This window comes from Dama dama, chromosome 1, assembly GCF_033118175.1.
Source record: "Dama dama isolate Ldn47 chromosome 1, ASM3311817v1, whole genome shotgun sequence".
Classification (NCBI taxonomy): Eukaryota; Metazoa; Chordata; class Mammalia; order Artiodactyla; family Cervidae; genus Dama; species Dama dama.
Genome location: NC_083681.1, coordinates 73,417,686 through 73,488,436, shown reverse-complemented (window position 1 = coordinate 73,488,436; position 70,751 = coordinate 73,417,686). Strand labels below are relative to the sequence as shown.

Genomic DNA, 70,751 nt, shown 5'->3' with positions numbered 1-70,751 from the left:
TTTCCTCTTTGACACCAGATTGACCCTGGCTTTGCCTACAGAGCTCCCCAAATTCATTTGACTTTGCCTCTTGACTTTGCCACTTGACTTTGCCTCTGAGATTTCTTCTCCAATACAGCGTGAAGTCTTCTCCAAAACACCTCCACCTGGAAGCCCACCAAGATTTGAATGAGGGGAAAGGAGACCATTCTTTGAGAGGGCCCCTTAGGCCCTTCACCCATCAGCCAAGAAACAAATCTGTGAATGGTTTGTGGGGTCAGCAGAGAGCCTGAGGGGGACACTGGATGTGGAGTCACAAGGTCTGGAGGCTCAGCCCACCTCAGTTACGAAGTCTGGCGACTCAAATGAGCCCCTTCTCTTCTCTGGACCTTGGTGTCCCCAGCTGTGAAATGAGGGTGTCAACCAACGTCAGTGGCTTCATGGGTGCCTTTGAGCCACTTTGAAGCTCGTCAGAGGTGCTACTGTGTGATGTGGGGATGGGGGAACCCACACAATTCTTCTCTCTGCTCCTTCTTCTTCCAGAGCATCTTGTGTTTTGTGTACAAGTTGAATTTCTACATAAAGCTTTGTGCGGAGAAATATTTTTCTTTCTTTTTAAAATGTATTTATTTGGGGCCATGCTGGGGCTTTGTGGCTGCGTGCGGGCCTTCTCTAGTGGCAGGAAGCAAGGGCTGCTCCCTGGTTATGGAGTGCAGGCTTCTCACTGTTGTGGCTTCTCTTGTTGAGGAACATGGGCTCCAGAGTGCAGGCTTAGTAGTTGCGGCGCCGAGCTCAGGTGCCCTGAGGCACGTGGAATCTTCCTGCAGTAGGGATCGAACCCGTGTCCCCTGCATTGGCAGGTAGATTTTTAACCACTGGGTAAATCCAGGAACTGTTTTTCAGTAACAATAAGCAGTGCTTCTCCTGGACCACATGACCTCTAGTTTTCCTTTTGGCCCTAGCATCTCAGCATGCTGCTACTGCTACTGCTGCTGCTAAGTCGCGTCAGTCATGCCCCACTCTTCGCGACCCCATGGACTGTAGCCTACCAGGCTCCTCCGTCCATGGGATTTTCCAGGCAAGAGTACTGGAGTGGGGTGCCATTGCCTTCTCCTATCTCAGTATGACAGTCATAATTTCCAACAGTCTTATGCTAACCATGAACCAGGCTTGGGGCCAAGCACTTCCTACCCATTATATTACCTAATTCTCTCCATGTATAGATGTCAAAAACAGAGGCTCACCAAGACATGGCTCTAGGGGCAAAGAACCCGCTTACCAATGCAGGAGACACAAGAGAGACAAGTTCGATCCTTGGTTGGGGAAGGTCTCCCTGGAGGAGGAAATGGTAACCCACTCCACTGTTCTTGCCTGGAGAATCCCATGGACAGAGGAGCCTGGTGATAGGGTCGCAGAGTCGGATAGGACTGAAGCGATTTGGCACGTACAAGATAAAGTGCTTTGCCACAGCCCGCTCAGCTGGTTCCTTGGTGGGACCGGAATCAATCTAGGGTAGCTGGTACCACCCTCTGACTTGACCACCACACAGTACTACCTTCTAGTCTGACCACTGATCCAGACCATCACAGAGGACTGTCTGGCCACAGCTCCTCCCACGGGAGGTGAAGACCTGGAGGGAAGAGTCCATTTCCTCCCATCTCCTCTAGGTGGCAGCATCCACCAATCGGTGGACAGCACAGACACGCCCTCTTCCTAGGTCCAGCATGGTACTCCCCTGGAAACTTGTTCTCAGACTATGGAAACCGGGACTGCTATGTCCATCTAAAAATGCTGATTAAAAATGGGAAATTTTAGACAACAATGCATAAAGAATTCCTGGGAGATGAATATTGTTTTGTTTTTTGATCTGGGTACTAGATAGAACACATGTGTCCATTTTGCAAAATGAACTAAATTATAATTATAATCTATGCACTTCTTGCCCATAGGTTCAGTTCAGTTCAGTCACTCAGTCGCATCTGACTCTTTGTGACCCCATGGACTGCAGCATGCCAGGCTTCCCTGTCCATCAACAACTCCCGGAGCTTACTCGAACTCATGTCCATCACGTCACGATGCCATCCAACCATCTAATCCTCTGTCGTCCCCTTCTCCTTCTGCCTTCAATATATCCCGGCATCAGGGTCTTTTCCAAAGAGTCAGTTCTTCGCATCAGGTGGCCAAAGTATTGGAGTTTCAGCTTCAGCATCAGTCCTTCCAATGAATATTCAGGACTGATTTCCTCTAGGATTGACTGGTTGGATCTCCTTGCTGTCCAAGGGACTCTCAAGAGCCTTCTCCAACACCACAGTTCAAAAGCATCAATTCTTCGGCACTCAGCTTTCTTTATAGTCCAACTCTCACATCCATACATGACTACTGGAAAAACCATAGCTTTGACTAGATGGACCTTTGTTGGTAAATAATGTCTCTGCTTTTTAATATACTGTCTAGGTCTAGGTTGGTCATACCTTTTATTCCAAGGAGCAAGCGTCTTTTAATTTCATGGCTACAGTCACCATCTGCAGTGATTCTGGATCTGTGGTGATTTAATCACTATGAAGAAAGCTAGTGGAGGTGATGGAATTCCAGTTGAGCTATTTCAGATCCGAAAAGATGATGCTGTGAAAGTGCTGCACTCAATATGCCAGAAAATCTGGAAAACTCAGCAGTGGCCACAGGACTGGAAAAGGTCAGTTTTCATTCCAAGCCCATAGGTTATACTTCAATAAAAAGTTAAAAATGACACACATTCCTTAAGGATTCTGTTTTAATGTAAATCATAGTTTTCATTATTTTTCCCATATCTTGCTGATGAGAGCTTTGTGTCATCTTTCTCAAAGTTTCCGAAATGTGTTAGTACAGAAAAAATGCTCAGAGCCCTGCCTGACATACAGGAAGTACTTTATAAACGTTAACACTGTTTCCTTTTGTACATACCACAATGCATCACCTGTGACATCTAGGCTCACTTTCTTTACAGCAGAGGAAGAGCTTAAATACACTTGCGTAACAATTTGATGGCAGAATCCTAGAATTTTATAATTTCCCTCAGCCCTTTGCAGGTAATTTGCTAGTACTTATTTGAATGGAAGTCCTGAAAGCAACTTATCTTTATGGGTCTTTTCAAAGTACTCACTTCCGTTTTTATAGACCTCTCTTCATGCTTCTATCTCACTGTTGTTTAGTCGCTAAGTCATTTCCAACTCTTTGTGACCCCATGGACTGTAGCCCGTCAGGCTCCTCTGTCCATGGGATTTTTCCAGGCAAGAATACTGGAGTGGGTTGCCATTTTCTTCTCCAGGGGATCTTCCAGACCCAGGGATTGCACCCGCTTCTCCTGTGTCTCCTGCATTGGCAGGCAGATTCTTTACCAATGAGCCACCCGGGAAGCCCTTCTATCTCGTTAGCTGACACATTACGTATATACATAGGAGAACAACTGGCATAAAAGGATTTGGAGATGAACACAGCAGTTGGACTGGAGATGCTGGACTAATCTGGAAAGTTGGTCCTGTGGAGGCTGGGTCAGGAAGCTGTTACCATTTTAAGTGTTAAGGTCCCCAGGATTGATTCTTACATGATTTTAACGGCGAGTGCACTCACCAGGCATTACTGAAAGTTCTCGGTGAGGATGTCTTGGGTAGGAGGAATCATGATGGAAACCACTCCTGTGACTTCTGTGCGCCAGGCTCTGCAGTAGGTGCTGTCCATGCCCTCCCGGTCATTCTGTGAGCAGAGAAGATCATTTACCCTTGAGGCTCTGGGTGTGTAGCAAACACTCCAAAAGTCAGTGGCTTAAACGGACTCAGAACCTCCCTTCAGCTCGTAGTTCTGTGGGCTGGCACTTTGACTAGGCTCGGTTGGCTGGTTCTTCCAGCATTAGCTGGGCCCTGCCGTGTGTCTGTGATGAGCTGCCGGTCAGCGGCACAGCTCAGCTTCCGGGTGGGCTGTGGTCATGCAGACCCCTGGGCCACTTGGTCTCTCATCCTCCAACAGGTCAGCCTGGGCGTCTTCACCTGTTGGCTGGTCAGGATCCCATGACAAAGAGCAGAAGCATGCAAGGTCTCCTTAGGCCTAGGCTCAGAATCGGCACACGTTTCCACCAGTCAGCCAAATTAAGTCACAAGGCCAGCCCAGATGAAGAAGTGAACCAAGAGACCTCCAGTTTTTGGAAAGCCATACATTGCAAAGAATGATGAGCACAGGAAAGGGAATAATTGCAGCCACCTTTGCAAATATGCCACATTCATTATATAAATGAAAAAAAGTAAAGTTCAAGCAAGCTAAGCTCACTAATCTATCCAGGGTCTCTCAGCTCATAAGCAACCAAGATACAACAATACATACCTGTGTGACTTCAATAGCTACCCTTTCTCTAAGCTAAGCTGCTTTATTGATAAATTAAAGGGTTTAGAGCAAATAGAATCATTTTAATTCCTAATATTCATTGAGTATACTCTATTATTTATACAGCACTATGCTTTAGATCCTCACAACATCTTCATGAAGTGGAGAGGATAGTGCCCATTCTACAGATATGGAAATCAAGGCTCAGAAAGCTTGAAGTTTTAAAAACTATCTGCCATTGGATCACTGCTGTCTAGTGTCCATAAAGACAAAGGATTAGAACCTGTTTCTTCTGATTTCAAGTCCAGTATTTTTTCAGTCATGCTAAAGATTCCTCTGGGGTTCTGGGGTCCATAAACTTTCAGAAGGTGTCACATGGTCTTCGAACCATTTGGTGTTACATACAAAATTCGTATACATTGCACTCAATCACTTTTCTGAAGAACAAAACAGCTTTTGTTCAATTCTGAACGGGATCTATGTCTCCGCACAAGCTAAAGCACCATGTTTCTGGGTAAGTGCTGATCTTCCTCCCAACCAGGCAGGAAAAGCCCTCTAGACAAAGCCCTGTAATCTTCATATATTCCAGAAGCCTAGGGAGAAGAGAAGCCGTTAGGCCAGCTTGAGAAATAGCATGGAGTTGAGGAGCTCTACCTCTGCAAACTGGAATTATGCTGCCTCATCTTCTGCCGAGGTAGAATCAGAGGTTTAGAAGAGCACAGGGGTGTTGAAGGTGATCTGCCAGGGCAGGGGGCATCATTTCAGTTCAGTTCAGTTGCTCAGTCATGTCCAACTCTTTGCGACCCCATGGACTGCCGCACGCCAGGCCTCCCTGTCCTTCACCAGCTCCCAGAACTTGCTCAAACTCATGTCCATCGAGTCGGTGATGCCATCCAACTGTCTCATCCTCTGTCGTCCCCTTTTGCTGACTTGGATCTCTGTGTCAGAGGCCCCCATACCCAGCCCCTTTCTCCTTCCTGCTTTATGACCTGGCCCCAGAATTGCTCATTTCCTGCAACAGGAATCCTGGGAGTGGGCCTAGATGGAGCACCTCACCTCCTGGCCCCTCTGCCCGCGTCTGGCCTCTGGGATATGTATGCATCACTCAGTTGGGGACCCAGGATCCCCACTCTCTCATCAGCTTCCTCCTGCACGTCCTGCCTTCAGTGGGGCCCAGGGCTTAGGGCACCTCCAGGTAGCAGTGATCCAGCTTGGAGAACCACAAGGTCACCCAATGAGTGAGCTAACAACGCAGAACTGAAAAGTGGGGGCCGGCACAGAGGGAAAATGAAAGTGCCCCATCGCCGCCCCCTCCTTATGGGATTGACAGTGCCAGCCCATCACATGAGTACACGTGTCATGATGGAAGCTTGGCAGCCCTCGCCTGCGTGCCCACTGTGGTCCCATCTCCAGTCTGCCAGCGTCCACTTTGTCCCCCTCCGGTCTGTTCGCAATACGGCAACCAGAGGAGCTTTCTTCAAGCATAGAGCAGACCATATCCCACTGCCCCTGCCTGGGAACACGGAGTACCCCTCCGTCATGGCCCACAGCCCGTGGGCCAGCCCCCGTCTCTCCCTTCAGAGCTTCGGCCAGTTGTGTGCTGGAACCGCTCCTACTGGTAAACGCTCAGGAGTTTGTTGGCAGCTGAAGACTGACCATGATAGGAGTATTTACACCAGAGAAATCAACAAATGCGAAAAATCAACTCCCCCCTCCCCCAGAGTCGGTTGACCAGCACACTGCTGACTCTCGCCCAGCGTGTAGCTCCATCACAGCATCCTTGCACGAGCTCTTTCTCTGCCCAGAACGCTCTTTTTCCTCCTTTGCTGCATCAGCTTTAGTCTTTTAGACCATGGCTTCCTCTGCTTAGCCACTCAGTCGTGTCCAACTCTTTGCAACCCCATGGACTGTAGCCCACCAGGCTCCTCTGGCCATGGGGATTCTCCTGGCAAGAATACTGGAGTGGGTTGCCCTCCTCTAAGGTACCTTCCCAACTCAGGGATCGAACCCAGGTCTCCCGCATTGCAGGCGGATTCTTAATAAGTCAGATCTAGACCTTGAACCTTTCCGTCTTAACTTGTATCACAGTTGTCATTTCACATGTACTTGTGTGAGGAATGATTACTGTCTGTCTTCCCTGGGGGAATGTAAACTCCATGGCGAGAGGGGCCATGCCAAAATTAGGTTTTTCCCCCTAACTTTGCTCTTTCATGGGCTTCCCAGGTGGTGCTAGTGGTAAAGAATCTGCCTGCCAATACAGGAGATGCAAGAGACATGGGTCTGATACCTGGGCTGGGAAGATCCCCTGAATCTTCAAGCTGGCTTGAAACTCAATACTTAAAAAACTAACATCATGACATCTGGTCCCATCACTTCATGGCAAATAGAAGGGGAAAAAGCATGAACGGTGACACGTTTTATTTCCTTCGACTCCAAAATCACTGTGGATGGTGATTGCAGCCATGAAATTAAAAGATGCTTGTTCCTTGGAAGGAAAGCAATGACAAATCCAGACATCATGTTAAACAGCAGAGACATCATTTTTTCGAAAAAGGTCCATATAGTCAAAGCTATGGTTTTTCCAGTAGTCATGTAAGATATGAGATTTGGACTATAAAGAAGGCTGAGTGCCAAAAAATTGAATACTTTTGAATTATGGCGCTGGTTAAGACTCTTGAGAGTTCCTTGAACTGAAAGGAAATCGAACCAGTCAATCCTAGAGGAAATCAGTCCTGAATATTCATTGGAAGGACTGATGCTAAAACTGAAGCTCCAAACTTTGGCCACTTGATGCGAAGAGCCAATTTATTGGAAAAAACTCTGATGCTGGAAAAGATTGAAGGCAAAAGGAGAAGGGGGCGGCAGAGGATGAGATGGTTAAATTGCATCACCAACTCAATGGACATGAGTTTGAGCAAACTCTGGGAGATAGTGAAGGTCAGGGAAGCCTGGTGTGCTGCAGTTCATGGGGTTGCAAAGAGTTGGACACAACTTAGCAACTAAACAGGGAAAATAGCTCTTTCACTGAGCACAGTGCCTGGCACGTGGTAGAAACTCAAAAACTTTCTTGAGAGAATGAAAGCACTAGAGAGGAAGTCCTAAGCTCTGGCTTCTGTGGCAAAGACTACTTTTGTTTATGCTTCTCCTCTATATTTCCCAATCTCCTCGATCATATTATGAGATGTCATGTAATCAAATTCTGACTGATCAATGGGGTGAAAGGTATATACTGTTTTCATCCATGGCCTCAGAAATGTCACAAATGGTCTTCAATCCCTCCTCTTTCCTCTGTCTCCATGGCTGAAAGCAAAGGTGTCTCAAGACAGAAAAAGCCCAGATTCCTGATTAGAGATGAGCTGCCCACCCAGGTTCTCTGACCTTCCTTGAACTATAATAAAAGCAAGATATACTTTTATTGAGTTAATCTCAGAGGTTTGAAGTTACTTGTTACTGCAGCAAAACTTAATCTATCCTGATAGAAAACACCTTCCCATCTCTGCCGTTAACTCCTTCTACCCTGCAACCAGCCACAATCTCTCCAGTCTCCAGGCTTCCTCTTGGTAAAATAAAGGAATTCCACACAGCGATCTCTGAAATCCTTCTGATGCTAAAATTCAGTTGTTCTGCTTGTAAGTTTCCTCCCTCCTGCCAACCACTATAGGCAGACATCATAAATGTTTGCTAAATAAGAGTACCTCCTATATTTGAAATCCTTCCCCCTAGTTAAAAGCATTTTAATATCTTAAAAATTCAAAGCAGTTACTCAGAATACTTAAACAAAAAAATTCAACATCCAACTTGTAAAATATGCAACAGAATAACAACAATGCCGTTTCATCAAGAGGCTGGGGAATCTTCAGAGATCTACTCCTCAGCCTTCCAGAAGTCCCCCCGCCCCCAGCAGCGCTTCCAAACCCGAACATCCTGGTCTGTCTGCCCTTGGCATTCTGGTGGCCCCAGCATTCCGATTATTTGCAAACCTCATCCTCAGACTGTCTTAGTGTTCCACGCTGTCAACTGCCTTTCTCAATAGATGATCTCATTTTTCAAAGGATCCCACTAACGCCTTTTCTTAGACAGTTGTCATTAAAGGCTGCTGCCTGGGTATCAGTAAGCAAGAAGCAAAAGTCACATCTTTGATGAGATGTAGCCAAGGTGACCCAGGGCCCTAATGACTTAACTGGGTTTCAAATTTCCGGAGGTCTGGCCGAGCTCTACGATGTGTTCACTGTGTGTGAAAGAGGCAAAAGACACTCTGTTCTTCTTGGACTGGAGTCCCTCTTCTTGTTAAAAATGAAGGTCACTGCAGCTGCTAACATCTCAGTAACCATAGTAACAAGGGACCACATGACAGATGTCTGATCCCCATCAGAAAACGTCTGATAGTAAGTGTTCTTCATCCTTTTCCTCACCCCCACCCCAGATCTTGTTAGGTGGCATTGAGGGTCTCCCAGGGGAGCAGCTCAGGCATGGGAAATCCAGACTGACAGCATTAATTAAACCTCTTATTTCCCCAGGACATTTTGCATTGCCAGGCTCGGGAGCCAAGAAAGCCTCCCAGGGAAGCTCTTATGAGAGAGAATGCTAAGTCTATCACCAGGGAATAAGGCACTTCAGCTCCACAGATGGCAGCAAATGAAGCTCTGTAGGAAAATACACCCAGGCATACAGCAGGCACAAAATAAATACTTACAGAAGAGTCCATTTAATCAAATGGAGCTCATTTAGCAAATGGGATTCCTTTCAAGTCACTGGAAGTTCTACATGAGGTGGTGGACCATTCACCCTTTCAACAGTTACTGGGTGCCTATTGTACATCCTCATGGCTGACAGCATGGAAGCTCTAAAGATATCCACTTGCTGACTGAATCCAATTGTCCCCGGGAGTGTCTGGGGCTCAAGGGAAGGTTGGGAAGTGTGTAGAGGGCTGGGATCACATCACAAAGGGCTCTGGATTCAACTGGAGTCTCTCGGGTCTATTACTGGAGAAACTGTGAAAGTTTTTATGTGTGTGAGTGACAAGATCAGCTTTGCATTTCAAAAACATCCTTTTTGATGCCCTCCAGAGAAATGAGATGGTTGGATGGCATCACCGACTTAATGGACATGAGTTTGAGTGAATTCCAGGAGTTGGTGATGGATTGGGTGGCCTGGCGTGCTGCAGTCCATGGGGTCGCAAAGAGTTGGACACGACTGTGTGACTGAACTGAACTGAGAGAAAGGATTAGAAGGAGACAATTGCTTTGACCAAAGAAATAATGTTCTAGGACTGATGAACGCAGCCCTTAAGAGAACTGGCAACTTCTGCTTCTTTCCTCGGAACCTTGGCTATGATGCTGTGAGAAGCTCTGGTCGCATGAGGAAGAACCCAAGTGCTCCGTACACAGCCCAGATGTGCTCTGAGCAATAGCCAGGACCAACCACTTGCCATAAGGTATGCCATCTTGGACGTTCCAGCCCAGCTGACCATTGTCCCAGGAGATACCATGTCGAGCAGGGAAACTGCCCAGCTGAGCCCAGTCAAACCACAAACCACACGAGAAGTCACAAAAGAATTGTTCTAAGCCACTACATACTGAGTGGCTTCAGTCATGTCTGACTGCGACCGCATGGGCTGTAGCTCACAAGAATCACGGGATTCGCCAAGCAAGAATAGTGGAGTGGGTTGCCATTTCCTTCTCCAGGGGATCTTCCCAATCCAGAAATTGAACCTATGTCTCCCAAGTCTCCTGCATTGCAGGCAGATTCTTTACCCACTGAGCCACCTGGGAAGCCCTCTAATACACTAAGTTATGGGTTTATTATGCAGAAATGGATAACAAACACTGGGAGGTATCAGATGTTGGTCACGTCTGCATCACGACAGAAAAGGTCTGGCTAGAATGATCATAGATTTGGGAGTCATCAGCCTCATGGGAAGTTTAGAGCCCTGTTTGGTACGAAATCACCTCCACTCCTCACATGTGTCCAGCGTGCTTAGAGCACCGCCAACTCACAGCAAATGCTTGCTGAATTAAATGAAACATTCCACATAATGAAAATCACTGGAAAGCCCTGTTTGCGATCTGAGACAACCCTCCTCATGCCTGGAATTCTAATTTTCCCTCACTCTAAGCACACTAAATTTCTTTCTCTCTCTCGGGATCAAAGTGTGGACTCCTAGCTGCTGCATTTGATATTCTTTATCCCTCTAAGGTAAGTCCTTTCCTTTGGGCATGTGGACTTGAAACCTGCAAACTTGAGTTTGGATTTTTCAACCTGCCCCACGTCCCCTCTGAGTCTAGGCTTCCTCATCTGTAAATGGAGATGAGAATACATGCCAATCTCACTGCTAAGGAAGTGCAGATGTGAAAAGAATCATTGCAATCATCCTCTCCAGGACAAGATAGGTATAGTCTCAACCCCAGACATGGCAATAAATGCCCTCTCCCTGGCTGCCAGTCCCTCTCCCTGGTAGTAAACACATGGCAATTTCGGGAGATGGGAAATCTCCAGCTTTTTGTGTTTGAAAAAGCTCTCGCAGGCCTCGATTTTCCAGCTTCCTTGGCCAGAGGGTGAACAAAGCTTTTTTGTTCAGTCCTTAAGTCGTATCAGACTCTGCAAACCCATTGACTGCGGCATACCAGGTTTCCCTGTCCTTCCCTATCTCCCAGATTTTGCTCAAATTCATGTCCATTGAGTTGACCATGCTATCTAACCGTGCCATCCGCTGCTGCCCCCTGCTCCTTTTGCCTTCAATCTTTCTCAGCAGCATCAGGGTCTTTTCCAAGGAGAGCGCTCTCTGCACCAGAGTTAGTGGTCTGGTAAACGACCCCCTATCCAGACAGAGCCGCAGGCCAAGGTTTGAGTCCTGGTTTGCCGGCTAACCTAACGCACAGTGTGACCTTGGCGAGCTCCTGCTCTTCTTGAACCCAAGTGTCCTACGTAAAGCGTGAAGGATGGCTCGAGAAGAGAGGATGATGCGCTCAGGTTCCTTCCACCTGAGCGGATCCGCCTTGGGCCGGGGTGGGGGGTCGGGTCACGTGCTGGGCTGACGCGGTGCCGAGTGCGGGCGCCTCGGCCAGCTCCGGGTCCAGCCTCCCGCTCTGACGTCCTCGAGCCGCCCTCCCTCCCCGCCCCTCCGCCCCTCCGGCGGCGGCGGCGGCGGCGGGAGAGCGGCTGAGCGCCTGGATCTCAGGCCAGGGAGGCGCGCGGCGGCGGGACCGAGCCCGGTGCGGGGAAACGGGCACCATGGTGCTGTCGGTGCCGGTGATAGCGCTGGGCGCCACGCTGGGCACGGCCACCAGCATCCTCGCGCTCTGCGGGGTCACCTGCCTATGCCGGCACATGCACCCCAAGAAGGGAGTGTTGCAGCGAGACCTGGAGCCCGACCCGGAGAAGGCGAAGCCCAGCGTGCTCCGGTCCGCCCAACAGGTGAGCGGCGGCGGGCCTCGGCCTCCCCGGGGCTCGGGTGGGGGTCTCCCCAGCGGCTGCGGCGGGGGGGAGTGGGTGGGAAGGAATGGTTGGCGTTCTTCTTTGCGCGACAGAGCCCGGCTGGGAGTGGGGACAGCGGATGTGTTTGGACAGCGGATGTGTTCAGAGACCCTGGGGCGGGCGGGGTGGGGGGGGGGGGGGATCCCAAAGGCCTGGGTCGGGGGGTGGGTGGCGGCGGCGGCTAGGGTACAGGAGGAAAGGGGACAGCAAGCCTAAAGGTGCGGGCATGGGAGTGAGTGGCAAAGGGGGCTTGGATAGGAATCGGAGCTGGGAGGAGAGTTGGGGGCCGGGGGGAGTAATAAGACAGGGGGGCTGTGAGGGTTTGGGGCAGGGTCTGCGAGGCTTAGGGGAGACGAAGAGGGGAAGGACCGAGAAGGAGAAGCCCCAGGAAGGAGGAGAAGAGAAAGGGTGATAGGGAACGGAGTGGGGCCGCTGAGCCGCTGGCGCAGGGGAACCACTGACCGAGCTGAGAGGGGAGCAGGGAGGTGGACAGAGGCGGCGGCTGGGGGCTGCAGTGGGCGCGGGGGAGGGGGCGGTTGGGCTGGGGGTGCTGGGGTCTGGAGAGGCTCCTGTGTATGGAGGGCCTGGGCGACCCTCACCCCCTCCCAGCAGCCCGCAGCTCCAGCCAGCCTGAGGGAGTAGCTCTGAGCCCCCCTCCTACCCCCCACTCCCCAACGATGTGGCTGCAGATGTCTCTGGAGACAGCAGGGCTTTTATGGCCATATGAGCTGGTCCCCCCCGGGTTCTCTGGGCAGAAAATGGGTGGGGTCCCCATTGTACAGTGCAGCCGAAGGGGGTCTGAGATAGGTTTGGGAGGACTGCCCTAGGTGGGCTGTGAACTCCAGGACGCATCCCGGAAGTGGCAGAGGCGAAATGTCCTCTGGAGACCCGGGAGGAAGGGTCTGGCCGGAGAGACTGGAGGAAGGCAGGCACCCCGGGGAAGAGGGAGGTGACTTAATGACTTCCCTGGGCCCCCTCGGTTCCTTCCCGGGCTGAGAGTTCCAGGAGTGGCCCTACAGAGCCGTGCCTCCACCTTCCTTTTGCCAATCAATTATTCAAAAGCCCAGGCCCAGCTGCGGGGCCCTGTGTCAGTCACTGTGAGAGGGGAAGGAAATGGCTGCTGTCCTTGAGGCACTGAGGATCCCAGCAAAGTGACATTGATGCCGGCAGGATCCGGGGTCAGCTGGGCAGGGGCATGTGGGATCCAGAGCCATCTGAAATGGGAGCAGCGGGCTCCCCACGGGGCCTGGGCGGGAAGCGAGGGCGGGGGGCGATTGTACAAGCTCTTCTCCGAACACGGAGGCCTCAACCTCCTCTCCCCCTCGGCACGCTTGAGGGACAGCCATTCTTCTGCCTTTCACCATGGCAGCTCTTCAGGCATTGTCCCCTCTCCCCTTCCCAGAAAGAATCACTGGGGCCCCTGTTGGTGCAAATGACCTCGGGGATCACTTCCAGCTCTTTGTCTTCTTGAGGACCAGTAGCCCAAGCAGCAACCAATGATCTGTTAAAGACAAACCAGATCCTGCATCTCCCGGGCTTAAAATCCTCCCCAGCTTCTCACTGAGCTTTGGAGCAGACCACAGCACACCTTAGCCTGGCATGTGCCCGGGGCCAGTCTCTGCCCTAAGTGCTTTACATTTAATGCATTTAGCCACTCAGTGACAGACATAGGTGATGATCCCAGCTTAAAGATGAAGCGGCTAAGGTTCAGAGAAGGCGAGTGATTTTGCCCAAGGCCACATAGCCTGAGAAGTTTCCGAGCCTAATTCTAAGCTCGTCTGGTTTTGGAGTCCGTGCTGTGAGCCTCTCCACCTCATGGTCTTGCCTGTCTGATGTGGCCAGTGTTTACCTCTCCAGCCAAGCTCATGTGAGTGCCCTGTATCACGGGTGGTCTCAGCTCCCCTGGGTTTTTATCCTTCTTGAAGACACCAACCCCTCCCATTTTCCTCTGACTTTTCACAGAGATGGCTCCTCCTCATCCTGTGGGTCTCTTTCTGTTTGCAGTTTACCTCTTCAGGGAGAGGATTTTGTCCGTGGCCACATATAACAAAGCCCCTTTCCCCCATTATACCTTCCATACTATTCCTTCTTATTTCTGTTTGTATCATTTGTGACAGTTGGATGTGATTTTTCGTATCTGCTGACTTACAATATTCATTCCCATCACCTTCTCAGTTTCTGAAACCTAGTAGGTGCCCAAGGAGAAATTATTGACTAATATTAAGGCATCCCCAGGCCCAGCCGTTGGGGATTATTGTCTGAGTTATTTCTTCAAATGCAGATGTATTTTGCAACCACTTTGCAACCCAGAGCTGGCTCATAGGGTCACAATAAATGCTTGTTGATATGTGCATGCTCAGTCACTCAATCATGTCCAATTCTTTGTGACCCCATGGACTGTAGCCTGCCAGGCAAATTCTGTCCATGGATGGTTTAGGGAAGAATACTAGAGTGGGTTGCCATTTCTTTCTCCAGGGCATCTTCCTGACCCAGGGATGGAAACAGTGTTTCCTGCCTTGCAGGCAGATTCTTTGATGCTGAGCCAACAGGGAAACCCCTGTTGATCCATGAGACTCATCCATTCACATCCCTCACTTGGTTCCCTCAGTGACAAGGATTTGAGCACCTGGATGTGAATCTGTAGGTGTGAACGTGATGAAGTTGAGCTCTCAGTGTTTGGCTGCCATTGTGCTCAGACTTATTCAGCCGCTGACCCAGATAAAGTACGCAGAGAAAAAAGACAATGTGTTGACATTTCAAAAAAAGTCAAGGGAGGTGGTGTTAGGGCAGATGGCAGCAGGGCGATGGGCTTGGCACATTGACAAAGAGAAGAGTCTGGTAAGGAAGGTTCTCGGAAGATGCTTCTTAAACAGAGAGGGCGTTGGGGCTGGGGAAGAGGGTTCTAGATTCCTGTAACCAGGAAAACTGGGGTGTCTGTGGGAGACAGAGTGACTGCTCATGTCTCTGTAAGTTGCTGATTGTGGTTGCTGGAAAAATTCCTTGGATTTGTTAGCTGTGCCTGGGGAATCTAATTTCTGGCCATGAATAGTCAGCTGAAGTTAAAGTTTATAGTGATTTTGAAAAGAACTTGAAGTTTTCCTTGAGGGTTCTTCACCCGAGATCCACAGATCCCAACAAGGAGTCTGTAGCTAAAATGGAAGGGGTTCATGGTCTTGGAGAGGAAAAAACTCTCTCTTCATTTTCATGAACCTCTATGTGAAACTTAGCATTTTCTGTAAATAGGAGTATAAACAACACATCACCGGAGTATGAACAATATCTGTGACTTGGTCCTCAAGGGAAATCACAGGTAGTTTCAGAGTACCTCACAGCTGTGGCAGATACTACGAGAGTGTTTATGCTCATCCCTAATTCTAAATTATGTACTTATTAAATCTCCCGTGAGATCCTTTTATTTAATGAAAGAATAAAGAGGCATATGTGTAGCTATTTCCCCGATTGATTTTATTAGGTTGTAGTCCTATGTCTTTTATTTGCTGCTTTTTCAAGCACTCGGAGGAGGTACCATAGGCTTCTCTAGACAACCGTAGGAATTCATCCAGTGTCTCTGCCGAGTGGGAGGTGGCCGAGGTGCAAACCCTCACTGCTGTTCATGCCTCCAGCTGGCTTCAATTCATTCTTTTTCTTGTTTTTTCCGAAATGTACATTGTGGACCCTTTCATCCTGCCTCCTTACACAATCCCTCACCCCCTCTGCCCCTTTATGTGCATGCAGTCCTTTGTGGAGGGGGAGAGGGATTCAGTCTCACTACGCCATCCTTGTGACCTGGTAGCATCACCTGAGACCTCGCTGTCTGTTATCAGCCCAGCTTTCAAAGCTTGGTTATTATGCAGTGATGGCCGAATGCTTGAGCCATGAGACAGAGAAGAGGGTCAGATGTGGCATGTGTGTGTATGTGTGTGTGTGATCATTTTTAATTCACTGCTGCTGCTGAACCTATTAGTGACAGGCAGCAAGACCCGTTGGTTCCATCCCCTAGAGTTTCCTTCTCATGCTTTTCTGCACAGGCTGCCACTCACTGCATTTCTGGGTCCTTGCAGAGGAAGCCCTCCTTTTGGTGACCCTAAATACCTACTGAGTGAGCAGGGGAGCTGTCCTTCCCCAAGGCTCGGTGCCCCTAACACCTCAGTGTGACTTGGGTTCTGTTTTCAGAAAGCTTTAGTTTCAGTGTCTGATTTTTCTTCCCATCTGGCGCTTCCTTTGTTGTCCCCTTATATGAATCTTCTCAGATGCATCTCAGAGGTTCCCAGAGTAGCCCTGCTGCTGTCCCCTTAAAGCTAACATGTGGTCAAAGGCTTCCTCCGAGGGCCCCCCAGCAGTGGTCCCCAGGTCTCTTCTATCCACATCTGCCAGCTCCCACTGCTACTTACTACCAAATTCTAAAATCCTACCTTCCTTCCAGCAGCGTTGAGAAGCAAAGTGACTTTTGATGGTACACTGTGTTAGTTCATTCAGGTTATTGTAACAAAATACCACAGAGTGGGTAGCTTATAAACAAAAATTTATTTCTCATGGAGCTAGAAGCTGGGAAGTCCAAGATCAAAGCTCTGGCCAACCCAGTATCTGGTGAGGACCTGCTTCCTAGACTTTTGGCTGTAACCTCACCTGATTCCCCGGTAGCTCAGCTGGTAAAGAATCCATCTGCAATGCAGGACACCCAGGTTGGTTCGATTCCTGGGTCAGGAGGATCTGCTGGAGAAGGGAACTGCTACCCACTCCAGTATCCTTGGGCTTTCCTGATGGCTCAGCTGATAAAGAATCCACCTGCAATGCAGAAGACCTGGATTTAATCCTTGGGTTGGGAAGACCCCCTGGAAAAGGGAGAACTGCTACCCACTCCAGAATTCTGGCCTGGAGAACTCCATGGACTGTATAGTCCATGGGGTCGCAATGAGTCGGACAAGACTAAGCGACTTTCACTTTCACTTTGCATGGGGTAGAAAGGGCAGGAAGCTCTCTTCTGACTTCTATGGGGCACTAATCCCTCTTATGAAGGCTTCACCCTCACAGCTGCTCACCCCAAAGCCCCACCTCTTAATAGCATCACCTTACAGGTTAGGTTTTAACGTATAAATTTTTAGGGGGGCATAAACATTTTGACCAGAGCAAACACCTAATAGATTCAAAGGTTTTAAGAAATACTTTAAATATGTGCTATATTTTTATCAAGCAACATATATATAGTAGAGTCTTTCCCCCGCTCTGAAATTAAGTGTATTTCATTTTCCTTGTACCTCTGACAATATCCAGTAGATAATGGGCACATGATAGTCAATGTATATTTTGAGTTAAATCATCGTATCGGAACATGACACTGAAGAAGAGAGAAGGTATAAAGGAATGCACATGGTTAAGATTCCATGTCCACTAGATTTGAAATCAAGCCCATTCATGTCTGAGGTTTCCAATGGGGACAGGTAATGCCTGGGGCAGAGTGGGGAAGCTTCTGTTTATAGAACTTTTGTTTATAAGCTCTGCCTCTTGACATGGTACTGGTTACACAGCTGTGTCCACTTTATGAAAGAAAGCATATACAGCTCTACATTTATGATTTGTATACTTTTCTGAATGTAGTTATAATTCGGTAAAGTTTTTCTCTGTCAAGTTGTGATATAATGTTTATGAATATTGTTTTAGTATCAAGCCAGTGTTTTTTAATAGGAGGATTTGGGGGCTGTCATCAAGACATGGCCCTCCTTTTTATGGTCTGTTATTCACCACCCCCCTGGCCCTGTCTGCTTTCTGCTGCTACTCCTGTGGCTGCCTCCTTCCTCAGACTAGGGCCTGGGGAACATCAATGTGTCCTGAGTAATGCTCCTGCCTATTTTCCTTGTCCTTAGACCACTGGAGCAATGTCTTCTCAGAGCACTTTTCTGAATGTAGACTTGGCAGAGAGGATGGATCAGAGCCCCAGTGCTACATTTCAGCAGCTAATAAATTCACTCATTAAAGGTTAATGAACATATTCTAGGCACTGGGACATAGCAGTAAAAAGACAGGTGTATGCTGTTCCTTGTAAGTGAGGAAGCAGACAGTGAAGCCAGCAGTTGTCATTAAACATATTAAAGACGAGGTACAGGGGGCCATGGGAAACCCTTAGGACAGGCACCTCCAACCTTGCTCCAAAGTAGGGCTTGTCTCCAGCTCTTGTTGGCTGCCCTGACAAGGTCTCCCGGTACTTCAGTGATCACAGGAGGCCAACATGAATTTCTAACCCCACTCCTGGAACTGATTTGACCCTGGACTGCTGGAAGGCCTGAACTCTTTGGATTCTCAATCCTTTTAAAGAATTGATTTCTCAGCTGATCTCCCAGCTGGTAAACTCTGCTATTCATATAAACGAACAAAAAGTATATCCGTTTCCGTAGAGTAATAAAGAATAGTGATAGTATAGCTAATGTTTATTGAGTTCTTCCTGTGTACCAGGCACTGTTCTAAGCTCTTTAATTGTATTAATTTTATCCCCACAATAGCCCTATGAAATATGCATAATTATTGCGTCCATTTTACACATGGAACTTACTCTGTAGCAACTTATTCCATAGCAGAACTGGAAATCAAATTTAGGAAGTCGGGCTCCAGAGTCCACATCTTTGACCAGTAGGCTGGAGTTTAGCAGGAGGAAAATAGTCAAAATTTTACTTGAGCCACTGCATTTCCCCAGGTATGGCCTAAAAGTGTCTACAGTATAATGGATCTTTGCAGGTCAGCTTCGGAAACCTTTCCCTAAGCTTTGGCTGGCTTCTGTGCCTGTCGCATCCTTCACGCTTTGAGCCCTGGGTGCAGCCCCAGGCCCTCTAGAGAAATTTACACAGTAAACATGTTTGGGCTGGTTGCTTAGTAACAGGGAAGACAGTATGAATTTTGCATCAAGAAATCAGCATGGATTATTTCAGGGAGATGAGCATATGCCCACTGGAAGCACTAGGCTCTTTGAAACATACTGCGGACCTTTGGTCTGTGTCCATTAGTCCTTCTCAGTGACAGGTCCCAGACCTGTCCCATCTTATTCCCTCTCTAGTTTCTCCTCTGATTCAGGTAGATAAGTCAGGTTCATGGCTCCTCTCTTCATGTGATTGACGGCTCACTAGCACCTTTTGTTCACTCCAGCAGAAAATGCTGCTACATCTTTCGACATTTTTAGATTTTCAGATACTGGCCCAGATTACTCTCATGTGCCTGGAGTACAGGAAGAGAAAGAGAGAGACCATCAGAACACAATGGGAGAAACACCCGAACTGGAAATCAGAGGGGCTTAAGGGGAAGGCAGAAGGAAGGGGAGAGACCAGCAGGATGGAGAAGCAGCAGACCCAGAAGACAAAGAAAGGAGACAAGCTGAAAAGTGACCGACCACCCCAGAATCAGAGGGAGAAATCAGAATCCGTGTGGATGATCCCCGTGTGTGTTATCATCGTCACCTTCCTTATCTTTCCCCCCACCAAGGGTCCCAGTCTGCTTCACCTAGGTCCTGCGGGCTCTACAAAGTCAAGTCCAGTTGAGGTGGTATTTACTACTTCTCAGCGACATTTCTTCACATTGGCATCACTGGGCCAATGTGATGCCAGGAAGAGGAGCCTTGATCGCTTACCATGTCTGTTCACTGTACAAAAATAGACCTTCCCACTGAGGAGTTCCCTAAGTGCTAATTAAGAAAAGGCTGTTTTAATTGATTCATATTATAGAACATTCCTAGGAGAGTTTTACATGGTGTTTAAGGGCGTTGCAATGATTTACAGTGATATTTTGGGAACTTGACTGATGTTTGGGGTGGACTCGGAATGCATTTTAATTTTTCCCATTTAAAAGAGTAGAATGCAAGTGACTGCTCTCTGAAATTCACTAGCTCAGCAGGCTTGTTTCCATGAACAAATTAGAGTCAAATAATGAGGGGTGGTTGCATATATGAATATGTGCACACATGGATGTGAATATGTATACATGCATATACAAATACGAGAAAAGGGGAAGAGCATCCCATGGAAAATCTGTGAAACTGAGCCCTAACCCATCTGGCGGAGACCCTAGTGTACTTTGACATATTTCATTGACTCTGTCCACCCTCCTCTTATCAATCCAAGACAGACTTTTCTTTCTTGGGTGAAAAACTGAGCCAAATGCAGAGAGCAAGAGAAGTGAGGAGAAACATTGACTGACTGCTTGAGTCATTGGATGGATGGATAGGTGAATGGGAAGGAGACTCATGGGGCCACCGCCTCTGCTTGCAGCCAACACAAAAATCACAAGCCCAGAAATGCAGGAGAAGGGGCTGAGCTTGTGGAAGAATCTCTGTGTTCACCTCCAGTGACAAGGCAGGGAATCAAGACAAGCCTGGAGGGCGTGGAGTCTTCACTTTCTATTGGTTTCCTGCCCTTCAAGCACCCTTCACACAGCTGACATTGGAAACAGTTTAAAAAATCTCCCCTTGCAAAGACCAGTGAGACAATGCTCTGGGAGAGCACGTTTTACTTGGAAAATCATTATAAACCACACAGCTTTGAACTTGCTAAAAGTAGCCTGATGAAAGGCGTGTGAGTTACTGAGGCAGGATAGTGAAGACTTTGCTTTTCAAACAGAGTGAAGAATGATGCTTTCGAGAGTTCCCTGGTGGTCTAGTGGATAGGATTTGGCAATTTTACTGCTGTCCTGAGTTCAGTCCCTGGCGGGGGAACTGAGATCCTTCCCACAAGGTGAGGCCAAAAACGAAAAAAAGAATGATGTTTTCAAGAGAATTGCATCTGAAGATGAAGAGAAGGTTGGGGAAGAGCGGTTTGGTTGGGCAACTAGACGACTTACTGGGAAACAGTTGCAGGATGAAGCTGAGAATAACTGCAGTGAGCTCTAAACTCCTTCTGTGTTGCATATTCGACCCCCCTTTCTTTCTCACAGTGCACCCCCCAAGCACCTTAGGTTGTGTTTTTGTTTCCAGCACAGTCAATTCACAAAGAAAGGGCGAGGCTCCCAGAGAGACATATAGTGAAGGCAGCAAAGGCACAAGAAGAGACGAAACTCCGTGGGAAAACATCAACATGGTCTCAGGGCTTTGGGCCATATTCCCTGCAAATGCGTCATCTAATAAGTTGCTTACCTTGCGAGTGGGCTGGATCTTTTAAGTAGCAACATGACTATTGCTCTTTGTGTAACAGCCTCATTGCCAAACTCAGAGAGACAAAGGATCAGAGGATGGAAAAGAGTGAACAAGAGCTTAGGTGTCTCGTCGGTAACCACTACATGGTAGACTTGTGTATATTTGGATATTCACCAGAATGAGTTTAAGTAAGAACAATCTAGTCTTTGAGACCACGCAAAAGAGGAAATTGCCTCTTAGAACGAAAATGTTCATTTCATGATCAAATCGCTGAAATGTAATAGGAAGCAAATTAGACTTAGACTCTAAACCTGAATTTCTTTTCTTTTTACAATTTTATTTATTTTATAGCTGCACTGAATCTTCACTGCTGCACGTGGGCTTTCTCTAGTTGCGGCGAGCGGGAGCCACTTTCTAGTTGTGGTCCTTGGGCTTCTCGCGATGGCTTCTCCTGTTGCAGGGCACCCTGCATGGGCTCTAGGCACGCAGGCTCCATAGGTGTGGCACCCAGGCTTCACTGCTCTGTGGCATGTGGGATCTTCCCGGATCAAACCAGTGTCCCTGCATTGCAAGGCAGACTTTTAACCGCTGGACCTTCAGGAAAGCCCCCAAACCTGAATTTGTATTCAATCTCCAGTGTTTTCCAGCTAAATGACCTTGGCCATTCTGAATCCTGCTTTCTTCCCCAACAAAATCAGAGGTGATAGCAATAAGGCTCTCCACAGTAATATTAAAGACTAAATGAGACGATACTTTTGAACACACCCAACACATTCAGTGCCTGGTCTCTCTATTCAGTATATTTTAGGTATCTCTGAATCCTTGAGGATGTTTGTTTAGGTATGTCTGAATCCTTTGGATATAACTGAATCCTAGCATATTCATTCATTCAAAAAATACTTCCTTACTCTGTAATAATGTAAATGGGAAGAGAATTTGAAAAAGAATAGAGACATGAATGCGTATAACTGAATTACTTTGCTGTATGCCTAAAACTAACACGACATTGTTAGTTACCTGTTGTTGTTGTTGTTTAGTCGCTAAGTCATGTCTGCTTCTTTGTGACCCCATGGACTATAGCCCGCCAGGTTCCCCTGTCCATGGGATTTCTCCGGCAAGAATACTGAAATGGGTTGCCATTTCTTTCTCCAGGGGATCTTCACAACCCAGAGATCAAACATGTGTCTCCTGATTGGCAGGTGGATTCTTTATCACAGAGCCAACAGGGAAGCCCTAATCAACTGTGCTCCAACATATCAATAAAAATCAAGCACAACAAATCAAAACAAAACAAAGATTTCTTGATCACCTATTATGTGCAAGACACTGGATTAACACTAGAGACACCAAAGTGACCAGGCAGACAACACCCTTGGCTTCCTGAAGCTCCTGTCCTCAGGGTAGAGAGCTTCACTGCACAGTAGTACAAATGGATATAAATATAATGGTATTAGGTGTGGTAAGGTAGGTAAGAGTTCTCTCAAGAAGTGATAACTCATTAGTGCTCTGATCTTAACATATTTGGGGACTTAGTAAAGAGTTTTGAGCATGTACCCATTACACATATATACTCAATTCTTTGCAAAGTGTATGTATGTTTATATATTATATGTACATATTGCTCTACTATTATATTATGTACATAAGAAAACATGTGCAAAATGAAACTTTTAAAGCAGTAATGTAAAAATAAATTATAAAATGAAATTCTGTCATTTTCTCCCCATGCCCCAAATGAACGGTCTGGCACACCCCTGTGGCATAAAGTTAGTGTCATTTACTAAGTCCTAGAGGTGAGGACTTGAAGGATTCTTGGTACAGGGTATGTGCAAAGGCCCTGTGGTGAGAAGAAATATCACTAAAGAGGGGCTGAAAGAAGGCCAAAGTGGGTAGAACTCCAAGGGTACAGGAGAGAATAACTGCAAGTGAGCAGGGCAAGTCTGGCCAGAGGGCACCACACAGGACCGCTGGGCCAACAAGAGTGTTGGGATATTTTCCCAAGAGCAACAGAAGCTACTGAAAGGTCTTAAGTGAGACGTCACATAGTTGAATTTAAGCTGCAAGAACATCATCTTGGATGGGAGAAGACTAGATGTGGGGAGACCAGGGAAGCTCTGGAGAGAGACCATGATGGCTTGGACCACCGTCAGTGTGGCAATAGCTTGGAGAGGTGTTTAGGAAATAAATTGACTGGCTTTGCCTCTGAGTTGGCTGTAGGCTTCAGAAAGAGGGAGGAGTTGGGGATGAGAGCTAAGGTTTCACTTAGGGTGGTGGTACCACCTAGTGAAACAAGGATGAGGCCATGGATTTTAAGTCATGAGTTCACTTTTGTGCAGGGGGAGTGTGAGGAACCTTTGAGCTATCTCCATGAGGTGGTTCCGCAGGTCTGGAGCTCACCATCTGGCTGGGACGTATACTGGGGAGTAGAAAGCCCAGCCATGAGCATGGCTGAGACCACCTGGTTGGAAAGCAGAATGAGAGGGGAAAAGGCCCTGGGAACAAGTCCTGGGGGACGCCAGTGTTTCATGAAACAAGGAGGGGTGGCCAGAGAGGAAGGAGAAAACCCGGAGAGTGTGATATCAAAATATGAATGATGACAAGAGAAAAACTTTTGAAGAAGAAGGGAGTCACTGAAAAGTCAAGTAAGATAAGGCTGAAAACATAGAATGAAACAATGAAGATCCTCAGTGACCTTGGAGGTCAAAAGTGACCTTCAGTGGCTGATGGGGCCTCTGGGAAAGGGATGTAGTGGGGGCGGAAGGTGACGAAGGAGGACAGTACCAAATATAGACAGTTCTTCTGAGTTGCGTGGCTGCCAAGCGGTGGAAAGGGCTAGGGCCTGGCTGAGCGGAAGACAGAGGTCAAAAAATTATTGCACACCATTGAAAGCTGATTGGAAGGAGCCAGGTGAAAGAGTATGATGAGTATTAAAGAGAGAGGGAGAGAAACAGACTGAAAATAGCTCTGTAGGGTAAGGCTCTCATGCGTGGGGATGGGGTGCAAGGCTGGGATGGAAGGACTGGTCCTGGAGAGAGGGAGAGAGGGGACACCTCCTGCAGTATCACAAGACACTGGATGGGCCACAGCATCAGTCTGGAGAAGAGGGCATTTCCCTGTGTCTGTTAACAGGGTGCTAAGGGTCCAACCAGCCCATCCTAAAGGAAATCAGTCCTGAGTATTCATTGGAAGGACTGATGCTGAAACTGAAGCTCCAATACTTTGGCCACCTGATGCAAAGGACTGACTCATTGGAAAAGATCCTGATGCTGGGAAAGATTGTGGGCAGGAGGAGAAGGGGATGACAGAGGATGAGAGAGTTGGATGGTGTCACTGACTTGATGGATACGAGTTTGAGTAAGCTCTGAGAGTCGGTGATGGACAGGGAAGCCTGGCGTGTTGCAGTCCATGGGGTCGCAAAGAGTCGGACACGACTGAGCAACTGAACTGAACTGAACTGAAAGCTCTTTCGTTCTCTTGGTTTCCTTTTTCCCCTGTGAAGGCAGTCAGAGGAGATAGAGAAATTCCAAAATGTGAGCTTGAGGGAATAGTTAAGGAAGCAGCAAGATTTCTGGGAAGTACTAAGTTTAAGGTTGGTGACCATGACTCTATCAGGGAACCATCTGCCCTTTGAGGGACTCTCCCTTGCTGCCCAGCTCTTGGATACAGGCATCACTGTGCTGCAGAGCTCATCCAGTGCTTCCCCTCGTGAGATCAGGGAAAGAATGGGGAGGTGAGGGAGCTCTTCAGACTTTGAAAGGATACTGTTGACATCACAGCCTGGGTAACTGAATCGGGAAAGTTGCAAAGTGGAGACAGAGGAGAAAGAATAGAGGCCTCTGAGGTCTGAAGATTCCTTGGGTTTGGAAGAACAGCTGAGAAGGGCTAGTCCCACAGCTGACCGTGTGCACCCTGAGGGCAATATGCCCACCAGGGTCAAAGGTGCCAGAACCATCCCTTCCTTCCTTCACAAGGCCTATCGGAGGCAGGGGCAGGGCACAGAGTTCGAGTAAGTAATCGATGGACTTAAAGTTGTTTCAGCTGGCTCTCTACATCCATGAATCTGAAAAGCTGACTCTTCTATGGCATTTTAGATGAGGGACTCACACATCTGTGGGTTTGGTGTCTGAAGGGTTACTGGAACCAATACACCAGAAATCCTAAGGGATGGCTATGTTCAGAAGGCCAGATGGGTCAGAAGCTGGGGTCACATCAGTTCAGTTCAGTCACTCAGTCGTGTCCAACTCTGCGGCCGCATGGACTGCAGCAGGCCAGGCCTCCCTGTCCAACACCAACTCCCGGAGATTGCTCAAACTCTTGTCCATAAGTTGGTGATGCCATCCAACCGTCTCATCCTCTGTTATTCCCTTCTCCTCCTGCCTTCAATTTTTCCCAGCATCAGGGTCTTTTCTAAGGAGTCAGTTCTTTGCATCAGGTGGCCAAAGTATTGGAGTTTCAGCTTCAACATCAGACCTTTCAATGAATATTCAGGACCGATTTCTGTTAAGATGGACTGGTGTGATCTCCTTGCAGTCCAAGGGACTCTCAAGAGTCTTATCCAACACCACAGTTCAAAAGCATCAATTCTTCAGCACTCAGCTTTCTTTATGGTCCAACTCTCACATCCATACATGACTACTAGAAAAACCATAGCTTTGACTAGACAGACCTTTGTTGGCAAAGTCATGGCTCTGCTTTTTAATATGCTGTCTAGGTTGGCCATAGCTTTTCTTCCAAGGAGCAGGTGTATTTTAATTCCATGGCTACAGTCACCATCTGCAGTGATTTTGGAGCCCAAAAAAGTAAAGTCTGTCACTGTTTCCACTGTTTCCCCATCTATTTGCCATGAAGTGATGGGACTGGATGCCATGATATTAGTTTTTTGAATGGTGAGTTTTAAGCCAGCATTTTCACTCTTCTCTTTAACTTTCATCAAGAAGCTCTTTAGTTCTTTGCTTTCTGCCACAAGAGTGGTGTCATCTGCACATCTGAGGTTATTGATATTTCTCCTGGCAATCTTGATTCCAGCTTGTGCTTCATCCAGCCCAGAATTTCACATGATGTACTCTGCATATGAGTTGAATAAGCAGGGTAACAATATACAGCCTTGACATACTCTTTTCCCAATTTTGAACCAGTCCATTGTAGCATGGCCGTTCTAGCAGTCACATGTCATGTGGTGTTTCTGTAATTCTTTATTTTAGGAAAACGAGGTTCTAAAAGAAGGAGTGCCTTGAACCTGTAGCCTCTGTAGCCCACAGGAGGACCAGGCAGGGGCCTGGCTCCCCTGAGCTGCGAGCCTGGCTGTCCCAGTGGCTTAGAGTCTGGAAAGCGGAGTCAGCATCACTCGTGTGCTTTCCTTCCCCTGGGCTGCAGCCTGAGGTCCGGGTAATGTCAACTGCATGGACCGCCCCAGGGAGGCATACCAGGGCCTCGGCTCCTCGGGAGCAGAGGAGAAGGGCTGGCTGTGGCTGACACCACCCCTGGAAAGAAATGGGGTTCCTGTGACTCCCGCGGGCGGCCTTGGGAGGATGCACTAACTGCAACAGCATGTGGAATGGTTAATGCATGAATAAATAGTATGAATAATTAAGTTGTCCTTATAATGATTCTTTTAAATGACTGAACTTCACATACAAAATATGTGGAGGGGATGAAGCACTCGAGCTTTGGGTTTCGGTTCCAATCTGCCCCTCACTTGCTGTGTGATGGTGGGTTAGTGACTTAACCTTTCTGTTCCTCGATGTGACCATCTGTTAACTCTGTCATTGACAGTGGATTATCATGAGGATTCAGTCAGCTAATTCGGATAGGGCAGGGCCCAGAACATTAGTGCTGTGCTGGAAAGCATTCAGAACCACTTTCTGGATCCTTCTCCCTGCACCCCTGCCCCCAATCCCACCCAAATCTACCCCATTTTCTACTCCCTGACCCTCGTCTCAGAGGCCAGTTCTAGGCATGTGAACATTGCCCAGTTGCTCCTGGCCCCAGGATATTTCCAATGACTTGTTAGTTTCCTTAACCTCCCACACCTTTGTCAACATCTGCTTTATGAAATTCCCGTCAATTACCCACTTTGAATGTGCCATCTGCTCCTGCCACAACCCTGTGGATAAGGTGCTCAATCAACGTTAGCTACTGTTACCAACCTTAATAAATAATAAGAAGTCAGGGAGAGTGTATACAAATTGGCAAAGGTCGGGGCCCACATGTTGAGCCCTCTGTTTGCCCACGGCTTGATTGTTTAGAAACCACTTTCATTTTCTGGTTTGATCCAGCATCTAGTATGATGGTTTACCACTGAGCCACCAGGGAAGCCCGTATAGAAAAAGATAAAACAGTATGCATTCATCTCTAGGGTTGTGTGAGGATCAAATGCAGTAGAGTTGGTTGTGTTTTGCAGAGCATTTGGTGCAGAGGAAGTGGTGGAGAGGTGGCAGCTATATTGTCCTGTCCAGTTTTGTGATGTGACGATGGAATCAATGCAGACACCACCTACAAGGTTCTCTGGGTGGGATCTTGCCATTGTGTGGTAACCCGGTGGAATTATTATTTTAAAAATCAGTTTGAATTCTGTGTCCTCCGGAAGCGTGGGGATAATGACAACACTCATTGTCCCTCCTCTTCTCATGGGGCTTTAAGCTTTGGTGGTACCCGTGGCTCTCTGAACACACTGCAGACTTTCAAGCTGCTGCCTTTACCCAAAAAGCCCTTTTACCACTTCTCCACTTGTCAGAATGCTACCTTGGATTTGGGGCTGGGTGGTGCAGAAACCAAAAGTCAGAATCCCTGAATCGCCGTGAAATTGTTTTCACCCCCACAACCCACCCTGTAACTCTTCCCCCAGGTAATGTTTGATGGGCTCCTATGCACCCAATCTCATATTTAACTAGTCTCCTCCCCTCAAATTTTAGCTCAGGAAACCTTGCTTGATTTCAGATTCCTAGATGACACAACCTCATCACCATCTGTCCCTGTCTTGAAAGGACTTCCTCTTACCTGAGATTGCTTTCTTGCGTCTACTGGTTTCTTGTTCCCACTCCACTGGAAATGCCCAAGCCACCAGAGAATGATTGGACATTGTTATTCCTGAAGCTGATAAGTATCTGGGAATTTAGTAAATGTTGAACGAATGAATGAATGACTGAAAGTACAAAGTGAAAGTGTTGGCCACTCAGTTGTGTCCGACTCTTGTGCCACCGCACGGGCTGTAGCTCATCAGGCTCCTCTGTCCATGGAACTCTCCAGGCAAGAATACTGGAGTAAGTAGCCATTCCCTTCTCCAGGGGATCTTCCCATCCCAAGGATTGAACCCAGGTGTCGTGCGTTGCAGGCAGATTTTTTACCACCTGAGCTATCAAGGAGGCCCTGGAGAATCACTAGCAGCAGAGAAAGGGTATTCTGTTATTCCCAGTTGTGCTTCATTCTTGCTGGTTTGGGTGAAGTGCATTTACCAGGCTGATAGATAAGCCTAGCTGGCAAGTCTACCCCACCAATAAACCCCCCAGTGTGTTGCCTTAGATGCCAGCTATGGGGCAGGAAGTGTGCTAAGTCAATCACAGACTGGTCTTTTTAGAATTTAAAATAATCACAGGAGGGAAAGAGACCGGCAGGGGGTGAGTCTCAAGGGAAGGGGATTTAAGAAGGCCCAGATCTATAATAAACAGAAGAAGAGGCGTTGGAAGGGATAACAAAGATGTGTGGTGGCTGGGTTACCATGGCAACACTGCAAGGCGCCTGGACTGGAAGACAAGCTGCTTCTTCAAAGAGAATTTCAAATTTGCAGGTTGAAATAAACCCTTCCGCCAGGACCTGACCCTGGGGATTCACCCATAAGTAGCCAAGAACTGGAGATCCTGGTATGAGCAGCTCCCCAGGAGCTGGAGATCAACCAGGCAAATAACTGTTCGTTGGAAGCCAAGAGGACTTGACTGAGAGGGAGGTCGTGCCTGTGAGCAGCTCACCTTATCTCTCGACCTTGCTGGGAATTCTTGGACCTCCCCCAGACCAGAGAGTTCCTGTGTGAGCTTGAAGGACCACCTGCATCAGAGTCACCTTAGGGGGATTCTTAGACACACAGGTTCTTTAGGATCCACCTGGGACTTCTGAGACAAAGCGGGGAAGGAACCTGGGCATCTGAATTTTACATTCCCCCAGGTGACATTTCTGCACGTTGAAGTGTGGAACAGTGCTTCAACCCTCTGCCTCTGACTTAAGGCGTGCAGGGGCGGAGTGAAGGGTGGTGGGGCCAGGCAGTGGCCCAGGCATCAGTCTAAGGGGCACAAGAACGTGGGTGGACAAAGGGTGATTCCAAATATGACGAGGTGGTAAAGGGCTGGAGGCACAGCAGAACAGGCAAACAGAGGGCTCTGGGGGAGCCAGCCTGGGTTTGAAGCTCACTTTTACTGCTCACTAGCGGGCTGTGCATCCTCATATGTAAGATGGGATTGTCATAGCAGCACTTCCTGATAGGGTTATTAATGAGGATTTGATGAGCTCATATCTGAATGGTACAGGGCACAGGTGGGCAGAACCACAAGATGGAAGGGGCTTGGAGGACTCTGAGTTTGGAGAAGCGCGAACAGATTCTTGAAGGCTAGAGAAACCAGCTTTCATTGTGTTCAGCCACTGAGGTGAGGTTGGGTGTTATTACAAAGCAGTTGGTCGTCCTTGCCTAATACAAGGTCATGAACAAGTGGCCCAGAAGATACAATCAGTTGTAAGTGTGTGTAAGGATGCTTTACAGAGGGCATGGGCAAAAGGGATCAAACCTCTGGGTTGGTTAAGAGCTTCTACAGCCGTACCCCAAATTCTCTCTAGGGAAGTTATCTATATGGTTGGAAGGAAAACTTGGATAGAGGGCCATTCACACGGACTGAGCTTCTAGGAGTTGTTCCTTCCCTGGAGACAAAATGACTGTTTCTGTCAGTTAACTTTCAGCTTGATTTATTGCATGTTGTCCAACATAGAGGAGAAGGCAATGGTACCCCACTCCAGTACTCTTGCCTGGAAAATCCTATGGATGGAGGAGCCTGGTAGGCTGCAGTCTATGGGGTCGCACAGAGTTGGACACGACTGAAGCGACGCAGCCGCAGCAGCAGTCCAACAGAGAGAGAGAGGAGTCCTGCTTTTCCTCTAGGGCCTGTGTGTGTGTGTGTGTGTGTGTGTGTGTGTGTCTTGAGGAGCAGAGGGAATGTGGTAGTAGCCAGTGTTATGGAAAATATTCTACATCACAAAATAAACAAGAAAATTTTTTCTGTCCTTTCTGGTGGTAATTCAAAATACTTTAATACTGAGACATTTATATGGAGTCAAATACAAAAAGTCACACAAACTTTTAGAACTAGAGATTTCAATAAAGAGTTCCAGTTTTTCTAGAAGACTTCCCATTCCCTGGAGCATGTGTTACCTTTGTCTGCTTTGGTTTTGCTTTGGAAGTGAAGTTTGAGAAACACTAATCCAGACACCAGGAAGCCTAATTCAGCAGGTGGGCTAGAGGTGTGTGTGTCTGTGTGTTTGTGTTCGTATCCCTAAATTTTATTGAGATGCAGTTGTCATACAGTGAAATGCATGCATCCCAAGTCACTAGTTTATGAAGATCAATTTTGACAAATATATATCTTCTGGGCTGTAACCCACAAGTCTGCCATACCTCTTACCACTCAATTCTTCCTAGAAGCAATCAGAACCACTGTTCTAAGTTCTATCATCCTGGATTAGTTTCACCTGTTCTAGAGCTTCATTTCCATCAACGTTTCTCAAACTTGGCACTATTTACATTGGGGTGAGATAATTCTTTGTTGTGGGAGCTGTCCTGGGAAATGTAGGATGATAGCTAGCAGCTTTCTGGCCTCTTAACTGGTAACAACCTCCACCCCCAACTGTGACAAACAAAAAATGTCTCCAAACATTGCAGATGTTCCCTGAGTTGCAAACCATTGGTACAAATGAAATCACGTAGTATAGATGAATATGTATTATGACTTCTTTTGTTCATCATGTTTTTGTGATTTTTCCCTGTTGTTGGGTGTATTGACAATTCATTTCTTTACTTTTGAGGAATATTCCATTGTAAGAACATGCCATAAGGCACCTACCTATTGTCCTGTTGATGGCCACTTGCCTGATTTCTGTTTTTAGCTAGTATGATTCAAGTTACTATCAGTATTCATGTGTAAGTCTTTTTGTCAACAAATATTTTTATCTTCCTTGGAAGAATGTCTAGGAGTGGAACTGTTGGGTCAGAGGGTACATATATGTTTAACTTAAGATACCACTAGTTGTGTTCATAATAGCCAAGACATGGAAGCAACCTAAACGTCCAGCGACGGATGAGTAAAGAGGATGTGGTACTATTCCTCCATAAAAAGAATGAAATAATGCCATTTGCAACAAGCTGGATGGACCTAGGGATTATCACACTAAGTGAAGTAAGTCAGAAAGAGAAAGACAAATACTGTATGATATCACTTATGTACAAAATCTAAAATATGTTAGAAGTGAACATTTTTATAAAGCAGAAACAGATTCACAGACATAGAAGACACATTTATGGTTACCAAAGGGGAAAGGGGTTGGGGGAGGGATGAACTGAGAGTTTGTGGTTAGCAGGTACAAACTAGTGTATATAAAACATGCAGGGCAGCGAAAAGAGACACAGGTGTAAAGAACAGACTTTTGGACTCTGTGAAAGAAGGTGAGGGTGGGATGATTTGGGAGAACAGCACCGAAACATGCATATTACCATATGTAAAATAGATGACCAGGGCAAGTCTGATGCATGAAGCAGGGCACCCAAAGCCAGTTCTCTGGGACAACCCAGAAGGGTGGGCTGGGGAGGGAGGCGGGAGGGAGTTCAGGATGGGGGGGACACATGTATACCTGATTCATGTTGATGTATGGCAAAAACCGTCACGACATTGTAAAGTAGTTATCCTCCAATTATAATTAATTAATTTAAAAAATAAGTTTCTACTGTACAGTACAGGAAACTAACACAATCTTATAAATCAACTATACTGAATTCAATTAAAAAAACTGAACTAGTAAAATCGGATTTTTTGTAACCTAGTCTCAGAAGAGATATTCCATCCTGTTTGCAGATTTTATTCATCAGAAGCAATCCACAAGGTTCAGCCAGTAAAGGTGAGAACCCTGGGAGGGGAGGGTCCCTGGGAGCTGCTGTTGCACTTGCTCTAGCAGCCCTGGTGTGAGAAGCTTCATGTGGACCAGAGCTTCTCAAGCCTTCTGGGGGAGGGACCTGTTTTGTTTTTACACCTGCTTGTCTCACCACAAGGGCTTCCTTGATGGCTCAGACAGTAAAGAGTCTGCCTGCAATGCGAGAGACCTGGGTTCGATCCTTGGGTCAGGAAGATCCTTGGAAAAGGGAATAGCTACCCACTCTGGTATCCTTGCCTGGAGAATTCCATGGACAGAGGAGCCTGGTGAGCTACATACAGTCCATGGGCTTGCAAAGAGTCGGACACAACCGAGCAACTAACACACGCATATCTCATCACAAATGGAGTTAAAAAAACACTGATGAACTGGTCCCAAGGCATGACTCCACGCTGCAGAGATGTCAGAGTCAAATAAGCATCTCCAGAGTATCCAAGGGCTTGCCATGCCCGCTTGTGTGCTAAGAGCTCTACACCCGGCTGTCTTTTCTACTCCTCAATACAACCTCGGAGACAGATGTTACTGCTAACACCCCCACTTTCCAGATAAGAAACCAGGGGCACAGACAGGCTAATTCATCAGATCCAAGATCACACAGTGAGTAACCGGCTGAGCCTGGAGCCCAACCATCTTATTTTAGAGCATGAACTCTGATGACCAGGCTATATTCCAAACTCTTTTACACACGTTAGTATGCATCCGTATCAGTATTAGAGCCCAGCATGACAGAGGCTGTCAGGTCCCTGGCCTCTGACCCGGTTCCCCACTGAGGGGGGCTTTGCTGTGCTGAGATGCAGACCCCAGCCACAGTGGCCCATGCTTGGCCTCATCTGAATACTCTATGTTCAACTCTCTCCTCTCTGCCGTCTCTTTCTTTAAAAGTTCAAATATAAAGGGCGAAGCCATCTGCCTCCATTTCCATCTGGGTCTGTTTCCCCCACCGGTAACTTCCTGAATGCTGTGATGCGTTAAGATGGATGTCGTAGCACGAAAACCCGAATTAATAAAGTCTAGGTGAAAAAAATTAATCATGTCACAAAAGGGGTCACTTAACATCTCTAGTAAGGTTAAATGTTTGTTTACAGATCATTAACTTCATAATTAATTTCCTTTTTATTTTTTTTTTCAACATAAGCCCCATAGGAAAGGACAGCATCTGTCTTGTTCACTTTTGTGTTCCTACCACTTAGCAGAGGACCTGGCTTGTCATAGGGGATCAATAAATATTTGTTCATTAAATGAAGGTTTGCCCCTCCTCGCCATGCCATCTGTCTTAGCCTGGATGACGGGAAAGCTGAGCCTGCTGGAGGCCTCTGTTAATTAGCAAGTGCCGTCCAGGGATATAGGAGGGAGGTGGGGAGGGGGACACGCAGGGAGTGTTACCGAGCCGGCCACCAGCCAATCCCAAGGGCGACTGCTGGATCTCCAGGTGTCACCTTCCGAAAGGCCACTGGACACCGCTGGGAGGAGTAGCGAGGAGGAAGCCGGGAGCCCTCGGTGGTTGAGTTCCCCCATGGAGCTTTAATCCTTGAGACATCAGGGTTGCCTGTGGGTGCACCCACTGTATCCCTGGGTGTCTCAGACCTCAGACGCCACGGAGAAGCACAAGGCAGGTGGCAAGAGGGGTGTGGCATGGAGGTGACATGAGGCACTTTGGGGCTATGCCCATGTGGAGCTGGTCAGTGACTATGCAGATTTCCAGCCACCTGGGGAGGAGTAAGTGGCCCACAGCTCCAGAGACAGGTGAGGAGGGAGAAGCCAAGGAGACACATCAAAAGGGGCTGCTGCTCCAATGGGAGTGTCTCTCCCATCTCTGTACCTGCAATGCTGAGCACAGCTGGGCATTCCCTAGTTGTTGAACGCCTGCCTCCACTAGAAACCTTTCTGATTCACCCTGCCTCTCTATTTCCAAGCCCTCTTCTCTGGGTTTAAGGGATGCTTAGAAAGAGAACCCCACTTGGAAAGACTGCCCCGCCAATATCCACAGAGTAAGGCTTGAGTTCAGGTCCTTCCTTGGGGTCTGCTCCCCGCAGCACCTCCTTCCTCCCAGACATTCTTGCCCTCCACCTCTAATCCTTTCCCAGGCTCCCTCCCTCAGCGCCCAAACCTTTTTTCTGCTTCCTGGGCATTGATGTTTAAGCTATTTAAGTGGAAACAGATGCATTTGAAAGATGCGGTGGAACCAGGGTTTAGAAATGCAACAAATAAGATTGTACAAGGGAAGGAGATAGGTCATCAGCGGTTGCTTTCACCACTTGGAGAGGTGCGTGGAGTGGTCGGCAGGCTCTGCTCTCTGTGATGTCAAGAGCAATAATCATTCCTCACTAAAGGCAGCCATGGCTATGCAGGATCTTACCAATGTTGGGCAAGAAGCAGCAGTTTGTGAGGATGCCTTTGGCTGGACGCACAGGGGCTTGGGAAGAGGTTTGAGTTTAGGCAAGTTTTCTACATCAAGGTCATGATCTCCTGTGTTCCTCGATAAAAATGCATGGCATCCACTCAGGATGCTTTTGGCCACAGTTCACAAAGACCTCAATCCAAAGGGGCTTCAACAATAAGAACAATATTGTTCATGTAACCGGAAGTGCAGCGGTAAGACAGCTTCCAGGCTTGGTTGAGTTGGTGGCTTAGTGACACTGTCGTCAAAGACGCAGCTTCCTACTGTCTGTCCACCCTGCGGTCCACCTTGGCGGCTCTGTCCTAAGACTGGCTCACCTTGCAGTCGTGAGTCAGGGCCACGTGCTTCCTGTCCAGCAGGGGAGAGCATCTCTTCTGTTGCCGTGGAAAGCAAGTCCTTTCATTCCGTCTGGGTGGTTTCCCCAGGACAGTCCCCAAGGTGATGCCGAGAACAAATAGAACCAGACCACACAGTGACCCCTCCCCACCCTTGCCCTGGAACCAGGGTGGGACCCAAAAAAGCCTGGTGACCTGGAGGGAGGTGGGAGAAAAGAGGGGATCAATGTTGATGGGCACCCAAGAAAAGCCAAGCCAGATACAGGCTCCTGAGGTTCTCAGGGGCCACATAAAGTGAGACCCACTCAGTAGGGAGGAATGCAAGCCCAGGCTCTGCAGGGACTTGAAGTGACAGACTGACCCTCACTCCGAACTGAGCCCAGTGATTATTTCCCCTCTTAAAAATGCAGAGTCAGCCTGATTTGATCAAGTTGGGAATTAATCAACATAACCCTTTTCTGAGGGGGGCATGGCAACCCACTCCAGTATTCTGGCCTGGAGAATCCCGTGGACAGAGGAGCCTGGCGGGCTACAGTCCACAGGGTCTCAAAGAGTCAGACTTGACCAAAGCAACTTGGCTTGCATGCACACAACCCTTTTCTAAAATGATTGAACTAAAGAGAAACAAAATATAAAATGTGAACGTGTTCCCTAGACCAGCCCAATAGCCTCAGTTCTGGCCCCAGCAAGTGACAGAAAAGGACGACTCTGAGAAGAGGATGTGGTCCGGTCCCTGTGGGAAGCTGTGGGAGGCTGCTGCAAGGAGGGAGTCCTACAGCCCAAACCCCAGGATGCTGCAGTTGCCACTGAGAACCCAGCATCCAACACAAACAGGGATTTTTTTTTTTTTTTTTTTTTTTTTGAGAAGCAGCTGTGAGGCACTGGAAATGACGCAAACCTGAAGTGAAAATATCTGGAGGCTTGATGGCATACCACTCTTCAGTTGTATGACCTTGAATTTCCTCCATCCTCCCTTTCCTTATTGTGAAATAGAATAATTAGCGTAACTCAGACTTGGATGCAATATGAGAGGTGGGCACGACTTTGTGGAGGACAGAAAGACGTGGGGACATCAGTCATTGCTCTGCGTGTCTCCTCCCGGGGCCTGGCCTTCCTCCCCACTCCTCCTTCCACCTTCCAGACACCCTCTCCTTTCAGGTCTAGCCCACGCCCTGGCCCCCAGGACGGCTCTGCTTGCCCCTCCGCAGGTGTCACCTGCTCTCCCCATCTGTTACTCACACAGACTGTCTGCTGCCTGCCTCTGTCCTGCTGGCCAAACACAGTTACTTACTCTCCTGTTTCTGATGGTCTCCCCAACTCATCTGCGAATAAAGAACCGTGTCTCCCACCTCTTTGTTGCTCAGCAGGTAGGAGTGAAACAAGCCTTGAAATCACCTCTTCCTTGAGTGATAACTGAGAGGCGAAATGATCTGCCAAAAGTTGCTCAACTCAGACAGTTAGCTCAGCACTAGAAGCCAGGTCCCTGGATGCCCAGTGGCACTCTCGAAAGGGTGAAGGTGCATCCCTGACTTTGCAAAGCATACAACTCCTCCCAGGGTGATTCGTCGAAATGTGTGATCATGACAAGCGTCTCTGATGGTGGGTCAGTCAGTCAGTCAGTTCAGTTGCTCAGTCGTGTCCGACTCTATGCGACCCCATGAGCTGCAGCATGCCAGGCCTCCCTGTCCAACACCAACTCCTGGAGCTTACCCAAACTCATGTCCATTGAGTTGGTGATGCCATCTCATCCTCTGTCACCTTTGATGACACAGTCCCCTTTTCTTGATCACCATCTCATCTTCTATCGTCCCTTTCTCCTCCTGCCTTCAGTCTTTCCAAGCATCAGGGTCTTTCCACATGAGTCAGCTCTTCGCTTCAGGTGGCCAAAGTATTGGAGTTTCAGCTTCAACATCAGACCTTCCAATGAACACCCAGGACTGATTTCCTTTAGGATGAACTGGTTGGATCTCCTTGCAGTCCAAGGGACGCTCAAGAGTCTTCTCCAACACCACAGTTCAAAAGCATCAACTCTTCGGCACTCAGCTTTCTTTATAGTCCAACTCTCACATCCATACATGACTACTGGAAAAACCATAGCCTTGACTAGACAGACCTTTGTTGGCAAAGCAATGTCTCTGCTTTTTAATATGCTGTCTAGGTTGGTCATAAGCGTCTTTTAATTTCATGGCTGCCTGGTAAAGGCTTGAAGGCAGAAAAAAAGGTTGGGAGCCACTGGGTCAGTGGGCTTTGGGTCCAGGTTGGTCTAGGTTCGATTCTGTCACTGTCCCCACTATCCATGGAAGTCAGGAAGTGCTTCTTCAGCTCACGCGTGTTAGATGCACTTAGCAGAGATCAGGGTAGATGTGTTTGGGCTGTATTACAGCCTATTGGGCAGTGTTCCCAAGGAAGGATGAGGAGTTTTATCCACTCTGAGCCCCTTAGGGAGTTCTGATGGATGTATAATGCAGTGAGGGGACAGCAGCCCTCAGGCATCTGCAGGAAGTGGGTGTTGCCTCTTATCTCTCTCCTGGACTCCGTCCATTGGCCAATCAATGTGGATAGTTAGGAATGCCCCCCATCATCAAGTTCCAGCCTCCCCCAGGAATATCTGGGGACAGACTTTCAGCCAGGTCAGAGTGTCCAGGAGTTGTCCTGGGGTAATGAAATGTGCAGAGGGCAAACACTAAACATGAGCTTTGAAACAGTGTAACCTCCACGCCTCTGCACAGGACTGCACAGACTTCCCAGTCTCTGAGTCACTCCTGCCCCTGGGCAGAGCCACCTTGACCCCTGGCCAGCACTTCCAACAGCCACAGAGAGCGGATGGGGGCAGAAGGACACCCTGGAGGGCAGGCAGCTGCTTGGGGGTTCTGCTGGGGTTTGGGACCCGCCTCAGTGTGAGGGCTGTTCTGTGGGCAGCCCACCCACTGTGCCAGCATTTCAAGCTCTAGATCTGGTTATCATTTCCTATTTCCTGGGGACTGGGCAGGTCCCCAGTATTGCTGCATGTTATATAACTTTGAATCTGTCAAATAAGAGAAATCTCAGTCCCCAGTGGAGGCAATGGTAGAAGATTCCACTCCTGTATGAGGGAGCTTTGCTTCCTTAAGGCTTGACAAGCAGGTGGGTAAAGGAAAGATGCCCTTTCCTCCAGGTGGAACTAAGCCCTACCCCAGGGCACATAGCCAGGCAAGTGGAGCACAAATCGCATTTTGGTCCTTATCTGGGCATCTTTGCACAGTGCACAAACCACACAGCTGAACCTGGGAGCCCTAGCCACAGGTGTGTACTGCGTGCTCCCCGTGAGCAGACGCTGCAGGAGAAGGACAAGACATAATCCCTGTGCTTATGGAGACTGCACACTAATGGGAGAGACTGACCGAAACAGGCCAGGCAAGGACGGAAACAGTAAAGGGTGAAAGCCACGCTCTAAAGCAAAGTGCAGGATGAGGCGGTAGGAAGGGACGGACTTGGAGGAGGGACTTAATTGAGAGCCTGTGGAGGTGGAGGTGGGTGGTTTGGGTGGAAGAGTTGGGGGCCAGAAGCCAGACCCAGCAAGAGTTCAGCCTGTTTGACAAGCAGGTTGCTCAGTGGCTAGAGAGGGGGTTGGTGTAATGTCAGAAAGGTGAACACAGCCAGGCTGGGGAAGCACTTACGGGTCACTGCAGGGAGTTTAGATTTGGTTCTAAGTGTGGTGGGACCACATTCATTTCATTTCTGAAGGGGAGGGGGAGAAGGAATAAGAGAGGAAGGCAAGGAGAAGAGAAAACAAAGGCAGGTGTGCAGATGAGAGCGGTGGCGGGAGGGTAGCCACGACAGGCCTGGGGAACGCCTGTGGACACAGCAGTGGGGCGCCCGGGCCACCAATGCCCAGGGGCTGGATTGACAGGGCTGACATCTCGGCGGGCCCCGGCGTGATCCACGATGGTGGAGATTCTGCTGCACTTGGCGATGATATTTTGCCTGCCCAGGTCATGTTCCTTGGAGCAGAAAGGAACTCCTTCCTCTGCCTCCCCTGAAAGCTCAGGTCATCTCTTCTCCCTTCTGTGGGTGGAAACAGGCAGAAGGACCTCTTGTGGACTAATCAGAGTGATTTGTGTTTGCAGTTTAACGTCAAAAAGTCCACAGAGCCTGTCCAGCCCCGAGCCCTCCTGAAGTTTCCAGACATCTATGGACCCAGGCCAGCCGTGACGGCCCCGGAGGTCATCAACTATGCTGACTACACGCTGAAGACCACGGCAGAGCCCGCTGCACCGGCCAGCCCCCAGGCCCCGAATGACAGCCGCCTCAAGAGGCAGGTCACGGAGGAGCTGTTCGTCCTTCCCCAGAACGGTAGGGCTCTCCTGCCCCTCACTCTTCTGTGGACGATACCCAGCAGGGTTTGAAAGCATCTCTAGCTGGTGGGCATGGCCAGCCCGTGTCCACAGCATTGGACACTGGTCAAGCAGTGGGCACCAGGCTTTGGAATTATACTCCATTATTCCCCGCGTGTTCCCACATTGTGTCTTCCCGAGGCCTCCAGCTTTCCACTGGGAAATGGAGAGTCCCTTCCAAGCTGTGTATACAACTATAGAGAGGGGAGAAAGAGTTGTGGTTAAACTATGGGCTTCATTCAGAGTCATGGGTTTCATTCTCTCCCCTTTATGTACGCATTGTGTGACTCTGGTCATATCGATCATCTTTCTGGGCCTCAGTTTCCCTGGATATAAAATAAGATGACACGATCACCTGCCCAGTAAGGTTGTTGTAAAATGTAAATATAACAATGCATATGAAGTGTTTAGATCAGAGCCTGGCACAAGGATCTAATCAAAGCATCATCATTATTATTATTTCTATTCTCCTTCTCATCAACATCAAGAATAGAACACCTTTTCATGTAAGGCACTTTGCTGGGCCCTGGGGGCAGATATGGAAACAGAGACAGTCCCTAACCCAAAGGAGCAGAGCACACAGACTTTTATAAGGAGACAAAAAACAATCGAGCCAGGAGAATGGATTGTTATGTGGTTTGGGGTTTTGTTCTGTGTAGTTAGAGAGGGAGATGGTGGGCACAGAGCAGCATAACGGGCTCTGACACCGACCTGACTGCCAAGGCAGCTCTTGGTCAGGGGCCAGCACCCACGTGCCGGTCAGTGGACAGGCGGTCCCTCCTCCAACCCAGCCCAGGACCACAGTGATTACCCAGGCATTTCTTCAAGAACAAATTCAGGTAGAACCTGAGGCAGGAAGGAATCCTGGTTGGCTTTTAGCCTCCAGTTTTGCCAGCCCACATTTTAAATTAAAATAGACCCACTGAGGACTTGAGAGCTAAGCTGAGCTCTCAAAGTGGGTGGGGAACAATTTGCAGGAGGACCCTCAGGAGTGGTTATCAGAATCAGACTCACAGGACGGCTCCGTTGTCTTGGGAGCCCCAGGGTTCCTGCCTGGAGAATCCCACGGACAGAGGACCTGGCGGGCTGCAGTCCATGGGCTTGCAAAGAGTCGGACATGACTGAGCAACTAACACACACAAAGCAGATTTCTCAAAGCTGGATGAAGCCAGGCGTGGGCACTGCCCACCGAGGACAGCAGCCGAGCTCTTCAGAGTCTGAAACCAAAGGAATCAGAGCACATTTGTCTTCCCTTTCCTGTTCCTCACTCCTTTCTCCACTGCAGAAGGCAACAACCAAGTTCTGACTCCACTGATTCCAATCAGTGGAATTCCGATTCCAATTCTGATTCCAATCTAGCAAGAGCCAGTTGGCTCAGCAAGTACTGACCAGAAGCGAGGGGGTACAAGGGAGGAGAACACTGAATCAACCCCGCGTTCACTGGATCACGTCCCCATGAGGTGCCGAGTTCAGTCCGCTCCCACAAGCAAAGATCCTCACTGGCCCTTTGTCGGGCTCAGGGTCCTGATTCTTGAAGTTGCATCCACTCCCGCATTTCCCACGGTGCTGGCTTTGGTGTGGTCTTGGTTTGGTTTGGATTTTGAAGGCCCAGGCAGTCTGATAGCTGACAGCTCAGAGTGCCAGGCAAGCCCCATCTGGCACTGACCCCGCTGCAGTTGTCCAAGCCACCTGGGTCCCGAGTGCTTGTATGTCTGGCTTTCCACTTGGCTGTTCACATTCTGGTCAATCTATTCCTTGCTTAGACACACCAGGGAGGAGATTCTTCACTACTTGCAGGAACCCGATAATGAACCATTTTGGAAATTAAATACTCCTCTGTGTTTCTACCCTTTAAATTAATTCTGAAAATTAAAAAAAATTAATTTCAATTTATTTCAAGTGAAGTCTGCTGCAGCTGCTGAATCCTTTTACACTTGAATTATGCCTGACTAATGAGAATCTTCCAGATGTTTGGCTGCAGTTCAAGTGAGGGGAAGAGTGAGTGATAACTGTAGTTTTAGTAACTGAATTAAAGATAAGGTCATTCATTTATTCAGCAAGGAATCACTGAACACGCACTAAAGCCCACTCTACTCTCCCTAACCTTGACTCATTGTTTGACATTTATTTCCAGCCATGAACTCCTTCCTGGAGAGCATGGATTAGACTCTGTAGAGAGTTGGAGCTGGAGATGGGCTGGGGAAAGATTTGCCTGACACAGGCTGACTAGAGCCACATATGAGGTGACAGTTTCCCGTGCTGAAAACTCACCAGGGGCCAGGCCCTGGGCTAAGTGCTTTTCTCACTTGATTTCTTCTAATGCTCACAGTACTTCCAGGAAGAAGGAACCTCTGTCACTCCCATTCTAAATAGTTCAGCCTTCTGCCTGTCATAGTCCAGGCAGTTGTGAAACCGAGGTTCAAAGAAGTCAAGTAACTTGTCCAGGGTCACATAACTGTTATGTAGCAGCTCAGGGCTGACCCCAGAGCCCAGGTCTTGCCCACTGGGCTATGATGGTCTCTTGAAAGGTGATGCCTAGGACCACAGGGGGTGCCACCATGCTTTTGCACCCAGTTAGGAAGCTTTTGGTTTGGGTTCGTGGCCTAGCTGGCAGAGATGGAAAAGTCATGTGCTGGAAAACAGGATCCCAGTGCAGGCAGCAGTAATGACTTTACCTTCTTGACAGGTGTGGTGGAGGATGTCTGTGTAATGGAGACCTGGAACCCAGAGAAGGCCGCCAGTTGGAATCAAGCTCCCAAACTTCACTACTGCCTTGACTATGACAGGCAGAAGGCTGAACTATTTGTGACTCGTCTGGAAGGTATGCTCTTAGCTGACTTTCACTGCCTTCTGTATGTCTGTCTGCCTGAGCATCTATGGCTGGGGGGAGCACTGGGGGCTAGATGAGCACTCTGCAACAAACAAGACCCTGAGACGTGTGATCCTCAGATACACAGGGGTTTTTCCTCTCTCTCATATACCAGTCCAAACTGGGATTCCTGCTTGGTGGCCATCCTTCCTCCAAATAGTGATTCAGGGACCAGACCCCTCCTCTCTAAGGCCTCCTTGTGGCCTGTGCCTAGCAGGTGGAAAGATGGGGAGAATAGGGAGAGGGCACAACTGTCCCTTAGAAACTGTGACCTACACATGCTTACTTCCCGTTGGCTGAAACTAAGTCGCAGGACGGCTGGCTGTAAAGAAGGCTGGGAAATGTGGCTTACCAGGTCCCCAGTTAAAAGAATGGGGTTTTTTTTTGTTTTGGTGAATGGTAATCATCTCTGTTATAGATGTTTTTAACATTGAACAGGGCTTTGTGCTGGACACAGAGGGTGTTCTGAATGGTCAGCAAAGCTTCTGTAGTCCTAGAACCAAGCAGTCTTTCCTATGGGATCAGATTGTGCCTGGTCTCCCTACCCTGATAATTCATTTTACCATCGGCAAACAAAGCTAAGACTTTGCAGAGGACATGGGGCTAAAAATGGGCTCCTCTGTGATGCCTGGAAACTAGAAGCTGGGAAGGAAAAGCTGGAGTTTTGTGTTTAATTTTGCTTTTTTGAGGGAGTATTTATCCTTTTAGCTTTCTTTTATGATTTTTTTTTTTTTTTTTTTTAGTGTTTCATAGACTTTCTTACATTTGGTCTTAACAATAGTCCCATTTTACAGGTTTGAAAACTAAAGTCTAGCAACATCAAGTGACTTGTCTTAAGATCACTCCGGCTATTTGGTGCCAGAGTCGGGACGAGGCCAGTTCCCCTGAAGCTCAGCTCAGGTTTCTTTCTTTTAGGACACATGGCCTCCGTTCTTTATCTTCTCCTTCTGAGTAACAGGAGATACCACTTTGCACATTGTCATTGAGGAACCAGTCATGAAAGCTCCCCAGGTGCAAACTGGAAAGGTCCAGTGGGAAAGCATTAAGAACTCCGAGGTTCAGAACGTAAAGCAACACTCATGAGGTTGTGGCCCAGCGATTCACATCATAAGTGGTTATGTGATAAATATTTAAAATAGAGAACAAATGAATTACGGTATCCACAGCAACCCTAATAAAAATCATCAGCAGTTTGTGGGCCCTGGCACCTTGGGGAGGTCTCGGAATAATGAGAAGGCTCTCCTATTTCCAAACGACTTCCTGAAAGGCGATCTCACAAAGCCAGGGTGGTCAGCCAGCCCCAGTGGGGTCTCTTTGAGACCCCCAGGGTCATGGCCGCTAAGTCAGATCCTGCAGCTCACAGCAGGGCCATTCTTCTTGCCTCCCCGTGTCGCTGACGAGCCCCCCGCGTCTGTGCCGGTTTCTCCCTGGCTGCAGCTGTGACCAGCGACCACGATGGAGGCTGTGACTGCTACATCCAGGGCAGCGTGGCCAACAGCATGGGCTCCGTGGAGGCCCAGACGGCCCTCAAGAAGCGCGAGCTGCGCACCGCGTGGGAGGAAGGCCTGGCGCTCCCCCTGGCGGAGGAGGAGCTCCCTGCAGCCACCCTGACGCTGACCCTGAGGACCTGCGACCGCTTCTCCCGCCACAGTGTGGTCGGGGAGCTGCGCCTCGGCCTGGATGGGGTGTCCGTGCCCCTGGGGGCCGCCCAGTGGGGCGAGCTGAAGACTGCAGTGAAGGTAAGGTCGCCTTTCCCGGGGGTGGCAGGGCAGGACTGGGCCAGTGCTCATGAAACGAGCTTGGAGACCTTCCCAGCCTGGGGATGGGAGTCTGGGCAGGGAGGCAGGGTGTAAAAGTAAGGTGGAGTCTTGAATAGGCTAGGAGGGGGTTGGTTAGAGGAGACCGATAGCCCAGGCTTTGGGGACTCCTGGGGTCTAGTCTTGCTTCTAGCTTGCCAGGCACAGACACCCCTACCCCTGGCCTCACCATCATGGAAAACATCACACTGTGAGCGCCCTGACTCTGGTGCTGACGATGTTCATCCCCATCTAGAACCATTCATACTCCCTGTTGCGTCCGCTGTGTGCCAGGCACTGCAGGGGAGAGGGGCACCTCTGCTCCCAGAGAGTACAAGCCAGAGGGAGAAACCGGAACAAATGACGATGACGATGGTAGTGGCGTGAGACTGATGATATCTGACTTAAGACACCCAACAGGGGCCTAACTGAAGGGCTCTGGGACAGAGAGTTCTAGAAGGCCTGCTGTGCAGTGGCGTTTGTGCTGGACTTTGAAGGAGTGACCACGGCTGGGGGCCCAGGTTGGGTCTCCGCACCCCTCCCCAGCTGCCGGAGCCGTGACTGGAAAACAAACGTCTGCTGAGACGTCGCGCTGTTCAGAGAGGTTCCTTGGAGAGCCAGCCACCAATCCCCATAGGCCAGGGCAGCGAGTGGGTCAAGGAGGGTCAGGGTGCGGGACAGTGTGGTTATTTAGGCCCTCATCCAAGGGCCTGCCATGATGGTGCCTAGAGGGACCCTTCTGGATGGCCAGTCTCTCAACCAGCTGGCCAGTGCCTTCTCTGGAGGCTATATAGCCTGCATAGCCTAAAATAGTTACTATCTGGCCCTTTATAGAAAAAGTTTGCCGACTCCCATGAATAATAAAATTAGGAAGAAAAGTAGTAATTTTTGAGCACTTACCATCTATCAGTTGCTATGCTTGGAACTTTACCTGAATTCTGGCCCTAATGAACAAAGCAGGACTGATGACAGGAGTAAGCATTGATAGGCAAGAGAAGTGTGGCTTAGAGAAGCTCAGTAACCAGCATGGGGTTGCCCAGCTGGGACCTGGCACGCTCAGCCTTGAGGCCAGGTCACTGTGCTTGTAAAGCCCGCGTTGTCCTGCCACTGCCGTGGGACATAAGTGCCCGGTAGTACAGGAGCCGTGGTCAGCAGGCGCCTTTCCTGAGAGGAGAGTATGCTTTCACTCCCCACCTACTACAGTCTCTTCTTGGCCTCATTTTCCTCTCTTTCCCCGGCTCAGAAAGTTGATAAACATTGACAGCCACTCTCAGCTGGAACCAGGCTGTTCCCCAGCACGCTCTCTACTGTGCAATTTGGGACTTGTGTGGAATTACAGCTGAGGCCCCTGGGGAGAGGCACCCAACACGGGGGTTTATTCAGCTGGTAATCCAGCTTCCTCAGGAGATGGAGGGGCTCCACCTCCAGGCCTTTGGAGTGTTTGGCACTGCCCACAAAGGTTGGCAGTCCAACAGGTAGAAGTCTCAGGCACCTACCCGGCTTCTACCCTCTGCCCTAGAAGAAAACTTACTCATTCATTCCACAAAGGTCTTTTCCGGTTTCCACCATGTGTCGGGCAGTGTGCCCGAAGCCGAGGGCACAGGAGATGAGGACACAGTCCTGCCCTCGTGACTCACTCACCCTAATCATCGCGCTCATTGTAGCCGTCACGGTCCCACAAGTACACTCCCGCATCCACTTGGACCCCTGGCCTGTTTGCCACGGATAAGAACAATGTCAGGGGGCAGCGTGGAGTCAGAAGTCAGAGGCGGTGCTCCCAGTGTAAGTGGTAAGGGAGAGCCCCCATGGCCAGGCCAGAGAGCCCCTCTGCCTGACCCGCCAGAGTGGATCCTGCGGGCTGATTTGAACAAGGTGGGTGGAGCCATCAGCTGCTGTAGCCCACGTGTTTGTCTTCTTTTGGTTGGAATGGGTTAAAGGAAGCACTGGCCATGCTTCCAGTTTCTCACCGGAAGATGGTCAGCCAAAAGCGGCATGTGCATCCCTGGGGACCACAGAGTGACCCACTCCAAGGACAGCTGGAGTGATTCCCTGAGAGCCCGAGAGAAAGACAGGGAGCAGGAAAAGACAGGAAGAGGATGGCCAAAGAAAAAGGGTTATTTTTGTCAGCAGGTACTTTCAACAGCAGAGCCGAGGGGGCGGATGGCTGTGGTGTCGCCAGCTGGGCTGGTCTGGGGCTTTGGGCACCCTGCACAGAGCCGCGGAGCCCTTCACGGGCTGCCGGGTCCAGGCTCCTCTCACTTGGGCACCATGTGGCCAAACCTCAGGCCAACACCTGTGGATGGACCTCCAAGAAGTGCCGCTGAAGCAGAAGACTGGTGCCCGTCCCAGCTCAGCCAACACCCCACTGGGTGCCTGGACAGGTGCCTGAGCTCATTTCCTTCACCGTGAAAGGAGAGGTCTGTCCGTAGAGGATGCTGGAGGACCACGGGTTTAGGACTTGGGCTTTGCTATCAGACCAGACCCCCATTCGAGGCTCAGTTTCACTACTGAACAAGCTACATGGGGCTTCCTGGTGGCTTAGACCATTAAGAATCTGCCTGCAGTGCAGGAGATGTGGGTTCATTCAGTGGGTCGGGAAGATCCCTTGGAGAAGGCCATGGCTACCCACTCCAGTATTCTTGCCTGGAGAATTCCGTGGACAGAGGAGGCTGGTGGGCCACAGTCCATGGGGTCCCAAAGAGTAGGATACGACTGAGTGACTAAAACATGCACCACCCCCCCCCCCCCCCCCGACACACACACACTGTTTACATGACCTCACACAGTGAAGTTCACTCTCTGAGCATCAGAGATTCAGACTTAAAATGTGAGCCAGGTCAGTATCCCTCTTACCCTTGTCGTCAAGATTAAACAGGATGTCTCACCCTTCCTTCTCACAATATGTATTACTTGTCAGCTGTGTACTGGGTGCTGGGAATAGCTTTGTGAGGATGACAGCCTCAGTGGATAGATATTATAACTGCTCTTAGCACAGAGTGTGTTGTGTTAGCTGCTATGCTTAATGCCATTACCAAAGTTCCTGGCAACTCCCGGAACATTCCATCACACGACTAGCCACTTAGGGCTAGTTGAATTGTTGCAGTCGTATTGAAGACATGTTTCCTGAATGAAAGGTGTGACCCAATCAGAGGGCCATCCAGCTTCACTCCCCAAACCCTGTCTCCCTTTCACCCAGAAACAATGTTCCCAATTAATATTCTCAAGAAGTAGTGATTATCCTTTCTTGATAACTAATGATAATCATCAAAGCAAGGGTAAAGATGCTGTCATGTGCACCAGGTGCAGTTCTAAGCCATTAAATAATTCCTTATTTAATGTTTACCACCCTATTGGGTGGAGATACTATGGTTCCCATCTTACAGATGGAGGAAATGAAGGTTTGGGAAAGTGAAATAACTTGCCCAAGATCATGTGGCTAGTAAATGGTGAGATCGGAATTGAGACCCAGATGGTCAGATTCTAGAGTCCATACGCTTCTCTCCACCCTTAGACTGTGACCTGCCTCCTGTGGGGACTCTCACTCATCTTTGTCCCTCATTGGATTTGTTGAAATTCCAAACAAACTCTTGCAGGAATCTCAATGGAGAGACTCTGTAAAGCCGCAGACGGGGGCATAGACATGCTGGATGCTTCTTGAAGGCATCAGCAAAACGCAGTTCCTGTGAGTGTCTGTGGTGCGTTAGCTCCCATCGTATGCCTGGCCTTTGTTGACATGGCTGGTCATTCTGTAGGCCAAGCCAAGCCCTGCTCAGCATTAGTGCATCACATTATTGACTCTCTCAGCCCTGCAGGGGCTGGAAGGGATTCTTTTTCCAAGCAGAGTAATGCCTTGCAACATCCCGCTGCTCCAGGAACCTGATCAGTCAATGCAGAGATTTTCAAACTAGAACCCTAGGGTTCTGTGCAAAGATGCCTGAGCGGGGCACAGGCGATAAAGTGAGAGGAAGTCCTGGCCCTCTGTCCCGGCCGCATCCTGAATGGTATCTCTTTGATCTGTTTGGTATGTTGGGTTTGAATATGAGCTGTTTAGAAAATCACGTTTGTGGCGAATGAAACAAACTCATATTGAAACACAAGCTGGCATAGGATCCCTCTGTGCCCTCCTCCCTTCTGCAAGCCTGGAGAAAGCAGCCCTGAGGGGTAAGTGATTTCTAGGATGCCTCCTGGATACAGCTCCAGGGCGACCCCAGCCTCAGCAATAGTGACGGGGCCAGAGGGCATCCCTAAATGAGGCTCCCCTCCTGCATCCCTTCTTCTGTTTCAGGAGCCGTCTGCGGGGACGGGAGAGGTCCTTCTCTCCATCAGCTACCTCCCGGCTGCCAACCGCCTCCTAGTCGTGCTGATTAAGGCCAAGAACCTCCACTCTAACCAGTCCAAGGAGCTCCTGGGGAAGGGTGAGTGGGGTGTGAGAGGGGAGCCAGGGCCCCTCTAGGTATGTGCACAGACGGAGGTGGCACCTGGGAGGCAGTGGGGACGGGTGAGCAGGGACCTGGAATGTGAGTACATTTGTAGAGTCAGCCTCAGCTGTGTCCTCCACCCCAAGCTCACAAACCAGTTCTGAAGGACACACTCACTTCCCTAAAGTCATGTCCATTAACTCGCGGGCCAGTCCTACCCATTAGCGCCCAGGTGTCAGCTTCCTAGGGCTCCCACCTTGCAGATCCACTATGAGAAGAACAGCCTGATCCCTGGGTCACAGGAAGCTAGGATCAGACTGTAGCCAGGGAGTGGAGAATCTGGGCTGTAGGGGAAGCTTGGCCCCACCTTTGTCACCCAGACCTGGCTGGACGCATCTTCTGGGCAGGTGGTGGGTTTTCCCTTCTCCAGTCTCAGCTAGCCACCACTGTGCTCCCCACACCCACCCTAGACTCCTCTCTCTTCCCGGCCTTTGTCGACCTGCCATCCCCACACCAGCTGGGTGTGGGTGACGGCAGAAGGCGTGTGGGCGCTCAGGCGGAGGAGGCGTCTCTGCCCCATATACCCAAATAAACATCTCTTCAGTGCCCTGGAAGCCTTGGCTATTCCCTGGGGATACCCCAGCACAGACCCCAAGGCTTAAGGACCAAACAGCCTCTCTGGTCAGAGCAGGAAGGAAAGCAGCACTGGTCAGCCATGAGACACCTGGACCGGGAGCCAAGTGCTCAGAGCAGGATATAAATACATCGGTATTTATAGCAGGAAGCAAATAAAGAACTGCCTCTGCAGTCAGGACCTTTGGGCAAGAGATTTTTGACGAATGAAAAATCATCCGAGTTGGTCTGGCTGACAGATCCCTGAGCCAGAGGTCAGAAGTCAATGCCTTTGCCTCATCTCCTCTAGACAATTCTTTGCCTCATCCCCTCTAGACAATTCTTAGCCTCCTGCTCTTTTTTTTTTTTTTTTTTTTAATTTTTATAGCTCCTGTCAGGACAATTACAGCTCAACACTTTATCTCTCAAATATCTCTGTTGAAATAACAAACTAACCACCTGGGGGTGATAATTATAGCAATAAATACAGAGTAACAATTATTCTCACATTAGCTTTGGAAACCTTGACTGATGAAGACACAATCCCAGTCCAGGGCCTCCAGATGCTATGTGAAAGCTTGTCTAGTAACCTGCTGCCTGATTTCCGGGGTCGGGGGTTGGGAGCCAGGCAGCTCTACTGGGGTCAAGGCAGGCTGCCCTCACCCTCCATGTGGGGTGGGATCCTCCAGTAAAACTTGCAAAAGAGCAGAAGAGAAAAACTCAGTCAACCAGCAGGAGACCTGATATCTTAGGAAGAGACAAAAATGCTTAGATGGAGAACTTGAAGGGATGAAGACATAGGGATGGCATAGTGTTCCTGGTCTGAGTTTAAAATCAAGCTGCAGGACATCTGAACCTCATGCTGGGCCTGGTTTGATATGGGACATCAAGGCATCCAGAGGGGCTCTTGAGAAAGGTTTGCTAGCGGTGCTTCAGTGTGACCCTGTCATGGGCCATGTGACCCATGTACTGTGCTCTGATCTGTTTTTCATACTCCAGGCAGGAGCTTTTGCATATCCCCATATTCAGACCGACACCTGCCATAAAGTGGGCATTGAATTACTGTTGAATAAATACATGGCCCGTGAGGTGGGGGAAGGGATGGTGGAGCAGAAGCCTCAGTGAGGATCTAGAGCCAGAGACCCTGTCTCTCCATCCCCAAGAGGCAGCGTCACCCCAGCTCCCCCCGCCCCAGACCCCAGAAGCTCACTCCCGGCCCCTTCCTCTGTCTCTGTCCCCCGTCCCTCCCCAGATGTCTCTGTCAAGGTGACCTTAAAGCACCAGGCTCGGAAGCTGAAGAAGAAGCAGACAAAACGAGCCAAGCACAAGATCAACCCCGTGTGGAATGAGATGATCATGTTCGAGCTGCCGGATGACCTGCTGCGAGCCTCCAGCGTGGAGCTGGACGTGCTGGGCCTGGGCGCCGAGGGGCAGAGCTGCGTGCTCGGCCACTGCAGCCTGGGCCTGCACGCCTCGGGCTCCGAGCGCAGCCACTGGGAGGAGATGCTGAAGAACCCGCGCCGGCAGATCGCCATGTGGCATCAGCTGCACCTCTAGGCAGCCACCTGAGCCGCTGCCCTCTGGGGGCACAGTCTCCCTCCCCCCACCCCACTGCCCTCTGCCCCCTCCTCTTGTGCCCCATCCGCATTCTGACACCAGAAGACAGACGTGTGTGCAGAGACCAGGACCCTCTTCCTCTCCCATCACACTCCTGTTTCTTAAGAACGAGCAAGGATGGAGACAGGACATGTGGGTCAGAAGGAACGCGTTTTGCTGATCTGTGTTATTGAAAGAGACGCTTATCAAACACGGTCTGTGTGCAGGTTTTGCAGTGGGTGTCAGGCCAGATGCAGAGAAAGCTGAATTGGGGAAATCACGGAAGCAAAGAATGTGGCTTTTTAAAAATAAGTTTGTCAAAAAAGGATGACGGAAATGCTGTATCCTGGATCATCTCAAAAGAATTAGAGATGATCAGGGCGGGATGGAAACTCAGCCAGCATGAAATCGTTCTACTGACCCAAGACACTAACCCAGCAGTTCCCAAACAGTGTGTGAAGAATCACCAGCAGATTCCCGGACCCTGCTTTAGACATTCCAAATCCATCATCCTGGCTGAACCCCAGCAGCCTGCATTTTTAACAAGCACACAGTGGTTTGGATGAAGAGGCTGGAGCGCTGCACTTGAAGAAATCCCTTTCACAAAATCCCCAACTCAGTTCCACAGTCCTCGTCGGGCCCCCAACTCCCTGGGGCAGTCAGTGCCATTGCTGGACATTTCAACCATGGTGTGAAATTTAGAAGCCTCCGTTTTTAATTTTAGTCATTTGAATTCTTAATGTTCTCGTTTGTGCTTTTTTGGATCCTGCTCTTGGACTGAATTTTGTGCTTTCTATTGAATAACTGTATTGTTTCATCTCAAAATCAGTGTATATTATACTTGGGGAGCCCTCCCCTGACCAGGAGTAGGTGGGATTCCCCCATTAGTTATTGGGCATTAGTTGTCATGTCCACCAGCGTCACCAAAGTGACCCTCTGAGTCAGACTCCTTCCTTCTCAGCCTACCAGCCACGTGAGGGTGAATTCCATCTGGGGCACACATTAATTTAGTCCGGGTCTGTGGAGGGGGAGGAGGCTATGAGATCTTTTCAAGTGTGCCTCTTCGCTGTGTTTAGGATCTATCACTTTTAATTAGCAAATAATCAACAGCTAGGTTTCACATCGCTACCTGATTATTCCAAATAGCTGTCCACATCATTAATTATAATATTACAAGCCTTGCTCGAGTGGATGTAATATTTGCCTGGGTACCAGTATTTCTGGGTTCTGTTGCTGACCATCCATAAAAGCAGCCTAATGATATGGCAGCTTGGTCTCTGTGAATGATGCAATAGATGCAATTGTGCTCCCATGCCACAGGCACCCCTCGCTAGTAACAAACTCCAAGGCCACCAGCAGATCATTTTTAAGCTTCATGTTGGCAGCTGACCATCCCCGGCAAGTGCCAGACATTTCTAGAACCACGGACTCCGCCTCTGGACTTTTTAATACTGACAGCTAAACTCTGGGCCTTTAGAGGTCACCCTGGGTCCCTGATCCAGAAAAGAATTCCTTTCCTTCAGTCCTGTAACAAGTCAAGTCATTCTTGGTCTCTGCCTGAGAATTTGAGCAGAGACGTGTCATCTTTTGTCATCATTTTTCCTTTCTGGACAGCAGTAGGAAGGCATTTAGAGATAATTTCTGCCAATCTCCTGAGAAAACAGAAACAATATCTCATCCCTCATAAATGAGAAGATCTTTCACATAATTGGACATTTCTCCCATTAAGTCTGGCCACCTCCTGCCAAGTTTTTTTAGGCAAGGCATGTGTCACTGACTTCCCACAGCACATCTTTGAGAGCCCTCTCACCACCCTGGTCTCCCTTTTTTGGTTGGCATGCCAAAACAGCAAAGCATCCCCTGCGCAAGCTGACCAGTACTCAGTTCTTAGTGACAACTGCTACTCTAATCCAGAGGAGTCTGGATCCTAGACTTAAAATCAGGAAAGGTGGGTTCCACTTCCTTCTAAGTCCATGCACCTGCCGTATAGTCACATCAAAGGATGTTTGCAGTGAGCTCTCAGGGCCCCCGATGCCAGAATATCAGCTCCACCCACAGCCATCTATCATGAGGCATTCATTTCTTTGGCGTCAAAGGTTTCATTTTCCAAAATCCAAATGAAAAGGGTGTCCTTAAAAGGAGTCAAATGTCTCTGCTTGACATCTTAGGTGTCAGCCTTCATCTCACTGAACAGAAATAAGACGGATTTTGCAAGTGGTTTTGCCTGTTGTGTGCACTGGTGTATTTCAAGTACCTAGAATAGAGTTGACTCATCGACCCTTAATAAAAATGTGTTGAATGAGTTAGTGAATGAAGGATGGGTAGGGGGGAGTAGGAAGAAGAATATACATTTTTATCTAACTTGAATGCAAATCAGAGTCCTAGTTGAGTTCTTAATGGTAAGTTCATCAGAAACCTCAGCAGCTGGCCTAGAAATTCATAATGTTGAGTATTACCATTCACCTAATGACAACTTATAGCTCACTATGTAAATAATTGGGCTTCCCTGGTGGCTCAGATGGTAAAGAATCTGCCTGCAGTGATGGAGACCAGGTTTAATCCCTGGGTCGGGAAGATCCCCTGGAGAAGGGAATGGCAATCCACTCCAGTATTCTTGACTGGAGAATCCCATGGACAGTGGAACCTGGTGGACTGCAGTCCCTGGGGTTGCAAAGAGTCAGACACGGCTGAGTGATTTTCCCTTTACTTTTACTTCATGTAAATAATTAACACAGTGAGCTATAAGGATGAGGATATATAGATGAGAACATAAAAGCTGTGTTTCCCACCAAAACACCATCTCAGTGAATTTTAAATTACCCAGAGATATCAGACTGGCAGATGAAAAAACTTCAGTAATCTTAGCATCCACTTACCTTGTACCAGATACTTTTGCAATTGACTACCAGATTAGAGTAACTGGGTCTGTGCGAATACATCTGATCTTTTCTTTGAAAGAAACGCTTGGTCCTTTGCTAGTGAGCATTTTCTAAGTGCATGAAGCAGAGGTGAAAATAAAGGGAGAAACCATCTCCATTTGGGCTGTTGCCCGTGAGGTGACCTGGCTTTGTCACAGATACGGCGATGGGGATGGAAAACTGGGAGTCTAATCTCGTTCATCTTGCGACTCACTTCTTACATCAAGTCCGAATATGTTTGTTGAGTGCCTATTGATCAAGATCTTGCACACGTCTGCACATTTCAATCTGAGATATGGCTCTTGGTGTAGATTGAGTGATGAATCTCCCCCAGTCGATGCTGTTTGAGAGAGTTAGATGGGAGAGCAGTCCTTTGGGGCAGCTCCTTTGGGATATAAAGGAGTCCTGGGCAGCAGGAGACTGCAGCCTATGCCAAACAGAGGTGAGGACCATAAAAAAAAAAGACCTAGTCCTTGTGATTTGTTTTTGCTGCCTGTGTTTCCTGTTGTCAATGCTGTGTCTATTTTGCAGTCATGAACCGAAGCACAAAAAGACGCATGGGATATTGTACTCATATGTCTGGTGTCATACTTTGGAGCAAAAACCTTGCAGTGGTAAATAAATAACTTCTAACAGGGTCAGCTGCCTAGTGTGTGTGTGTGTGTGTGTGTGTGTGTGTGTGTGTTTAAGTTCCTGTTTCTTAATACTTTGGACATGGATTTCCCTGGTAGTCCAGTGGTTATGAATCTACTTCCTAATGACCCCACGCACCACAACTACTGAAGCCCTCACACCTAGAACCCATGCTCCACAACAAGAGAAGTCACCACAGTGAGAAACCCCTTCAAAACAGTGAGAATCCGCGCAACTAGAGAAAGCCTGTGCATAGCAGTGAAGACCCAGTGCAGCCATAAGTGAACAAACAGCTATTTTTTAAAAGATGAAGCATAAAAACAAAAACAAAAAAACTTTAGACATAGGCAATGCAGAAAAATAATCTGATAAACACACGTGAACTCCTGCCAAGTTTTATAAAACTTGACAAATACAGTTGAAATCCCCTTAGCCTCTCACTCAGGACACCACCATCCTGAACTTGGGGTTTCTCACCCCAAACTTTTCTTTCTCTTTTTACTACATGTATGTGTAAACCTCATAGAATATTTTGTGTTTTTAATTTTAAATTGTATCACATTATTTTTGCTCCACGCTAAAATTTTGAGTTTTATCCATGCAGATTTATGTAGCTCTAGTTCCTTTATTTTTTGCTGCTGTGTTATTTTCCATTGCATGGATATGCCACAATCCCATTCCCCTACTGACGTATGTTTAGATATTTCTCTTTCTTTTTTATGTTGGAGGAACTGCTGCTGTGAACGTTCTCAGGCAAGGCCTCTTGGGGCTTGAACTTTATTCTTGAGAAGGAAAGATGGAAACTGTGTCTCTAATATACCCCAGAGAAATACCCCCATCACTGAAGAGTCAGGGCAGTGGCTGAGCACTCACCTGTACTCCAGGTGGCGGGCAGGGACATGGGAACTTACAGAGTCCTGTCATCTCAGGGCCTCCTCGTGGCTGCTGCAGCCCTGACTTCCGGAGGAACAGGCTCAGGCATTAAGCCAGAGGAAGGGCCTGAATTTTCAGGTCAGTAGGAAATCAGGCAGGTTATGTGGAATTAAAACCAAAGGCTCTGAAAAAGGATGCTGCTGCTTAATCACTCGGTTGTGTCTGACTCTCTGTGGCCCCAAAGACTGTAGCCTGCCAGGCTCCTCCGACCATGGAATTTTCCAGGCAAGAGTACTAAAACAGATTGCCATTTTCTACTCCAGGGGATCTTCCTGGGCCAGGGATCGAATCCACGTCTCTTGCATCTCCGGCATTGGCAGGCATATTCTTTACCCCTAGCGCCTCCTGGGAAGCCCTCTTAAAAAGGATAAATGAGCCATAAAGAAAGGCTTCACTTTCCAAGTCTGTACATGTAACTCCTTATTTTACATTATATATATTTGTTATATTTTAATGACAGCCAGGATTTTTATTTCCATATTAAAATAGGATCCCATGCAGCCAAATATTGTGTAGACTGTGTTTCACAGGTAACTGTGAATATGGTCCCTGATGTGCTCAGTCGCTCAGTCCTGTCTGACTCTTTGCAACCCCATGGATTGTAGCCCCCCAGTCTCCTCTGTCCATGGAATTTTCCAGGCAAGAATACTGGAGTGGGTTGCCATTTCTTTCTCCAGGGAATCTTCCCAACCCAGGGATAGAACCCAAATGGCCTCTGAAGCCCAAAACTAAGATTTGAGAATCTGGATCTACCAAAAATAAAAATGGAAGAGGCAAGAAGAGTTTAGGAATGATTTTATACTGGGCTTTCCACTGAACCATCTTAAATAACAAACTCTGCTCCAGCCTATGAAATAACTTAAGTTTAAAGCACTGCATTTAGGAGCTGGGCAACCCAGCTGGTCTCTGTCACTGCTGCCTTCATGGCTCTGGGTAAGTCACTTGCCTCTGGGTTTATGCCCGCATGTATAAAATAAATTTGGACAAAATGATCACTCTTTAAGATTTAATGTTTTGTGATTTGATAATTAAGACTTCTCATGTGTATCCTTGGCCTCCAATCTCATGTGTAAAATGAGCTAAACCCACGTGAACGGGTACCTGCCTTCCCTGCCCTGGGCCAGGTTTCCTGACAGCCATTTGCTCTTCCAGACAGAATGTGATGTTACCTGAGGCTCTGAGTCATACTCTTCTCATTTGCTTAATTGCTAATGGAGCCGGTGGTGATTTTTCCACCCAAGAGTTTCTATTTTTTAGAGTCACTTGGAAGCAATACCATTTCAAGAGCTCAGAACCCTAGCAACTGTTCTCTCTCCAAACCTGGGCAGATGCCTGGCAAGGGTAGAGCCATAGGATGTGGCTGTGGATGGAGTTAGGGGATGGGGCTTTTCTTGGTACCAGCCTTGGAGAACTGCCCCCTGCACCCATCCCTCGTCTCCTACAGGGGAGCCAGCACAGGCAGTCCCTGGCAGGGCCCTCAGCATCATCCTGAAGCCAGAGATGGAGGCAGGTGCCTACCTGGGAGGAGGTGGGAAGAAGCCAGACTTAGGATTGGAAGTCAGATATTGCCATAGAAAGCAGTCTAGTAGTGGCTTGTCCTCAACCGGGTGAAGTATCTTCTCAAGGCAGACAAGGCTGGAGCCTGGCTTCCCATCCCAATTTCCCAACGTTCTCCCTTGGTGTCTCAGAATAAGTGGATGATGGCAGAATTCCTGTTTTAGAAACACAGGGATTCAAACCAGGATCAAGAGAGGAGAAGCCTGGTTTTCCCACCAAAAACAAACCAACCCTCTTTGCGGTCTCTTTGCCCTCAAGGGTCAGGTGAAATGAGCTGTCGACCAGAAGAGGGTGCCATGAAGCTCTCTCTCCAGATGAGAAGGAAAAGAGGGTTGAGGCAGAGGTTGCCACTCTAGTTGTGAGATAGGTATTGGTGGCTCTGTATTAAAAAGTAGAGGCAATCCCTCACCCACACGAGGCCCTGGAATTCTAGGTGAAAAAAAGGAAACCTAGGCTTCCTAGCATCTACTTCATCCTGATGTGAGAGGTAACAGTAATGATGATAATGACCCGGGTCATCGTGTGGTAAGTCTCTGCTCTGTGCTGAGCCCAGAAGATGCAGACTCAGATAAGTGACTTGTCCTAGGTCTCGCAGCTTGTAAGAGGTAGAGGGGGAACTTTGAAGCTGGTACTGCTCAAATCTATGACAATCCCAGACAGCATATTAAAAAGCAGAGACATCACTTTGCCAACAAAGTTCCATATAGTCAAAGCTATAGTTTTTTCTGTAGTCAGGTATGGATGTGACAGTTGGACCATAATGAAGGCTGAGGGCTAAAGAACCGCAGCTTTTGAATTCTGGTGTTGATGACTCTTGAGAGTCCCTTGGACTTCAAGGAGATCAAACCAGTCAATCCTAAAGGAAATCAACCCTGAAGATTCATTGGAAGGACTGATGCTGAAAGTTGAAGCTCCAATCCTTTGGCCATCTGATGCAAAGAGCCAGCTCATTGGAAAAGACCTTGATGCTGGGAAAGATTGAGGGCAAGAAGAGAAGGGGGCGACAGAGGATAAGATTGTTGGGTAGCATCACTGACTCAATGGAAATGAATTTGAACAAACTCTGGGAGACTGCAAAGGACAGGGAAGCCTGGCGTGCTACAGTCCAAGGGGTCACAAAGAATCAGACATGACTTAGCAACTGAGCAACAACACTGCTCTAACCCTGAAGTCCAGGCTGTGGTTTAGAGCCAGTGACCAGAGTCTTTATTGGAAAGATAACAAGATGCATAGGCAGTCATTTAAAAATGCTATCTGAAACCATGAAATCAGACAATTGCCATGCTGGAAGGAACTGGAAAGATTCTCTTCCCTAAGAAAACCTGGGAGCACCTGCCTGAGGCGGGTGGGACATTATCCAAAGGACAAGCGCAAGTTGGGTGCAAGTAAACACCTCGGGCGCCACCTCAGCTTTGTAGAGAAAGGGCTGGGTCGGGGCCATATATTGCCAAGGGTCAGGTGCAGGGGTCCCCTAGTCAAGTGAGGAAACTGAGACAGAGGCAGGCAAAGTGGAAGCATCTGAGGTCTCTACTGTGACCAACATAGCATTGCTGGGACTGCACGTTCATCAGGCGAGTGAAATTTACACTCATTGGTTCATCCCTTCACTAAACACGGATTCAATTCAGTTCAGTTGCTCTGCTGCTGCTGCTAAGTCGCTTCAGTCATGTCCAACTCTTTGTGACCCTATGGACTGCAGCATACCAGGTTTCCCTGTCCATAACCAACTCCCAGAGCTTGCTCAAACTCATGTCGATCGAGTCGGTGATGCCATCTAACCATCTCATCCTCTGTCATCCCCTTCTCCTCCTGCCTTCAATCTTTCCCACCATCAGGGTCTTTTCAAATGAGTCAGCTCTTTGCATCAGGTAGCCAAAATATTGGAGTTTCAGCTTCAGCATCAGTCCTTCCAAAGAAGACCGAGGACTGATTTCCTTTAGGATGAACTCATTGAATCTACTTGCAGTCCAAGGGACTCTCAAGAGTCTTCTCCAACACCACAGTTCCAAAGCATCAATTCTTCTGCGCTCAGCCAGGGATGGGGGAGCCTGGTGGGCTGCCGTCTATGGGGTTGCATAGAGTCGGACACGACTGAAGCGACTTAGCAGCAGCAGCAGCAGCTTTCTTTATAGTCCAACTCTCACATCCATATATGACCACTGGAAAAACCATAGCCTTGACTAGACAGGACTTTGTCGACAAAGTAATGTCTCTGCTTTTTAATATGCTGTCTAGGTTGGTCATAACTTTCCTTCCAAGGAGTAAGTGTCTTTTAATTTCATGGCTGCAATCACCATCTGCAGTGATTTTGGAGCCCCCAAAAGTAATGTCTGACACTATTTCCACTGTTTCCCCATCTATTTGCCACAACTGGATCTGTGTTTTCAAAGGGTCACTGTAGAAAGTGTCACATAGCAATGGATCTTCAGGCCAGCTCCCTAAGTCTTCTCTCTGGGGTGAGCTCAACTTGTCTTTTGAACCTTGGAGAGGGAAGCTGGGGGCAGCTGTGGAGAGGGAGGAGAGGAAGTGGACTGGACCTCCCCCCTTGCCACATTCTCCAAGCCTTGCTTTGGGGAGACCTAGCTCATGGCCAATGGAAGATTGATCTTTCCCTTGCCTCCCAGCTGCAAATGTAGGTCAAATCCAATGGCCAGCAGTGGGGTGGGGCCGACCCCAGTTCACCTGGGCTGGTTAGGCGTGGACAGCTGCACCCCTTTGCTCTCTCTGCCCCTCCACCCTCTGCCCTGGGAAAAGAAGAGAACTGAACATTCTGAGAAAACCATGGAATGGCCTTCACGACAGGAAGCTCTGAGTGACTGAGGGGCTGGGAGAGAGACAGGCTGGGGGAATGAGGGCAGGCACTGAGCAGGCAGAGGTTCGGAAGGAGGAGAGGGACTGCCCATGACTGGAAGCTGGGCTGGGGCGGGCAGGAGCTGACAGGAGGGCTCAGTGCCTGGGAGGAAACCCTGCAACCACGTTTCTACGTTTTTCTCCAGTGTATGCCCATCTTCTTTCCAGGACAATTTGGGCAAAGCATCACTTTTCACCCACCCCTGTACCAGCACCATTAGCAAACTATTGGGAAGGACCCTCCCTGGAGACAGAGTCTGTCAGTGGTGAATCATGCAAGTAGTTGGATGGAGAATTAGAACACTGTTCATCCGAGATCCCCTGCACGAGGGCATGGCAACCCACTCCAGTATTCTTGCCTGGAGAATCCCACGGACAGAGGCGCTTGGCAGGCTGCGGCAGTCCTTAGGGTCACACAGAGTCAGGCATGACTGAAGCAGAGTTTGCCTGCCTGCCTGCCTGTCTCATCTGCAATAGCGCTGAGAATTTTGTGGGGTAAATATGTGTGGGGGCGAGAGATTTATTTTAAACGGTTTTGGTGACACCTCTTTTTGGCCAGACGGGTGGGTGAGGTGTGTAGGTTACCAGCTAGAAGTGGCCTCGAATAGCGGAAAAGTAAGAACAGCAGGAAGTGGACTTAGAAGGCCTCTTCCAGTTGCTTCTGACCAGGAAGCAGGCAGGCAATCTCACCTGACACCCAAGCGTGGGACTCATTCTGAATCACCCTGGGTACGAGCTGGGAGGAAGACAAGAAGGCAGAGATCCGACCTCGGTGAGTAAATTTAAATGCTTTTATTAACAATCTTCTTACATTACAAGGATAATATGACAAAAGGAAAGTTTCTGCGTACATATTATGATAAACCAACATAGCTCTATTTGTATCCAGTGTTCTAGGTCCCGTCACACAGGTACTATAAAGCGTAGTCTGCAAAATAATAACATCGAGGGTTTTTTTTTTTTTTTAAGAAAGAAAGTATTAACATATTAATATGTATGTGATAATAGACTCCTAGGTATTTCCCCCCACCCCCACTTTATTTTCCTCTGTGATTGAAATGAAACAGTTCAGCAGCGTGGGGGTGGAGAGGCGGAGAGAGACGGCGGGGCTGAAAAAGACGGAATCAGACTGCTGGCTCTTCCAGAGAGACAAAAGTGAAGAAACTGAGGATGCCCCGAGGGCAGCCTGGCCCTTGTCTTTTGGGGAGCAGTGTAGTGACCGGCCGTCCTCCTCTGGACGGAGGGCCCGACGCCCTTGACGCCCCGAGGACGCTCTCTCTCTGAGGTACAGTGCATTGTGGGATTGCTACCCGAAGATGCCCATCCCCTGGCCACGGGTCTGACCTCCCGCCGCGGGAGGAAGGCTCGGGCCGGGCCTGGTCTCTCTTGAGCCAGGCACTGGAGGGTGTTCGGAGACCCGGTTGGCAGCTAGCGGTGGCTCAAGGAGACCAGGGTGGACGTGGAGTGGAGAAGAGGTGGGCATTGGCAGAACAGACACCCCGCCCCGGCCCAGACTGCGGGCATGAGGGGGGCGCTCTGCTGGAGACTGAGGTACGTTGGTAAATGGTATGGAAGTGTAGGACGGAGGTCAGAGGAGGCTCGGAGACGGGAGCCGAGCCAAAAGGCAGAGGCCGGCCTAGAGGGCAGAGGGTGTAGCTGCCCTCTGTCTCCCATCCTCTGCGGCCAGGTCGGGTCCTCCCCCTCTACCTCCACCGTGGGGCAAAACAACCGTGAGAGAAACCTGGAAGTGAAACGGATTTCTGATCCCGTCAGGGCTGCATAGGCCCTTCGTCATTCAGCCGGGGGCACCGGTGACCCTCGGGCCCCCAGACGTCCCGGCCATCCAGGAGCGGAGGGGGGCTGGGCCAAGCCGAGGGAGGCGCCCTCCCCGGAGGAAGTGGATGAGCTTGGATGAGCTTGGGGCGTCTGGCTCAGCCTCTGCCTCGAGTCACAGAATCAGAACAGTGTACGTGAACTAGACCTGCCTGTTAACGGCAGCGCCGGTGGGCACAGGAGAGGGGTGGGGGGCGCTGTCCTGAGTGCAGCCAGCAGCAGCAGATGTGCAAAGTGGACTGGGCCAAAGCCCCGCTTCTGAACTGGAGTTGCCACTGAATTTATGAGTGTGCGGATATGTCTCTCTCACCCTTTCCCATTAGCTGATACCCACCCCCTGCCCTGGCCGGAAAGCCTCTGGAGGGTGGGCAGCGCTGACTGGCGATGCTGCCCTGGCAGGCGATGAAAGAGTGGGTGAGGGAGGCCAGGACGGCTGTATTTCAGAGGCTTGGCCTCCAGGGCAGGGGTGGGGGTGGGGGGCAGCAAAAAGCATCTAAAGTGGGGAGGTGGGGGCGCGGCATCTCTCCTGGACCCGTCTTGGTCCAATCTGCACCTTTCCTATCGCCGCCAGCGCTGCTCCTTCCTGTGAGGGGGAGGGTAGTGGGGGAAATTGTGCAGTGTCCCTCTCCCAGGGGGTCAGAGACCACATCCTACTGCCGGGCAGCAGGGACCACCCAAGCGGAGGCTTGTTGGGGGGCAAAGGGGACACTTCTGCAGGGAGCCCAGGGGGTGAGGATCTCCTTTCGACCTCAGACTAAGCCTGCGTGTGGGAAAGGCGAGAAAAGTGCACAGACAGGGCCAGGGCCTGGCTACTCTCCTCTCCAACACTCCGGCAGGAGGCCCCGTTCCCAGCAAACCCCACCTGCGCAGCTGCCCCGGGCTCCCCCGCAAAGGCTCCACGTCCTCCCTCTTCTCACAACACAGCGACAGGCTTTCCCGCTGCTCTCCCAGCTCTCTATAGACTCTATTTTTTATATCTATTTAAAACATAGAAATGTATAAATATATAGGATATTATTTATAGATATATAGACGTGATTTCATCTCTTACTCTGTGTGTATACGTACTGCATTTGTCCATATATACAATATATATGCTGTAGCATTTGTATTATACACTGCACATACCCCTGCTTCCATGCACTCTCCTAGGGAGACTGGATTGCATAGGTATTTCCAGGGCGATACCACTTGAAGGGATGGAGTGGGGGTGGGGAGGGCCAGATGAAAGAGGAGGGCCGTACCATTTTTCCTCCCGAAAGGGCACTTTTTCTCCCTCTGGCTAACACACAAAGATCACCTCAAAGGTTTTTTAAAGTATCACAGCTCCAGACACTCAGCTAAAGCACCTTGTCCACAGAGAGCAGAGAGAGGCCTTCCTCCAAGTAGGAGAAGGGCCCCTGTGGATCTCTGGACATAATCTTACCCCCTCCTCAAGACTGGAGGAGGAAGCCAGCCTAGAAGCCATGACCCAGCACCACCTCCCACCCCGGGAGGCTGGCATCGGAAATGGGACTGTCCCAAACTCACTTGCCTTGTAAACATGCCTTTCTCATCTAAGGAGGCCTGGCCTCCCTGCTTTGGCTGTCCCAGGCTGGCCTGCTGCTTGAAAGGGCAAGGAGGGATGAGGGCCAGAGCCTTTTGTCCAAACTGGGTGTAGGGACCAAGAAAGAACACAAATTCTACTTGGAAATCAGATCGGAAGCCACAACGAGCTCTAGATACAGAATTCCTGTTCCTACAGGCGAGAAAACAAAGGGCAAGGAATCGAGAAGTTCTGTTTCAACCCCCAAGCCACTTTCTGGACCCCACGAGGCTCCAGGTAAACAACCAAAATAGCCCCCATTCCACAGCCCAGGCTGGGCCAAGTCTGGTCCATTTCAGCCTCTCCCCGATCATTTTCAGCACTCGACCCGCTGTTGCCTATTTTCTCCCTCTTGGCAACACTTCAAAACAAATGGAAAATATTTAAACATCACCTTAAATAATTACAAGGTCCTTTCTCCAAGTCAAAGGGGCAACATAAGCAAGTCAAGGAGAGGAGGCTCAGCAAGACAACTCAACATGGAAACACTTGGCAGGGGCCAGGGTGGAGACCTCCAACTGTCCTAGATTCAGGGCTCAGCACCGAATGCAACTAACCAGGGGTCCAGGAGATAGAGCCTCCGCTCCTCTTTCAGTGAGGCTGAGGAAATGAGGCTCTGCCCAGCACTAGATGTGCTCAGCGGCCATCCAAGAAGAAAAAAACAAACAAAAAAAAAAAAGCTGGTGTTGTGGATGCCCAGACTGTCATACCCAACCAGACAGGTGAAACTTGGAAATTGGGAAGTGGCAAGAGTTGCAGACAGGGCTGGGCTACCTCACATTTCACAGACAGATACAAGATGGCAACAGGTCTTTTTGTTTTTTCCCTCCATTGAGAAAAAGCAGACCATTTTTAATCACAAGGGTTTCTGGCTCCCAAGCTCTGTGATGTATCTCCTTGGCACCGTCGGCCACAAACCTGATCTCATTTCCCACCCGCTCCATGAACCAAAGAAAATCACTAATTGGTCAACCCACTGAAGACAAGCTTGACTCCAGAGACACGAATAATTTTTTCTAAGTCAATGGTTGTCTCTCCTAAGCCAGGGGTTGAATTTAAGGGCTCTGCCTTGTCCATCAGCATGGAAGGATTGCCTGGCCACAGCTTTTTATACTCATCGACGAGAGGTTAGACTGCCCAAGCTTGTGGGCAGACCCCAAGAGTCCCCATACCCCAGGAGTCCTTCTTGGAGGCAGAGAGTGGAAATGCCTGGAGTGAAAACGACGGGGAATTGCATGCAGCATTCACAGGATAGAAACACTGGAACTTCTGAGGGTAAAGACTCTGTATCAACTGTAGTGGTGTGTCACCCAAATTGCTCCCTGTCCCCAGGCAAAGTGGCCTTCAGACTGCCATGAGCACCTGGAGCTTTCGAGATGCCTTCCCAAACTTCGGGAATCTCCAGATAGCCCATCCTGTCAGAGGTCTGGAGCCTGGCTGGGCAGGCGACGGCTCGAAGTCTAGTGCTGCTAGCAGCCATCCACGCTCCTGGCCCAGAGGCAGGTGGCTGGCTCCTGCTCCTCTGAAATAATAAGGTAGACATTGGCATTGGCCCAAATGATTCTTTCCCCTCTGGATAAAAATTCGAGCTACTTTTGGCCATGGCCTCCTGAGAGGAAGCAGTTGTGGCCCGGCCACAGTACTCAGGCAGTCATCAGCGAGTCTTTCCTCCTGGTTTTCAAATGAGTGGTAGTCTAGGGGATGACTCCCTGTCTCCTGATGTAGTGGGTGGGGAGGCGCAGAGGTGGGCAGGGGGAGGCGTAAGGCATCTGTTGGCTAGAAGAAAGGATCCCCACTACTGTTTCTGATCCCTATGGAGGCCCACCTTGCCAGTCATCTCTGCCCCATCTCGACCCATCTTGGTCCGTGTGATGTCCAGAGGGAGCTCTCCCGCAGACCCGGTGGATTGGGTGCGTGGTGGAGAGGAAGTCGAGGAGGGAAAGGTGGACCCTTGTGCTTTGCACTTGACCACAGATACTGACCCTGATCGGACAAGGGGGATGGCGGGAGAAGACATCAGCTTAAAGTGACATGCATGAGGTTGGGAATTTCAAAGCTGGAGAAAGGGCTTTCCTTGCAAGTTCCTGCTGACTCTCTCCTTGTTCAGAGGAGGGTGGGAAAGCGTGTGAGGCTGGGGAGGGGGGGGAGGGGTGAATGTCACCAGGCAGGGGTGCATTGATTTGTTGAAGAAGGCAGCATATGAGGCCTGGCAGTGGGACAGTCGGAGAAAACCAGTTGGTTTGGTTTTGTTTTGTTTTAACATGCTACATCACTGTTGAAAACAAAAAAGTTTCAAAAATAATATATAATATATATAATATATTTATATAATGAAAAGCTATTGACTAGCAGCAATGATTCTAAAGTTATCATAGCACCAAGACCATGGGGGTGGGGGGAGGGGGTCTGTGGGGGGTGAAGGTCTGGCAGGACAAGGAAGAGGGGGTGACATGTTCAGTGTCGCTGACAGTTCCACTCCGGCTCTCATCGGTGGCATGAGGCCTCAGAGACAAGATAAACCAAGGAGGGAGGAAGCCACCACAGTTTTCTAATGTCTGAGCCGAGCAGGTTGGGGACACCGAGGCCTTGCCTGTGGCCAGATCATCCCATCCTTGGCCCACCCTCTGCCAAAAGAGAGGGGTGGCTCATATAGACAGACGATAGACAATGCAGGTCTTCCTCCCTTCCCCCAAATAGAACCTGCATCCACAATGTAGGACCTCTGCAGATCAGATATGCATACATCAGATGTGGAAACACTGACAGAAGTTTTTAACAGCTCACGCACATTTGTTTAAAAAAAACTCCCTTGCGAGGTATACTGGTAATTAAATGAACAAAAGAGCATTGATCAAGACTCCTCTAGATGAAACCACTACTTGCCTCAGGGAGTAGGCAAGTGGCTATTTCTAAAGCTTATATCTCAGCTGTGTGTGTGTGTGTGTGTGTGTGTGTGTGTGTGTGTGTAGGCTGATGCCTTGAGAGTCTGTCTGACTTCTTGTTTATGCCTTTCTTTGAGGACATCTCTACCCTGTTCAAAAAAGGAAGCGTTCGCAGGCATAGACGCATTCCCCACTTTTCCACTACCTTCCTGCCAGGCTGCAGGGCTTGTCATCAGCCTTATTGCAAAAGAAGGACCCAATCTCTAGAGACTCTCATCAGAGTTATGCATAACCCAGGGCACAACTTGCATTGACATCTCCTGCCACTGAACTCTAGCAGGCATTTCTCGATTATTAAAGGAAAAAATAATATACCCCCAAACACATTATATGATTATAAAGACAGAGTATAAATAATTCATGTAAATTGAATACATACTTTTCATTTTACGTGTTTTTAGCCAAAGATCGCTGCCCTACTGGGGTCTGGACTTCTTGGTTCTGGATTTCCCCCACATTCCCTGGATCTGAATGGAATTCTGTTATGGTCTCCCACACCAGGTAAAAAACAGGAATGCAAAGGGCTCATGTCCTCCCTTCTCCCCAGGATTTCAAGCTCCGTTGTGAGGCAGTTTTGCCTTCAGTATAACAGGTAAAATGTTTAGGATCCAGGGGACTGGAAGGAGGGAATCAACAGCCCAGGGGCGGGAGAGGTGACACAGATGGAGACTGGCAGGTGTCACAGTCTGACCGACACTTCTGATTCAGAGACAGTGAAGGAACGCTCATCCAGGAATGAATGAACACCTCTCCAGCCGGGTGGGAGGGGGAGAAAACGTCGAACACCCTGATCCGGATACACAGCTCACCCTATCCAAAAATCAGAGGTCTGATTCTGCCGGACCAGCGTGTCAACCAAGAGGCCAAGAGATCCCGCTCATAAAACCAAACAAGAAAAAAAAAAAAAAAAAAAGAAGGCAAGAACATACACGCAAACCCAAACCCCTCAACCCCCAAATGAGAACATAAACAGAATGGGCTACCTAAAGGGGATGACAGACCCGTCACTTTAGCTTATGCGAGTTGGTTGACAGTCAGGTGGGAGCCCGCGTAGCCCCAGCACATGCTTCTGTGAGTGAAAATGAGTTCCCACGGGGTGTGTCACAGCTGCCAAATTTTGTAGACAAGAGTCAGTTTCCGACATTATTCCAATCTGAAAACTCCCAGTAGCTTATGGTGGACATGTCACCTTGGTTTTTAAAATTTCTTTTTCAGTGTGGGTTTTTATAGATATATATAATATAATATATATTTATATAATATATCAAAGCTTATGAGTATAGATTAAAAAAATATTCAACAGCTTAGTGAACTCTGCAATGCCAGCTTCCTAAATATCCGGATAAAACTCTGACCCATGGTCCACGGTCTGCAGCACTGGCTTCTGCTCCAGGGCAGACATCCTGCTGAGGACCTCGGCCGACAGCGCGTAGCTGTTGCCAGACTTCTCCTCGAACCAGCTGTCCAGGGCTCGCTTGGCATCGAAGTTGGCGATGGGAGGGCCGTTGACAGCAATGGTCAACAGGTCGCTGAGCTGCTCCAGAGTCAGGCGGGAGCGGTGGTTTTTGCGAACTCGCTGCAGGGCGTTTCGGCCTTTCTCGCAGCAAGCCGTGGAGGTGGGGAGGACTTTGAGGACCTGGATGATCTTGTTCAAGAGCGGAAACCGCTGCTTGTACTTGCAAATGTGGCCGATCAGGTCTTTGAAGCCGTTTTTGGTATAGTAATCAGCCTTGAGTTCCCGCCACTCCATCAGCAGACTCCCCCGGGGGTCCAGCCCTTCCCTGCAGACATCCCGGGAGAAGGTGGGGATGGACTCCAGGTGATCAAAGATCTGAACCATGTCCTCCTTGCCATAGCTCAGGAGCTCGTCGCTGTTCCGGGGCCAGGCGGCCAGGTCAAACACCTGGCAGGCCTTCACGAAGATCCGGCTGCGGGAGTCGAACCTCTGAGCTAGGATCACTTGGGTCTTCTGGCAGATCTTCTCCCGGATGGACTGGAACTTGGCTTCGGCCACCCTGAGGTTCTTCATGGCGATCCCGTTGAAGCTCTCCCGGAAGTTCTCCTCGAACTCCTGCAGGTATTCCCCGGGGGAGTCGGCCAGCCGGCTGATTTCCTGGATGGCCTCCTCGATCTTGTCGTCCACCTGGGACACCAGGAGGTATTCGCCCTGGAAGACGTAGGCCAGGCGTGAGAGCACAGCGATCACGTCCAGGAGGAAGTAGATGAGCTTGATGGACTGGTAGTCCATGAGGAACTGCAGCAGGGCCAGGGCGATGGCCGAGGCGTCCGCCCGCTGGGTCTGGCTGCTGACGTCCTTGAGGTGGGCGACCACCTCCAGGTAGTCCTTGATGAGGGCGTTGAGGACGTTCTGCTCACCGATGATCCACCGCACGGCCCGGATGTCCCCCAGGAACTCGGTCTCCTCGCAGAGCGTGGACGCCGTGGACCGCAGCTCGCACATGAGGCGCGGCGAATAGCGGTAGAAGCTAAGCAGCTGCTTCAGGTTGTTCTCCAGCTCCTCCAGGCAGGGGAGCTCCTTCCCGCTGATGGCATCCAAGATCTCCAGGTGGGGCCGGTGCACCATGAAGGGCAGGCACAGTAGCCAGGGCAGCGTCTTGCGGATCGTCATGAACATGCTGGCCCGCAGGCTGGCTGTGACGTTGGCCCCATCTATGCCCAAGCCCACGGTGGGCTTGTCGTCCTGCAGGCGGATGCCCAAGGCGGAAAAGGCCCGGTCCAGCGCCTGCAGATAGCTCTCTGTGCTGGAGAAGCCCAGCTCCTGCAGGGACAGGAACTCCGTGGCCGGGGGCCCGTCGCTGCTGGTGTACTGGACGTAGACCGCCACCGTGTCGGCCAGCAGGTCATCGCTCTGCCCGTCCAAGATGATGCTGAGGCATGGCGACTGGCGGATGCGCTCCACCAGGTCTTCGCGCAGCGCCCGGGCGATGTGATGGATGAGGATCTGGCAGTCTCCCTCGTTCATGTACTGGTCCACCACCTTGAGCTCGCATTTCCGCAGCAGCTCGGCCAGCGGCCGGAAGTCCAGGTAGGGCCGGCCCTCCAGGGCCAGGTGGTAGGCGGTGTTGAAGAGCAGCGTCATGTTGCGACACATCTCCTCCGTCTTCTCGGGGTGCATGCGGAGCTTGTAGAGCTGCAGGCACTTCTTGTGCAGGTTGCTCTGGCTGTGCAGCTTGATGGTGTGGATCTTGAACTGCTTGGAGCCGATGATGAAGGCGGAGGTGCGTGAGGACTGCACCGTGTACTGGCGGCAGACATGGCACCACATCTCGTTGAGGGTCGGGGAGTACCGCAGGAACCAGAACTTCTTCAGCCACTCCTGCTTGAAGCGCCGGATCCGGCGCCCCGTGGCCGAGGACATCTTGGAGGGCTCGTCAGTGGCCGTCATGATATCGTTTGAGACGGACTCGTCTGCCGAATCGACCTCCTGGTCGTCGTCCTCCATGATGGCCGGGCCGGAGACCATGCTTTCTGAGGCTGGAAGACAAATGGGAAAGGAACCCGTTATATCTGCTGGGAAGAAAAAAAACAACAACAACAACAAACAAACATAGATGTTTCCAAAATGAAGGAAATAAGGGCCAGAAGGCAGGTGTCATATTCTGTGAAACAGACTGAATTCCAGCCTGGAATTTACTTGTAAGCATCCTTGTCATCCACACATGTTTGATCCTCTTTGCGGATTAGCCCCGGTGGCCACCACCACGCTCCAGGCTGTCTGCCCTCACCCTCCACGAGCATGAGCCCAAGGAACTTAAATGTCCTGTATCCACCGAAGAGGACAACTAGGAAAGCCAAGCCCGTGGAGGAACAGAGCACGTCCCAGGATGCACGGCGGGACCGCGAGAACGTGGGACTCGTTTGTCCCACCACTAATGTGCCCTCAAAGGAAGGCAGCTGGGGCCCCAAGTGATTTGGGGATCAGAAAGCAGTTAAGACACAGGCTTGGAAGAGCTGCACCACCTCATTCTGAGCTAAGGGGTGTGGTTAAAAAGGAAGCACTGTGTAAATCTCTAATACAGCTGTGCAGTGAGAAACTTCCCTCATGGTTGAACAACCCTAAAAGAACCAGGCAGCCAAGAGAAACGGACAAAAGGGAGGTCACTGCCCTGAATCCCCATCAGGAAGGCCGGGGGCTCTCCCGCATGGGACACCCTGCCTGGAACTGGAAGAGAAGAGAAAGCTCGAGTTTAGAAGGTGGGCTTTGGGATAAGACATCGGAGAAAGGCAACGGGTCAAGAACACAGCACACACCCCCTCCTGCAGCGGAATTTCCTTTATTGACGAGGAGGATACAAGGGCAAGACACGAAGCCCCCAAGGGAGCTGTAAGGCGGCCTGTCGGAGGCAGCTGAGGGCGTGGACTGCGACCGGTGCCCACCTCTGAGTTCCCGGGTCTCTCCCTGAAGGTGGCACCCCCAGGGAGCGCCTGGCCCCCCTCCACACTGTCCACCGCACGTTCCTCCCGCGGACAACAATTTCATCCACCCCAACTTACCTGCAGGGTCTGAGAACTCGGGGAGCTCCAGTACCTGCGCTGGCAAGGTGGGGGGCTCAGGAAGCGTGCCAGACTTAAGCATGTCTAGTTCGGCCTGGAGTTCCCGGACCTTCTTCTTTAGGCGAATACAGTTAGGGCAAAAGGAGGTGGTGGGCAGCTCGGGAGGGTCGGACGCAAGGGAGGCCTCGGCGGGACTGTCGGCCTTGAACGATGAAGGCTCCTCCTCTTCGTCCTCCAGGGGGCCTGCCTCCTTGGAAGCCCCTTGAGGGATCTTCCAGTCCCCGTCCCCCTGGGTCCGACTGACATTCTGCACGCCGTGCGACATCGTCATTGCACACTGGCTGTAGGCGTCATTCTGGTACTTGGGGACCTTCCTGATGACCAGGGAAGTGCTCAGTGCCAGTTGGTGGGCCTCTACCTTTGCAGATTCCAGCGAGGCCTCCAACACATCCTTGAAAATGAGGTCAATTTTCTTCTTCTTGGCCTGGGGGTGCACGTCCCCCTC

General features: G+C 49.5%; 2 protein-coding genes across 4 annotated transcripts in view; one reads left to right on the top strand and one right to left on the bottom strand.

Moving 5' to 3' along the window:
• The first annotated feature begins 11,469 nt into the window (after positions 1-11,469).
• On the top strand, positions 11,470-54,095 carry SYT13 (synaptotagmin 13). The gene is made up of 6 exons (XM_061152278.1): positions 11,470-11,742; positions 38,923-39,148; positions 41,876-42,010; positions 43,496-43,797; positions 48,140-48,269; positions 50,137-54,095. The coding sequence occupies exons 1-6, from the start codon at positions 11,560-11,562 to the stop codon at positions 50,439-50,441; spliced, it is 1,281 nt and encodes a 426-aa protein (XP_061008261.1). The 5' UTR covers positions 11,470-11,559; the 3' UTR covers positions 50,442-54,095.
• Positions 54,096-60,148: 6,053 nt separating this feature from the next.
• The window catches only part of PRDM11 (PR/SET domain 11), a 94,865-nt gene continuing 84,262 nt past the window's right edge, over positions 60,149-70,751 (bottom strand). For 2 of the 3 annotated variants that reach the window (XM_061152273.1, XM_061152274.1), the window contains exons 7-8: positions 70,247-70,751; positions 60,149-69,226 (exon numbers count right to left, since the gene is read on the bottom strand). The exon at positions 70,247-70,751 is cut by the window's right edge and continues 122 nt beyond it. In XM_061152273.1, the coding sequence (XP_061008256.1) occupies positions 67,062-69,226; positions 70,247-70,751 (2,670 nt within the window). In that variant the 3' untranslated portion in view covers positions 60,149-67,061. The remainder of the gene's footprint in view (positions 69,227-70,246) is intronic. The other variant, XM_061152275.1, reaches the window with a different exon arrangement.

Excerpts from the sequence above, each read along its gene's own strand:
- SYT13 (XM_061152278.1), top strand. The coding sequence starts at position 11,560 with ATGGTGCTGTCGGTGCCGGTGATAGCGCTGGGCGCCACGCTGGGCACG. Across the intron at positions 11,743-38,922 it reads TGCTCCGGTCCGCCCAACAG|TTTAACGTCAAAAAGTCCAC; the intron begins GTGAGCGGCGGC and ends TTGTGTTTGCAG. Across the intron at positions 43,798-48,139 it reads AGCTGAAGACTGCAGTGAAG|GAGCCGTCTGCGGGGACGGG; the intron begins GTAAGGTCGCCT and ends CTTCTGTTTCAG.